Source organism: Coregonus clupeaformis, unplaced genomic scaffold (assembly GCF_020615455.1).
Source record: "Coregonus clupeaformis isolate EN_2021a unplaced genomic scaffold, ASM2061545v1 scaf1401, whole genome shotgun sequence".
NCBI lineage: Eukaryota > Metazoa > Chordata > Actinopteri > Salmoniformes > Salmonidae > Coregonus > Coregonus clupeaformis.
The window spans coordinates 16,310-87,242 of NW_025534855.1; the positions used below are offsets into that span (position 1 = coordinate 16,310).

The window sequence follows — 70,933 nt, forward strand, 5'->3', positions numbered from 1 at the left end:
CTCTGATTAATGTTCTATTTAGAATGTGCATACCGGTAGAGGGTTATCTGAACAGAAGAAAGCTGGATTCTTGAGTCACCTGCTCAATTTAGACATCTAAGGCAGTCAGCAGAACTAACAGTGTAGAACCAGTGAGCGGAACTAATCTCATCAAATATTAAACCTGGTTTGGAGACTGGTTCAGTGGTGCAGGATTCCCCTGGGACTCTACATAGACTATGAGAATAGGCAAAGCTTAGATTATAGAATGCAGTGTACAGGAAGTGAAACCTGGAGCAGCCATTTTGAAAGAGTAGGCTATGCCAAGAAGAAACCGACAGAAAGAAGGACAATGTTGTTTTGTGCCAACACTTCCATTTCAGACGTATAGATTAAACTCTAACAATGTAGCTGATGCATGCAAGGAGATAGGTGACATCAACATACTTTGTAGATCTTGTCAACAAGAAGCGTTTTCTAAACCACAAGAAACAAGGCCAACACTTCCTCTTTTAGAGTCTGTAGAGGACAGAAAAAAAACAGTTAACACAGCTCTTTGCAATGAAACTTCCTACCTCTACAGTATATATACAGTACCAGTCAAAAGTTTGGACACACCTACTCATTCAAGGGTTTTTCTTTATTTTTTACTATTTTTTACATTGTAGAATAATAGTGAAGACATCAAAACTATGAAATAACACATATGAAATCATGTAGTAACCCAAAAAGTGTTAAACAAATCAAAATATATGTTATATTTGAGATTCTTCAAATAGCCACCCTTTGCCTTGATGATAGCTTTGCACACTCTTGGCATTCTCTCAACCAGCTCCATGAGGTAGTCACCTGGAATGCATTTCAATTAACAGGTGTGCCTTCTTAAAAGTTAATTTGTGGAATTTCTTTCCTTCTTAATGCGTTTGAGCCAATCAGTTGTGTTGTGACAAGGTAGGGGGGGTATACAGAAGATAGCCCTATTTGGTAAAATACCAAGTCCATATTATGGCAAGAACAGCTCAAATAAGCAAAGAGAAACGACAGTCCATTACTTTAAGAAATGAAGGTCAGTCAATATGGAACATTTCAAGAACTTTGAACGTTTCTTCAAGTGCAGTTGCAAAAACCATCAAGCGCTATGATGAAACTGGCTCTCATGAGGACCGCCACAGGAATGGAAGACCCAGAGTTACCTCTGCTGCAAAGAATAAGTTCATTAGAGTTACCAGCCTCAGAAATTGCAGCCCAAATAAATGCTTCACAGAGTTCAAGTAACAGACACATCTCAACATCAACTGTTCAGAGGAGACTGTGTGAATCAGGCCTTCATGGTCGAATTGCTGCAAAGAAACCACTACTAAAGGACACCAATAAGAAGAAGAGACATGTTTGGGCCAAGAAACACGAGTAATGGACATTAGACCAGTGGAAAATGTATGCACTCACTAACTGTAAGTCGCTCTGGATAAGAGCGTCTGCTAAATGACTAAAATGTCAAATGTAAAAAATGGAAATTTGTCCTTTGGACTGGAGTCCAAATTTGAGATTTTTGGTGCTCATATGCTCAGCATATGTGGGAACTCCTTCAATACTGTTGGAAAAGCATTCCAGGTGAAGCTGGTTGAGAGAATGCCAAGAGTGTGCAAAACTGTCATCAAGGCAAAGGATGGCTATTTGAAGAATCTCAAATATACACAAAACACTTTTTTGGTTACTACATGATTCCATATGTGTTGTTTCGTAGTTTTGATGTCTTCATTATTATTCTACAATGTAGAAAATAGTACAAATAAAGAAAAACCCTGGAATGAGTAGGTGTGTCCAAACTTTTGACTGGTACTGTATATTGTAGTGATCCTCGCTATATGAGCCACGTTACAATTCCCACCAAGTGGGTTAACCCTATTGGCGCGATGCCTAGTGTGTTTGTGTTTAATGCCAGCGACCCGGGTTTGCTCTCCTGCCCCACCGTTCGCTACAATATATACTGTATACACAATACAATGCCATTTAGCAGACCCTTTACTCTATACCCTTTACCCTTTCATCCAAAAAGACCTACAGTGAGTGCAGAATATATTTGAGCATTATGGCCCCAGAGGGATTGAACCCACAACCCTGTCATTGATAAAGTCACACTCTTACCCTGGTGTTGTACCGCTCTGCTGGTCTTTCCCACAAGTTAATCTAAAGTTTTGGAGTGGGTAGAGGAGGTTGAGTTTTGAGCAGGTGGAGTTTTCAAAGGGAAGCAGTAATGGGGAGGGAGAAATGGGAACAGAAAAAGGAACATTCCAGACTTAGTCAGAGTGAAGTGCATTATCCGGGGGCGCCCGATGGGGTTGGCAGGCCCGTTGCACGTTACACAACGCCTCCAGTCAACTCCACCAGCGCCAGCTGAGGCTTTACTTAGCGGGATAAATATTTCATACGCCACCTTCCCCCTTGCATGGGCCTGTCATGGTGCGTTCCCTCTGACAACTAGGCACAACTCCACTTCTGGCCATAAGAGGATGCTGAAGTTTGCATAATTTAGACGGCCCATGCTGTGAATGGTGCCCCATCGCTTATCAAAAATGTATCAGATTTGAACTTCAGGGAGGTTGTATTTGGGACGGGCGTGGGTTGAAGAGCTAGTCCAGACAATAGATGTGTGTGAAGTCCAAAGTAGTAGTGTGACTCTGTCAAGAACTTTTCCTGTCCAAACCACTGGGAAGCTAACATGTGTGGATACTGTACATGCTAATGTGCGTGGATACTGTACATGCTAACGTGCGTGGATAATGTACATGCTAATGTGCGTGGATACTGTACATGCTAACCTGTGTGGATACTGTACATGCTAACGTGTGTGGATACTGTACATGCTAACGTGTGTGGATAATGTACATGCTAACATGTGTGGATACTGTACATGCTAATGTGCGTGGATAATGTACATGCTAACGTGCGTGGATACTGTACATGCTAACGTGTGTGGATACTGTACATGCTAATGTGCGTGGATACTGTACATACTAACGTGCGTGGATACTGTACATGCTAACATGTGTGGATACTGTGCATGCTAACGTGTGTGCCTGCACACATACAGTGCATGCGTGCAGGAAAGCAGAAACCTATGCATATTCAAAGGCATCAGCCAATAGGTTGGTTAATTGGAGCAAGCTAATCCACCCACTTGCAATACTGTGTACAGTATTAATGTAACTCTACTTGAAAGGAATACTTTTTTTACATCTATTTCCCATTGGAATGTTGAACTGTTGGTGTTTTTAGCAAAAGGAAACAGTTAAGTATCCAACCACTTCAAGGCTAGGATCTCTAAAGGGTCAGAAGCATAAAGGGGACTAACAAAATGGGCAAGCCTACTTCTCCTAACAGAAAAGCAGTCTGCACGACCAGTTTTATCAGCCTACTTCTCCTAACAGAAAAGCAGTCTGCACGACCAGTTTTATCAGCCTACTTCTCCTAACAGAAAAGCAGTCTGCACGACCAGTTTTATCAGCCTACTTCTCCTAACAGAAAAGCAGTCTGCACGACCAGTTTTATCAGCCTACTTCTCCTAACAGAAAAGCAGTCTGCACGACCAGTTTTATCAGCCTACTTCTCCTGACAGAAAAGCAGTCTGCACGACCAGTTTTATCAGCCTACTTCTCCTGACAGAAAAGCAGTCTGCACGACCAGTTTTATCAGCCTACCTCTCCTGACAGAAAAGCAGTCTGCACGACCAGTTTTATCAGCCTACCTCTCCTGACAGAAAAGCAGTCTGCACGACCAGTTTTATCAGCCTACTTCTCCTGACAGAAAAGCAGTCTGCACGACCAGTTTTATCAGCCTACCTCTCCTGACAGAAAAGCAGTCTGCACGACCAGTTTTATCAGCCTACCTCTCCTGACAGAAAAGCAGTCTGCACAACCAGTTTTATCAGCCTACCTCTCCTGACACAAAAGCAGTCTGCACGACCAGTTTTATCAGCCTACCTCTCCTGACAGAAAAGCAGTCTGCACGACCAGTTTTATCAGCCTACCTCTCCTGACAGAAAAGCAGTCTGCACGACCAGTTTTATCAGCACTAATAAAAACAAACATTCTCAATATAATTATTGCACCCACCTCGGCCAAGCCATGGCAGCCAATTGCACCAGAAACCTCACCACTCACCCCTTATCACAGTGGAGCAGTTAGGTAGTCACCATAACTAAATGGGCCTATGAAAGCAAATGGAGAAGCATGTGAAAATGGTGATAGCATAGTAGTTGAGCTGTGTGTTTATTAAACAGAGGTGCTGATTATTATGGAACAAAAGGCCAATTGACAGCAGTGGGCAGGGAGCCAGCGAGGACAGCTGCAGTTAGACAGGTCAAGGTGAAACAGGCCAAGAGTAGTGGAGAGGACAACTAGTGGAGAGGAAGACTAGTGGAGAGGAAGAGTAGTGGAGAGGAAGACTAGTGGAGAGGAAGACTATGAGAGAGGAAGACTAGTGGAGAGGAAGAGTAGTGGAGAGGAAGACTAGTGGAGAGGAAGACTAGTGGAGAAGAAGACTAGTGGAGAGGAAGAGTAGTGGAGAGGAAGACTAGTGGAGAGGAAGACTAGTGGAGAGGAAGACTAGGAGAGAGGAAGACTAGTGGAGAGGAAGAGTAGTGGAGAGGAAGACTAGTGGAGAGGAAGACTAGTGGAGAGGAAGACTAGGAGAGAGGAAGACTAGTGGAGAGGAAGACTAGTGGAGAGGAAGACTAGTGGAGAGGAAGACTAGTGGAGAGGAAGACTAGTGGAGAGGAAGAGTAGTGGAGAGGAAGAGTAGTGGAGAGGAAGACTAGTGGTGAGGAAGAGTAGTGGAGAGGACGACTAGTGGAGAGGAAGAGTAGTGGAGAGGAAGAGTAGTGGAGAGGTGTAAGGAACATCTGAACACCTGCTGCATGGGAAAGTCTTTGGGAAAGTGTTTTAACTTCATTTCTAAATAATACTGTAGTGAATTCATTCTGGGGTTAGCCCGAATGGGAAAACTACGACACCGTGACTGTCAGTTTAACACCTTAGCCATTACGCGAAGAGATCTAAACCTCTTGATGAGGTTGTTGGTGTTTTACTAAAGACGCTAGAACAGGGATTGGCAACTCCAGTCCTCGGGGGCTGGATGTGATGTCACACTTTCCCCCACCCCTAGCAAACACAGCTGATTAAATTCTGATACGTTGATTATTGGTGTGTTAGCTGGGGCTGGGGCAAAAGTGTGACACTAATCAGGCCCCCGAGAACTGGAGTTGCCCATCCCTGTGCTAAAATATTATATCTGTGCACATGCTTCTGGTACAGGGCTCTCCAACCCTGTTCCTGGAGAGCTACCCTCCTGTAGGTTTTCACTCTAACCCTAATCTAGCACACCTGAATCAAATAATTAGCTGGTTGATAATCTGAATCAGGTTAGTTACAACTGGGTTTGGAGTTAAAGCCTACAGGAGGGTAGCTCTCCAGGAACAGGGTTGGAGTTAAAACCTACAGGAGGGTTGCTCTCCAGAAACAGGGTTAGAGTCAAAACCTACAGGAGGGTAGCTCTCCAGGAACAGGGTTGGAGTATAACCTACAGGACGGTAGCTCTCCAGAAACAGGGTTGGAGTTAAAACCTACAGGAGGGCAGCTCTCCAGGAACATGTTTGGAGTTAAAACCTACAGGAGGGTAGCTCTCCAGGAACAGGGTTGGAGTTAAAACCTACAGGAGGGTAGCTCTCCAGGAACAGGGTTGGAGTTAAAACCTACAGGAGGGTAGCTCTCCAGGAACAGGGTTGGAGTTAAAACCTACAGGAGGGTAGCTCTCCAGGAACAGGGTTGGAGTTAAAACCTACAGGAGGGTAGCTCTCCAGGAACAGGGTTGGAGTTAAAACCTACAGGAGGGTAGCTCTCCAGGAACAGGGTTGGAGTTAAAACCTACAGGAGGGTAGCTCTCCAGGAACAGGGTTGGAGTTAAAACCTACAGGAGGGTAGCTCTCCAGGAACAGGGTTGGAGTTAAAACCTACAGGAGGGTAGCTCTCCAGGAACAGGGTTGGAGTTAAAACCTACAGGAGGGTAGCTCTCCAGGAACAGGGTTGGAGTTAAAACCTACAGGAGGGTAGCTCTCCAGGAACATGGTTGGAGTTAAAACCTACAGGAGGGTAGCTCTCCAGGAACAGGGTTGGAGTTAAAACCTACAGGAGGGCAGCTCTCCAGGAACAGGGTTGGAGTTAAAATCTACAGGAGGGTAGCTCTCCAGGAACAGGGTTGGAGTTAAAACCTACAGGAGGGTAGCTCTCCAGGAACAGGGTTGGAGTTAAAACCTACAGGAGGGTAGCTCTCCAGGAACAGGGTTGGAGTTAAAACCTACAGGAGGGTAGCTCTCCAGGAACAGGGTTGGAGTTAAAACCTACAGGAGGGTAGCTCTCCAGGAACAGGGTTGGAGTTAAAACCTACAGGAGGGTAGCTCTCCAGGAACAGGGTTGGAGTTAAAACCTACAGGAGGGAAGCTCTCCAGGAACAGGGTTGGAGTTAAAACCTACAGGAGGGTAGCTCTCCAGGAACAGGGTTGGAGCGAAAACCTACAGGAGGGTAGCTCTCCAGGAACAGGGTTGGAGTTAAAACCTACAGGAGGGTAGCTCTCCAGGAACAGGGTTGGAGTTAAAACCTACAGGAGGGTAGCTCTCCAGGAACAGGGTTGGAGTTAAAACCTACAGGAGGGTAGCTCTCCAGGAACAGGGTTGGAGAGCCCTGCTCTAGTGTATTCAGTCATATGAATGTGAGAGGACACTGAGTGGGAGTACAGGCATGGTTGTGAATCTACTAAAGAGTCAAGGGGTCAAGTCTGGGATTATTTGCTTGCCAGTGAGTTGTGGAGTGGAGTGTTATTTTTGTGTTATCTAGCTGGCCTAAGCATAAATGAAATGTGCTACATCTAGCAGGCAGGTATATAATTACATGGCATAAGACATACTAACTTGATGTGGTAAAAAATGCAGTATGTCTAAACTCTGGCTGCATAAATTGCTAGAGCAGAAACAGACCGGTTACAAAGCAAAACCATTTTCATCATGCTAGATAGTTTGAAATTGCCCCCCACACTGAGTTCATTTCAAGATCGAAATAATCATTTAAAATATTGCCAAAACTTTCTCCTAAGACATGATGTCAAAATAAGATAACAGCTGCTACAGATGTATTTAATATATTTTTTCGTTCTTTCATTCTTGTACATTTAAGAAGCAAAACGTTATTCAGCAATAAAATACATGTGTAGTTCAATTGTCTGCCCCAACAAGACAAGAACAAAGCAGGTCTTCTTCCAGCTCAGAGAGGGATACCATACAATCCAACCATGTGATCGTGTGCCAATAGACACAGAAGGTAGAAGGTTAATATATCTCCATAGAAGGCAATGTTTGCCCGTTCCTAATTATTGTTGACATCCATGAAAATGAACCCTTAATCATCCTCCATGTAAGGTGAACCTACGCACCAGAAGGCTTGTCTGTTATTGTAGTGATATTGTCAGGGCATCACTAAACCCTACTCTCTAATTCTGCTCAAATTCTGGTAATTACTCAAAGTAAGGTTTTGGATCATGGCCGAGCCACTGCAAGGTCAAACGGGGACACCATCAATATCAACCAAGTTATAGAGGAGTCAGTTAATTATTTAGGCCTCTGTTGAGAATAGTGTTTTTCTGTTTAGTCTCATGCCCAAATAAATTAAAAGAGATACATTAGATGCTGTGGTGAATTTATCATGGCCATAATGTTTAAAGAATAACTTCCATTATGTTTACATGTCAGACACCACTGGGCACACCACATCATTTCAGCGTGGAGAATTACGTCATATTTAGTATGTAGATATTGATCAATAAGATTCCAACATATTTTCACCCACTCAAAAAGACAGCCAAAAGTTTGTTGAGTTCCCAATGTGTTATCACTATGATTTCAACGATTTAAAAGCACAACCAGATTCCAATGGAAAATCAATGTCTGATTTTTGCTTTAGTTGTCACCTAAATGTGTTATAACTCTGCTTTTAACCATTCTAAAACACACCAAAGTTCAAATGGGAATACAATGTCAGATCTTTTATTTATTTATACAACAACTTCATGTGTTATCACTGTGCTTCATCTAATAGCACAACCAAATTACCTGGATTGCAGTTAGTTGAGATTACATTAAAGTACATGGCGCAAGTTTATTTTAGCCATTGTGAAGATTTCCACAGACCTGCGACCCTGAACATGCACGCTTTCTACATAAGAAGACATTTATTGTTACAGTAACCTCCAAATGTGGCCATGGATGTGTTACTCATTTTAAGGTTGAATGAATACTGTTACATTAGTTTGTAAAATAGCCTTAACATTAGGCTATTTACCATATTGCAAAAGTGATATTGAATTGTGTTTGGTTATTAACGCAACCAAATATCAACATTTGAAGGAGATAGCTCAGATAGCTCCATCTGTGTCACTGAGTCTGACTTTAATTCCAGTTTGTCTACAAATTAATAATTGATATGTTGGATTCACGTCTCCATTTCAACAAAAAATCTAAGTTAAAGAATAGGACTTTGTTTTTGGTTGAGATAGAGACGTGAATCCAACATATTTATAATTAACTTGTAGATTCCATTTGAAATCAACCAAAGCTTGAAACCCCAAGGCCTATATGTATTGTGTATTTTTAGTTCAATCCTGGGCTGAATTTAAGCAATAGCTGTTGATGATATAAATAGCATCATTGATGATATATCATTATTAAAGTATGGTTGGTTACATTTCATTTTCTCTATTGAACGTACCCTTTTGAATTACTTCGATAGCAACAGTGAATCAATTAAGTGGAGATCTCTCAACAATCATTCTCATGATAGCACATTGGTACTAGTCAGTGACATCATAGCTAAGCAGCGCTGGGCTTGGTTAAAACCCGGATGGGAGAGCAAAGGGAAGCTGTAGATAGATCGACTCTCCAGTAGGAAGTGCTGCCCAGCCTATTGTTTTTTTCTTATAGTGGATATTACGTTGAAGATCTGACCTTATTTCAAAGGTACAAATTCAACATATTTTATACAAGGTTTGTCTATGTTGAAAATTGGTTACCATGATGACATACATAATCATGTGGTTGAAATTTTACCCTCAAAACAACAGTTGATTACTTTTTTCAAATCCAATGTATTTTCCACGTAAATTTCACGTCACTATAAGTTGACAAATTATGTTGAAACAAAGTCGATTTAACCTGTTTGTGCCCAGTGGGACATTAATATTGGTCAGACTCTGTAAAAACAAAAGGAGAAACAGACATCAGCTGACATCCCACTGGGCAAAAACTAGTTGAATCAACGTTGTTTCCACGTCATTTCAACCCAAAAATTCAATGTGATGACGTTGAATCAACGCGAACAACTGATTGGATTTGCATAAAGTCATCAAGGTAAGGGAATTTCGTATTTTTTTCACCCAGGTTTGAACTTAAATCCAATGACAGGGTGACATTTTTGGTTGATTTCACGTTGAATTCAAGTTAGTTGACAACTCAACCAAAAGTACATCAAAACTAGATGTTGAACTGACGGCTGTGCCCAGTGGGATGGCAAGTTCTTCTCCCTCGGTCTGTGTATCTTCAGTGTTCTCCTGCAATGTAAACCAGCTCTGATCTGCCCCGCCAGTGATTTGTGGCGTGTTCTCAAGATCAGTGGAGGACTGGAGGCCTCTGGATCAAGGGCTTATGGAAATGGCAACAGTCCTGTCTCATGTTCAGCCTCATGCACTAACGCTTGTTTTTCCCCTCTGGGATAGAGGACAGACCAGAGCAAATCAGAGCTGAGCCAGGAAGAAAAAGGACTCCCCCTGATACTGGCTGTTGTCTATCTACCCCCCGCTCCTCCTCTTTCTGTTCCTCCTTCTCCTAGCATCGCTAGCGCCCGTCTCTTGTTTGGATAAGTTAGTGGGGAGACGTCTGCTTGTTGCTGATGTATACCACCTGCCTTGGCCTCTCCCTGAACCTTCCTCCAGCTCCCACCACAGAGACATTCCACTGCCTTTTCTGGGCCTGTGTTTACACTGCAACAGATTACCCAGCACTCCCCTCTCTCTCTCTCTCTACTGGTTAAGGACAGGAGGACAAGGGGCTACTCCACCACCACTGCCTCGCTGCCAAGATCCTCCCACTCATAAAAACAGTCATGTTTATTAAACTGAAAATGGACTGAAACAAGGAGATACTACATGGACTCTTCCAATAAGGAACTTTAATTTTAGTTTTTTGTTGCAAAATGTTTTTCAACGTTTTCCATTGCGTGCCCTCATGAACACAACCCAGAGCCGAGGAGGGGTCAAAACAATTGGGGCTCACTAGCGAACATGACCTCGTCGTTACTGACCTTTCAGCAGTTTAATGACTGTTGATTTACACTTTATGTTCATTGTAAGCAATGGAAAAACTAGTAGTTTGGAAGTGTGTGCACCTAACCATGGACGCATGGCGAATGAAAGTGATCCGTGGATGAAAGAGAATTCGTTCACACTGTCTTGCAGACTCAGTACTCCATGCAATAGCTCCATTTCAGTTTATCCCAAGCTCATTGACGTCTGTCATCAGGATCTGACAGACTGTAACATTGGCTCTGTGTTCAGTCGAGTTTAGTGGAGAAACCACAGTTCAAAGTGGGTAGGGGTTCCTTTTTAGTAATACAAGTATATGTGCTTAGCTAAATGAGTTTAAGTTGAGTATGTTAGGCCTACCGTCCTCCTTTCAGGGTAGCCATGTTTGCTGTGACCACTGAGTGGTTAATATAACCATGTTAATAGAATCATCACAGGAAAACCCACAAAATAATAGGCACACAAAACACACCATCCCAATTCAATCCCTGGGTATACGGTATACAGACATTGTTTCTGTGTGGCACAGCCACAGCAGCAGCTGTTATCAATCGCGACCACCATCAGACTTTAATGGTCGTTCGGTCTCCATTACTGACCACACACACTGATACACCACACATCAAATACTTGGTCTTTACCAGAGAAGCACCACCTGGTGTTCGACCTCTCACCTATAGCCGAGGTTCTACTGCTACATTCTGAGTTAGATCTGGATTGTCCAAATGGTGGAACTGTCCCCAAAATGGGCTGCTTTTCTATGATCATTCAGAGCCTTCTCCCACTTTAAGGTCTCCCACTAAATCACCTTCTTTCACAGTATATAATTTAATATCTTCATTAACAGTATGTAATTTAATATCTTCATTAACAGTATATAATTTAATATCTTCATTAACAGTATATTATTTCATATCTTCATTAACAGTATATAATTTAATATCTTCATTAACAGTATATAATTGAATATCTTCATTAACAGTATATCATTGAATATCTTCATTAACAGTATATCATTGAATGTCTTCATTAACAGTATAACATTTAATATCTTCATCCGGTAGAGATGTCATTGTGAATTCTAAATGAACCCATCCTGTTGTGAACTGTTTTTCAACACCTCATAAAATAGTTGTGAGACCATGTGCACGGGCCTCAACACTTGTCTAAGCAATGGTAGGAACACACACATATGTACAACTGACTCTGATGCAATAGGCCTCTCCTTCCATTAAGACACTGAAGATAAGAACTTGACATTTATTTAAGGATCTCTTCAGTTGCATTATAGTTTTTTTTTTACATTTCTCCACAAGGAGTGGTTGATTGTCCCACGTGTTAACAGGCAACTCAGCTAAATGGCCATGAAGTGATAGTTGCTACACAGCGCCACCAAGTGGCAGAACATAAAAACATTACACAAATTAAAGAATAGAAAGCACTGCACCACTAACCTAACTGTGGTAGCCTTAGGCATGGTGGATATCATACCCTTTGTTGTAATGTGGTAAATTGAAAGAGTAAAGTACTTAATCTCCATCATTAATGTGGGCCTTTGACTCATAAACAACAACAAAACACCACATCGGTATTTATCCCGGATCCCCATTAGTTCCTGCCAAGGCGGCAGCTACTCTTCCTGGGGTCCAAACACATTAAGGCACTTACTTCACACATAAAACAAAAGATGAAACAGTACATCATGTAACATTATTACGCCAGTCCATATCTACAACACAAAATGTATAATACCACCATACAACAATTTTACAATGTACGTGTGTGTAGAGCGCGGAATCTCCTAGATCTCAGATTATGTAACAGTCTAATGTTATGCATGTGTAATATACAAAATCAATTTTAACATGCAGAAATTCAACTGGTTATTGACAAGAGTTTAATAGGAAATGGCCATGCATATGAATCTTAATTAGCTACACATGAAGTGTGCTATATTTAAGCAATAAGGAATGAGGGGCTGTAGTATATGGCCAATATACCACGGCTAAAGGCTGTTCTTAAGCACGACGCAACGCGGAGTGCCTGGATACAGCCCTTAGCTGTGGTATATTGACCATATACCACAAACCCCCGAGGTGCCTTATTGCTATTATAAACTGGTTACCAACGTAATTAGAGCAGTAAAAATTAATGTTTTGTCATACCCGTGGTTTACGGTCTGATATACCACGGCTGTCAGCCAATCAGCATTCAGGGCTCGAACCATCCAGTTTATAATCAAGTACAAACCCCAAAGAAATGAAGGCCTATTCCCTCTAGAAAATGTCAGTACAAATATCAGTTACATACAATTGTTAGCATACTTTAATAACCCAATGGGTGGGGTAACGTTAGTTCCATCATCATTTTCACCAAAAAGTGTAGGCTACAAGGCAGGAAGGCTACATTTTTGCTACCACATTGTGTTTTAAACATCTGTCTCCTCAATTTGCTGTTTGCGATAATCCCTCACCATTTTTCTCATGTCTTGGTATGGCTTGAGATCAGTTAATGTCAGTAACTTGTTTGTTTTGGGATCTGTCCCAATACATGTCCTGTAAAAGTTAGGAAGACAGTAAACCATTCTCAAAAAATAGTGGTCAAATAATTAATTTAATTAGTTAATTCATTTTAAAATGTTTACAGTTGGCGAATACTTTCCTGTTTGAAGAATTGTCAATCAGTCGGCTTTCTAAGCCTATTGCAATGTGACACAAAAAATACTGACACCGAATTGTCACATAGTTGCTAGCAATGTGTTATTTCAGTTCTGCACGTAAGGGAATACGAAAAATGTATTTTGTAAATAAACTAACAGTCATTTAGTAATATTTGAGCCCACGATTAATACATGAATGTGGCCTGTGTTTAAACAAACTCAGAAGCAGCCAATGAAACAACCACACATAACAACATTAGCTTAATATTTTTGGATTACTTTATAAAAGTAACACGTTAATTATGAATCATAAATAATGACTTATCAATATGAATAATCCAGTAACACGCTTACTTCTTCAGATGTTTCCCAATGGCCTTTCGCTCGTACACGGTTCCCTCCTGGTTCTTCACTGGGTCAACAAACATCTTGTTGGTGAGGGGACAAATCAGGTGTGAGGGTATGAACTTCTCAGTCAACTCTTCACCCAACAATTTCTGTAAGTTTAAAAGGAAAGGATTATCATACCCTGAATAAACTGTTACACAAAAAGGCTTGCTGTTAAAAGAAATGTATCTGAGAAACTGGTAACGTAGACTCTGATATGTCGGTTTTACATGGAAATCTCTGAAGAGTGAATCCACCTGTTTTTTACACACAAGAGCCCCTAATAAAATATGTAGCAGAGCTTACAAAAATAAGAACAATTAAATAAGTGCATTCACCTTCTCTCTGTCATCCAATGAATGGCCTGCAACTTCCTCTGTGTTTTTCTTGGCCTCTTCTTCATACTTGTATCTGCTGGTCAGGTATTCCTCTGCCAAAATACGTTTACAAGACATTTTAATTCAGATAAAATTAATGTAGGTATATGAATTCACTATACACTAATATATATAATACACTACTTTCATACTTTTCATTTTTTATTTTAGAATCAGAGTTAACACCACCTTTGTATACAGTGTGGTCATCAAACAACTTGAAGCCAACCTGTCCAGTGGATCTTGGGGTTCAGGAACGATGAGCTGATGAACTCCATCCACAGCATCCAAGATCTCTCTCATGGTTATGGGAGTATTGTAGCTGCGACCAAATATGTTGTGCCAGATACGACCCACACTGTTTATGTTACAGTGGTACACATTTGTCCACATTGAGGATTTTACATAACTGAAAAAAGCATCAATCAACTGGATAGAATTAGAACATGTATGACATAGGCAATAAGAATAAACACTGTCTTCCATGTTTTCATTGTGTAGAAGGATACAGGTGTGACAAAGCGCACAAGTGGAGGTTTGACGGGGTAGTCAGCCCCAAACTGACAGTACAACTCAAAGACTCCATCCTCATAAGGTGTATCAGGAGGGCCTTGCATGAGAATCTTCCAAAAATGCTGAAAGGTATGGAATCAGAGGGGCTAAATGTTTTAGACAATATTGTGCAAAATGATTCAAATAATAACCAACTGGTCATCTGGATGAGAGGTTGATTTGACCACTTTACAGTCAAGCAAAAACAAACCAATAACTTGAGGCTGTTACTGTCACGGTCCATATAGAGTATATCAAGCATTAACAATGTTATTATAAATCATTATGAAAAGTATATTTATACTAAGCGTTACCAGATCAATAACACTTAAAACAATACCCCAATAATGTTTACTTACTAAAGTCTGACTCTGAAGGCAAAACAGTGCAGAATGGGTGTGGGTCACAGTGCAGGCTCTTCAGCTCTTCCAGAAGGCGTTTGTCCTTCTCTAAAAAGCGGCCGCTCTTGGATTCCTGGATCTTCTTTTTCAATGCACTATTTTGTGACATATTAGTTTTGTTAGAGCAATAAAGTAGTGTACCTCAATTTCAACATTATATAAATGCTTCTTGAATAGTAGATAGTAGTGGAAGTAAATGACAGTTTGCAATGGAATTGGATCCCAGAATTAAATGCTGATAATGGAATTGCACTTACCTCTCTGTCCCAGTCACTTTATAATTTAGTCGACTTGGCAGAGCAACCTCTGGCTTCTCATCATAACCTCGGATGGCGAAGAGAGCAACTATAACTTTCTGTAGAGGCAAATGAGCATTGTTCAGTACAATTTAATATCAATGTTATTAACTTCCATATTTAAATAAAATAAAAATGTATTTGTCACATGCAACTTTACCGTAAAATGCTTGCTTACAAGCCCTTCCCAACGATGCAAAGTTTTAAAAATCATACAAATAGTAACACAAGAGGAATAAAATACACAATAATTAAGCTATATACAGGGAGTACCAGTACCAGATCACTGTGGAGCTATATACAGGGAGTACCAGTACCAGATCAATGTGGAGCTATATGTCCTCGACCACATCTTAAAAAGGGGTGCCAATAATTGTGGAGGGCACTGTATATAATACACTACTTTCATACTTTTCATTTTTGATTTTAGAATCAGAGTTAACACCATCCTTGTATACAGTGTGGTCATCAAACAACTTGAAGCCAACCTGTCCAGTGGATCTTGGGGTTCAGGAAGGATGAGCTGATGAACTCCATCCACAGCATCCAAGATCTCTGTCACACCCTGGCTCTGGGACTCTATATGTTGAGCCAGGGTGTGTTCATTCTATGTGGTTTATTTCTATGTTGGGGGTTCTAGTTTGTCGTTTTCTATGTTTGCCTTAGTGACTCCCAATCAGAGGCAACGAGTGTCAGCTGTTGGCTGGTTGTCTCTGATTGGGAGCCATATTTAACTGTCTGTTTTTCACTTTGTGTTTGTGGGTTTTTGTTCCGTGTTCGGTCATTGTCACCGTGGACGTTACGAGTCGTTTGTTGTTTTGTTTATTGTGTATATTATCACTGAAGATAATAAATAAACATGTTCGTTCATCACGCTGCGCATTGGTCTACTTCTCTCCCTGACGATCGTGACAGAAAAACCCACCGTACCAGGACCAAGCAGCGTGTCCAGGAACAGGCAGACTGGACATGGGAGGAAGCGCCAGGAAAGGAGATGGAGAGGCTGGCGATGGCCCAGGTGGGCAAATCGTGGTCCTGGGAGGACATGCTCGGGGGCAAAGGGCCATGGGCAAGGATTAAGGCCCTGGCGAGAGAGGAGCAGCGGCGTCAGCAGTGTCATCGTCGGAAGGACGAGAGGCAACCCCAAAAAAATTTAGGGGGGCACACGGCATGGGCGGCTGGGCAGCAGGAGGCTGCCACAGGGCGATTTGGAGAGGAGGCCACCGGGTTTGGGGGCCCAGAAGGCAGGTTGGCGGAGCCTGGAAGGAGAGCGGAACCAACGTCCCGTACTCAGGCATGGGACGGGGCAGGTTCCGCGGTATGCGGAGCGGCGTTCTGTGCCACGAGTGGTCCGGCATAGTCCTGTACGTCCTGTGCGGCGCCCCCGCACGTGTCGTGCGAAGGCGGGTATGCAGCCAGGGCGGAGTGTGCCGGCTCAACGCTCGTGGTCTCCAATGCCTCTCCGCGGTCCCGGATATCCTGCTCCAGTGTCACGTGCTGTTATGCCAGTACGGGTACACAGCCCTGTACGTCCTGTGCGGATGCCTCACACAGAGTGTGTGAGGGTAGGCATTCAGCCAGGACGGGTTGTGGCCGCTCTTCACTCCAGGTCTCCTATCCGTCTCCACAGCCCGGTTCGGCCTGTTCCTGCTCCACGCACCAAGCCTACGGTGTGCGTCGCCAGCCCAGTCCGGCCTGTCCTTGCTCCACGCACCAAGCCTACGGTGTGCGTCGCCAGCCCAGTTCGGCCTGTCCCTGCTCCACGCACCAAGCCTACGGTGTGCGTCGCCAGCCCGGTCCGGCCTGTTCCTGCCCCTCGCACCAAGCCTACGGTGCGAGTCGTCAGCCTGGTCCAGCCTGTTCCTGCCCCTCGCACCAAGCCTACGGTGCGAGTCGTCAGCCTGGTCCAACCTGTTCCTGCCACTCGCACCAAGCCAGGGGTGCGAGTCGTCAGCCTGGTTCAGCTCGTTCCTGCCACTCGCACCAAGCCAGGGGTGCGAGTCGTCAGCCTGGTCCAGCCCGTTCCTGCCACTCGCACCAAGCCAGGGGTGCGAGTCGTCAGTCCGGTGAGGCCCGTTCCGGCTCCACGCACCAAGCCAGGGGTGCGAGTCGTCAGTCCGGTGAGGCCCGTTCCGGCTCCACGCACCAAGCCAGGGGTGCGCATCGTCAGCCCGGTCCGGCCCGTTGCTGCTACACGCACAAAGCCAGGGGTGCGAGTCGTCAGTCCGGCACAACCCGTGCCTGGGTCATCGGTGCCAAATCAGGTACCGCTCAACTGCTCCACTAAGGAGCTGAAGCCTACCGCTCCTGCTACGTCCAGTCCAGCTCCAGCCAGCGGGGCCAGACCGGACCAGGGGCGCTATGGGGGGTTTGTTGGAGGGTGGTGGGCAAGCCCGGAGCCAGAACCGCCGCCGAGGAGGAATGCCCACCCAGCTCTCCCCTATTTTTCTCTGGTTGAGGCGCGGTCGCAGTCCGCGCCTTTAGGGGGGGGTACTGTCACACCCTGGCTCTGGGACTCTATATGTTGAGCCAGGGTGTGTTCATTCTATGTGGTTTATTTCTATGTTGGGGGTTCTAGTTTGTCGTTTTCTATGTTTGCCTTAGTGACTCCCAATCAGAGGCAACGAGTGTCAGCTGTTGGCTGGTTGTCTCTGATTGGGAGCCATATTTAACTGTCTGTTTTTCACTTTGTGTTTGTGGGTTTTTGTTCCGTGTTCGGTCATTGTCACCGTGGACGTTACGAGTCGTTTGTTGTTTTGTTTATTGTGTATATTATCACTGAAGATAATAAATAAACATGTTCGTTCATCACGCTGCGCATTGGTCTACTTCTCTCCCTGACGATCGTGACAATCTCTCTCATGGTTATCAAATATGTTGTGGCAGATACAACCCACACTGTTTATGTTACAGTGGTACACCTTTGTCCACATTGAGGATTTTACATAACTGAAAAAAGCATCAATCAACTGGATAGAATTAGAACATGTATGACATAGGCAATAAGAATAAACACTGTCTTCCATGTTTTCATTGTGTAGAAGGATACAGGTGTGACAAAGCGCACAAGTGGAGGTTTGACGGGGTAGTCAGCCCCAAACTGACAGTACAACTCAAAGACTCCATCGTCATAAGGTGTATCAGGAGGGCCTTGCATGAGAATCTTCCAAAAATGCTGAAAGGTATGGAATCAGAGGGGCTAAATGTTTTAGACAATATTGTGCAAAATGATTCAAATAATAACCAACTGGTCATCTGGATGAGAGGTTGATTTGACCACTTTACAGTCAAGCAAAAACAAACCAATAACTTGAGGCTGTTACTGTCACGGTCCATATAGAGTATATCAAGCATTAACAATGTTATTATAAATAATTATGAAAAGTATATTTATACTAAGCGTTACCAGATCAATAACACTTAAAACAATAACCCAATAATGTTTACTTACTAAAGTCTGACTCTGAAGGCAAAACAGTGCAGAATGGGTGTGGGTCACAGTGCAGGCTCTTCAGCTCTTCCAGGAGGCGTTTGTCCTTCTCTAAAAAGCGGCCGCTCTTGGATTCCTGGATCTTCTTTTTCAATGCACTATTTTGTGACATATTAGTTTTGTTAGAGCAATAAAGTAGTGTACCTCAATTTCAACATGATATAAATGCTTCTTGAATAGTAGTTAGGAGTGGAAGTAAATGACAGTTTGCGATGGAATTGGATCCCAGAATTAAATGCTGATAATGGAATTGCACTTACCTCTCTGTCCCAGTCACTTTATAATTTAGTCGACTTGGCAGAGCAACCTCTGGCTTCTCATCATAACCTCAGATGGCGAAGAGAGCAACTAGAACTTTCTGTAGAGGCAAATGAGCATTGTTCAGTACAATTTAATATCAATGTTATTAACTTCCATATTTAAATAAAATAAAAATGTATTTGTCACATGCAACTTTACCGTAAAATGCTTGCTTACGAGCCCTTCCCAACGATGCAAAGTTTTAAAAATCATACAAATAGTAACACAAGAGGAATAAAATACACAATAATTAAGCTATATACAGGGAGTACCAGTACCAGATCACTGTGGAGCATATATACAGGGAGTACCAGTACCAGATCAATGTGGAGCTATATGTCCTCGACCACATCTTAAAAAGGGGTGCCAATAATTGTGGAGGGCACTGTATATAATACACTACTTTCATACTTTTTCATTTTTGATTTTAGAATCAGAGTTAACACCATCCTTGTATACAGTGTGGTCATCAAACAACTTGAAGCCAACCTGTCCAGTGGATCTTGGGGTTCAGGAAGGATGAGCTGATGAACTCCATCCACAGCATCCAAGATCTCTGTCACACCCTGGCTCTGGGACTCTATATGTTGAGCCAGGGTGTGTTCATTCTATGTGGTTTATTTCTATGTTGGGGGTTCTAGTTTGTCGTTTTCTATGTTTGCCTTAGTGACTCCCAATCAGAGGCAACGAGTGTCAGCTGTTGGCTGGTTGTCTCTGATTGGGAGCCATATTTAACTGTCTGTTTTTCACTTTGTGTTTGTGGGGTTTTGTTCCGTGTTCGGTCATTGTCACCGTGGGACGTTACGAGTCGTTTGTTGTTTTGTTTATTGTGTATATTATCACTGAAGATAATAAATAAACATGTTCGTTCATCACGCTGCGCATTGGTCTACTTCTCTCCCTGACGATCGTGACAGAAAAACCCACCGTACGAGGACCAAGCAGCGTGTCCAGGAACAGGCAGACTGGACATGGGAGGAAGCACCAGGAAAGGAGATGGAGAGGCTGGCGATGGCCCAGGTGGGCAAATCGTGGTCCTGGGAGGACATGCTCGGGGGCAAAGGGCCATGGGCAAGGATTAAGGCCCTGGCGAGAGAGGAGCAGCGGCGTCAGCAGTGTCATCGTCGGAAGGACGAGAGGCAACCCCAAAAAAATTTTAGGGGGGGGCACACGGCATGGGCGGCTGGGCAGCAGGAGGCTGCCACAGGGCGATTTGGAGAGGAGGCCACCGGGTTTGGGGGCCCAGAAGGCAGGTTGGCGGAGCCTGGAAGGAGAGCGGAACCAACGTCCCGTACTCAGGCATGGGACGGGGCAGGTTCCGCGGTATGCGGAGCGGCGTTCTGTGCCACGAGTGGTCCGGCATAGTCCTGTACGTCCTGTGCGAGCGCCCCGCACGTGTCGTGCGAAGGCGGGTATGCAGCCAGGGCGGAGTGTGCCGGCTCAACGCTCGTGGTCTCCAATGCCTCTCCGCGGTCCCGGATATCCTGCTCCAGTGTCACGTGCTGTTATGCCAGTACGGGTACACAGCCCTGTACGTCCTGTGCGGATGCCTCACACAGAGTGTGTGAGGGTAGGCATTCAGCCAGGACGGGTTGTGGCCGCTCTTCACTCCAGGTCTCCTATCCGTCTCCACAGCCTGGTTCGGCCTGTTCCTGCTCCACGCACCAAGCCTACGGTGTGCGTCGCCAGCCCAGTCCGGCCTGTCCTTGCTCCACGCACCAAGCCTACGGTGTGCGTCGCCAGCCCAGTTCGGCCTGTCCCTGCTCCACGCACCAAGCCTACGGTGTGCGTCGCCAGCCCGGTCCGGCCTGTTCCTACCCCTCGCACCAAGCCTACGGTGCGAGTCGTCAGCCTGGTCCAGCCTGTTCCTGCCCCTCGCACCAAGCCTACGGTGCGAGTCGTCAGCCTGGTCCAACCTGTTCCTGCCACTCGCACCAAGCCAGGGGTGCGAGTCGTCAGCCTGGTTCAGCTCGTTCCTGCCACTCGCACCAAGCCAGGGGTGCGAGTCGTCAGCCTGGTCCAGCCCGTTCCTGCCACTCGCACCAAGCCAGGGGTGCAAGTCGTCAGTCCGGTGAGGCCCGTTCGGCTCACGCACCAAGCCAGGGGTGCGAGTCGTCAGTCCGGTGAGGCCCGTTCCGGCTCCCACGCACTAGCCGAGGGTGCGATCGTCAGCCGGTCCGGCCCGTTGCTGCTACGCACAAAGCCAGGTGCGAGTCGTCAGTCCGGCACAACCCGTGCCTGGGTAATCGGTGCCAAATCAGGTACCGCTCAACTGCTCCACTAAGGGAGCTGAAGCCTACCGCTCCTGCTACGTCCAGTCCAGCTCCAGCCAGCGGGGCCAGACCGGACCAGGGGCGCTATGGGGGTTTGTTGGAGGGTGGTGGGCAAGCCCGGAGCCAGAACCGCCGCCGAGGAGGAATGCCCACCCAGCTCTCCCTATTTTTCTCTGGTTGAGCGCGGTCGCAGTCCGCGCCTTTAGGGGTACTGTCACACCCTGGCTCTGGGACTCTATATGTTGAGCCAGGGTGTGTTCATTCTATGTGGTTTATTTCTATGTTGGGGGTTCTAGTTTGTCGTTTTCTATGTTTGCCTTAGTGACTCCCAATCAGAGGCAACGAGTGTCAGCTGTTGGCTGGTTGTCTCTGATTGGGAGCCATATTTAACTGTCTGTTTTTCACTTTGTGTTTGTGGGTTTTTGTTCCGTGTTCGGTCATTGTCACCGTGGGCGTTACGAGTCGTTTGTTGTTTTGTTTATTGTGTATATTATCACTGAAGATAATAAATAAACATGTTCGTTCATCACGCTGCGCATTGGTCTACTTCTCTCCCTGACGATCGTGACAATCTCTCTCATGGTTATCAAATATGTTGTGGCAGATACAACCCACACTGTTTATGTTACAGTGGTACACCTTTGTCCACATTGAGGATTTTACATAACTGAAAAAAACATCAATCAACTGGATAGAATTAGAACATGTATGACATAGGCAATAAGAATAAACACCGTCTTCCATGTTTTCATTGTGTAGAAGGATACAGGTGTGACAAAGCGCACAAGTGGAGGTTTGACGGGGTAGTCAGCCCCAAACTGACAGTACAACTCAAAGACTCCATCCTCATAAGGTGTATCAGGAGGGCCTTGCATGAGAATCTTCCAAAAATGCTGAAAGGTATGGAATCAGAGGGGCTAAATGTTTTAGACAATATTGTGCAAAATGATTCAAATAATAACCAACTGGTCATCTGGATGGGAGGTTGATTTGACCACTTTACAGTCAAGCAAACAAACCAATAACTTGAGGCTGTTACTGTCACGGTCCATATAGAGTATATCAAGCATTAACAATGTTATTATAAATCATTATGAAAAGTATATTTATACTAAGCGTTACCAGATCAATAACACTTAAAACAATACCCCAATAATGTTTACTTACTAAAGTCTGACTCTGAAGGCAAAACAGTGCAGAATGGGTGTGGGTCACAGTGCAGGCTCTTCAGCTCTTCCAGGAGGCGTTTGTCCTTCTCTAAAAAGCGGCCGCTCTTGGATTCCTGGATCTTCTTTTTCAATGCACTATTTTGTGACATATTAGTTTTGTTAGAGCAATAAAGTAGTGTACCTCAATTTCAACATTATATAAATGCTTCTTGAATAGTAGTTAGTAGTGGAAGTAAATGACAGTTTGCGATGGAATTGGATCCCAGAATTAAATGCTGATAATGGAATTGCACTTACCTCTCTGTCCCAGTCACTTTATAATTTAGTCGACTTGGCAGAGCAACCTCTGGCTTCTCATCATAACCTCGGTTGGCGAAGAGAGCAACTAGAACTTTCTGTAGAGGCAAATGAGCATTGTTCAGTACAATTTAATATCAATGTTATTAACTTCCATATTTAAATAAAATAAAAATGTATTTGTCACATGCAACTTTACCGTAAAATGCTTGCTTCCCAACGATGCAAAGTTTTAAAAATCATAGTAGTAACACAAGAGGAATAAAATACACAATAATTAAGCTATATACAGGGAGTACCAGTACCAGATCAATGTGCAGGTGTAAGAGGTATTTGAGGTAGATATGTACATGAAGGCAGGGTAAAGTGACTAGGCATCAGGATAGATAATAATAAGGTATTTGAGGTAGATATGTACATGAAGGCAGGGTAAAGTGACTAGGCATCAGGATAGATAATAATAAGGTATTTGAGGTAGATATGTACATGAAGGCAGGGTAAAGTGACTAGGCATCAGGACAGATAATAATAAGGTATTTGAGGTAGATATGTACATAAAGGCAGGGTAAAGTGACTAGGCATCAGGACAGATAATAATAAGGTATTTGAGGTAGATATGTACATGAAGGCAGGGTAAAGTGACTAGGCATCAGGATATATAATAATAAGGTATTTGAGGTAGATATGTACATGAAGGCAGGGTAAAGTGACTAGGCATCAGGATAGATAATAATAAGGTATTTGAGGTAGATATGTACATGAAGGCAGGGTAAAGTGACTAGGCATCAGGATAGATAATAATAAGGTATTTGAGGTAGATATGTACATGAAGGCAGGGTAAAGTGACTAGGCATCAGGACAGATAATAATAAGGTATTTGAGGTAGATATGTACATGAAGGCAGGGGTAAAGTGACTAGGCATCAGGATAGATAATAATAAGGTATTTGAGGTAGATATGTACATGAAGGCAGGGTAAAGTGACTAGGCATCAGGATAGATAATAATAAGGTATTTGAGGTAGATATGTACATGAAGGCAGGGTAAAGTGACTAGGCATCAGGATATATAATAATAAGGTATTTGAGGTAGATATGTACATGAAGGCAGGGTAAAGTGACTAGGCATCAGGATATATAATAATAAGGTATTTGAGGTAGATATGTACATGAAGGCAGGGTAAAGTGATTAGGCATCAGGATAGATAATAATAAGGTATTTGAGGTAGATATGTGCATGAAGGCAGGGTAAAGTGACTAGGCATCCGGATAGATAATAATAAGGTATTTGAGGTAGATATGTACATGAAGGCAGGGTAAAGTGACTAGGCATCAGGACAGATAATAATAAGGTATTTGAGGTAGATATGTACATGAAGGCAGGGTAAAGTGACTAGGCATCAGGACAGATAATAATAAGGTATTTGAGGTAGATATGTACATGAAGGCAGGGTAAAGTGACTAGGCATCAGGATAGATAATAATAAGGTATTTGAGGTAGATATGTACATGAAGGCAGGGTAAAGTGACTAGGCATCAGGATAGATAATAATAAGGTATTTGAGGTAGATATGTACATGAAGGCAGGGTAAAGTGACTAGGCATCAGGATAGATAATAATAAGGTATTTGAGGTAGATATGTACATGAAGGCAGGGTAAAGTGACTAGGCATCAGGATAGATAATAATAAGGTATTTGAGGTAGATATGTACATGAAGGCAGGGTAAAGTGACTAGGCATCAGGATAGATAATAATAAGGTATTTGAGGTAGATATGTACATGAAGGCAGGGTAAAGTGACTAGGCATCAGGATAGATAATAATAAGGTATTTGAGGTAGATATGTACATGAAGGCAGGGTAAAGTGACTAGGCATCAGGATAGATAATAATAAGGTATTTGAGGTAGATATGTACATGAAGGCAGGGTAAAGTGACTAGGCATCAGGATAGATAATAATAAGGTATTTGAGGTAGATATGTACATGAAGGCAGGGTAAAGTGACTAGGCATCAGGACAGATAATAATAAGGTATTTGAGGTAGATATGTACATGAAGGCAGGGTAAAGTGACTAGGCATCAGGATAGATAATAATAAGGTATTTGAGGTAGATATGTACATGAAGGCAGGGTAAAGTGACTAGGCATCAGGACAGATAATAATAAGAGTAAAATAAAGTAAAGAGTAAAATAAAGAACAAGAATCGTATTATTTTATATAAAATACATGGAAACATTTGTCCTATTTGAATAGGTTTCATTTAATATATCATACCTCGCTCCGAATGTAGGATGGGTCCAATTTCTTCTTCAGCTTCCTCATCTCCAAAGACAGAACGGTTTCCATTTCAAAGAGCTTCAGACCAGCTTTACTCATCTCTGGTTTGAAACAACACCCTCCTACCAGACATGGATGGTTTGAAACAACACCCTCCTACCAGAATCTACAGAGTCTCTGTAAATGTGTGGAGTTTTAACTGATGAGTCAAACTTCACCAAGCCAATGACATTATGAAAATCGTACGCCATGCTTCTAGTTGCGAAGTTATCAAAGAGCTGTTTAACAGCATCCAACCGTGTTATTTTGTCATCAGAATCATAGCATGTCTCGTTCATGGAGGAGCTCGAATCCACTAGCACCTAAAAGGTTGGATGGAGAAGTATTATTTAGCTATAACAAAACGGAGGAGCTAACTACAGTGGGGAAAAAAAGAATTTAGTCAGCCACCAATTGTGCAAGTTCTCCCACTTAAAAAGATGAGAGAGGCCTGTAATTTTCATCATAGGTTCACGTCAACTATGACAGGCAAAATGAGAGAAAAAAAATCCAGAAAATCACATTGTAGGATTTTTTATGAATTTATTTGCAAATTATGGTGGAAAATAAGTATTTGGTCAATAACAAAAGTTTCTCAATACTTTGTTATATACCCTTTGTTGGCAATGACACAGGTCAAACGTTTTCTGTAAGTCTTCACAAGGTTTTCACACACTGTTACTGGTATTTTGGCCCATTCCTCCATGCAGATCTCCTCTAGAGCAGTGATGTTTTGGGGCTGTCGCTGGGCAACATGGACTTTCAACTCCCTCCAAAGATTTTCTATGGGGTTGAGATCTGGAGACTGGCTAGGCCACTCCAGGACCTTGAAATGCTTCTTACGAAGCCACTCCTTCGTTGCCCGGGCGGTGTGTTTGGGATCATTGTCATGCTGAAAGACCCAGCCACGTTTCATCTTCAATGCCCTTGCTGATGGAAGGAGGTTTTCACTCAAAATCTCACGAAACATGGCCCCATTCATTCTTTCCTTTACACGGATCAGTCGTCCTGGTCCCTTTGCAGAAAACAAGCCCCAAAGCATGATGTTTCCACCCCCATGCTTCACAGTAGGTATGGTGTTCTTTGGATGCAACTCAGCATTCTTTGTCCTCCAAACATGATGAGTTGAGTTTTTACCAAAAAGTTATATTTTGGTTTCATCTGACCATATGACATTCTCCCAGTCCTCTTCTGGATCATCCAAATGCACTCTAGCAAACTTCAGACGGGCCTGGACATGTACTGGCTTAAGCAGGGGGACACGTCTTGCACTGCAGGATTTGAGTCCCTGGCGGCGTAGTGTGTTACTGATGGTAGGCTTTGTTACTTTGGTCCCAGCTCTCTGCAGGTCATTCACTAGATCCCCCCGTGTGGTTCTTGGTTTTTTGCTCACCGTTCTTGTGATCATTTTGACCCCACGGGGTGAGATCTTGCGTGGAGCCCCAGATCGAGGGAGATTATCAGTGGTCTTGTATGTCTTCCATTTCCTAATAATTGCTCCCACAGTTGATTTCTTCAAACCAAGCTGCTTACCTATTGCAGATTCAGTCTTCCCAGCCTGGTGCAGGTCTACAATTTAGTTTCTGGTGTCCTTTGACAGCTCTTTGGTCTTGGCCATAGTGGAGTTTGGAGTGTGACTGTTTGAGGTTGTGGACAGGTGTCTTTTATACTGATAACAAGTTCAAACAGGTGCCATTAATACAGGTAATGAGTGGAGGACAGAGGAGCCTCTTAAAGAAGAAGTTACAGGTCTGTGAGAGCCAGAAATCTTGCTTGTTTGTAGGTGACCAAATACTTATTTTCCACCATAAATTAGAAATAATTTAATAAAAAAATCCTACAATGTGATTTTCAGGAAAAAAAATTCTCAATTTGTCTGTCATAGTTGACGTGTACCTATGATGAAAATTACAGGCCTCTCTCATCTTTTTAAGTGGGAGAACTTGCACAATTGGTGGCTGACTAAATACTTTTTTCCCCCACTGTATCTGTTATATTGTATACCTTTATTACACCAACATTGATCGTTTTTGGCTAGCATCTTTATCATTCAAGGTATCTATCTGTAAAACCATTGGCTGCTCCTTGGTGTTTGCCAACATCTCATAATTTGAGCCATAGTAGGGGGTCAAACTTGCCAAGTGTCAAAACTGACCTTAGCTTAGATGCAGAAATATAAATATATGCAAATATAAATATCATTAATTATATATTGTGGCGTACCGCGGACAAGCCACCAGGCTGAGTCTACATCACGCGGCGGTGGCTCCCACATGCTGGACGTGCCAGGTCTCAATGGGTCCTCCCGCCAGGACTAATTGGGGCCGATTGAGGCTGGTGAGTAATCAAGGGGCTGATTGCTCACCAGCCGCACGGGGCTGCCAGGAGGGCAACACACGGGAGGGTTGGAGGTAGTGAGAGGTTGCTACCGGATAGACGTCCTCATGGTCTGCTAGAACCGAGGGGCTCGGTGTTCTACCCCAGAGGAGACAGCATTCCCAGAAGGCGGTAACCCGGAAGAGGTCTCCTGGAGGAGACCTGTTTCTTTTCTTTTCTTTATTGGTTTAAATAAACACCCTTGAAACTGAGGTGTCACACTTGTGTCTGATCTGTGTAGATCAAACCCCCTGGTCTGCCACAATATATATAATTAATTATCATAAATATGTATAATATATATCAGAATATCTTGAATTACCAGTATGGCCTCTTTAGGAGTCCTGGTGGTCATGAAGGTCAGGTCACTTCTGATGTCTCTCATTCTGGAGAAAATTTTAAACATACAATCAGGAATAAAAGTGCCATGGAACATCACGTCTGGCATTATTTTACATTTACATTTGAGTCATTTAGCAGACGCTCTTATCCAGAGCGACTTACAGTTAGTGAGTGAATACATATTTGTTTATTTTCCATACTGGCCCCCCGTGGGAATCAAACCCACAACCCTGGCGTTGCAAGCGCCATGCTCTACCAACTGAGCTACACGGGGCCCACAGTGTACATTCAATACAGTGCAGTGTCCACTTATAACCTTAGCTCTCACACCCTCCCTTCCACAAAGATATACGTCAGTACTTTTCCCATCACCCAGGATTTCTCCATGCATATCATAAGACTTCTTATCAGTCAGGAGAGGCTTTGAGTTATTGGGAGCACACATTCCTATAGTTCACTAAATAATTACACTTCTCATTCACAAAGAGCTTGAACCTAACACCACTTTCAATCTCTAAGGATATCAAAACAATCTATTCATACTAAGAGGATATAATGATATAAAACTGTAATGATATAGAACAGTCATTTACAATCTATCAGATGAAAAACACACACACACACACACCTGGTACACAACGTAGGTGGTCTCCTCCATCCATGAACACTGATCATCATTCAGGATACAACTGGAGCTTTGGAACTGGACCTGTCCCTTGAGGTACTGGAACAGGATAAGGTACTGCAGGAGGATGTGTCGTCTGAAATTACTGTCACTGAGCTGCAGGTCCATCACCTTCTCGCTGGTGAGGAACTTGGCAAAGTAAACGTGGTCTCCTCCTGCCATCCTCATCTCCTCCAGCTTGCTTTTAGAAGCCTGCATGTCGTCCAGCTTGAAGCTTTTAAACACTGCCAGCGTCTCGTCTGAATACTTGAGGAAAGTCATCCAGGAGAACTTGTCATAACACTGAACAGGGTTATGCAGAGTCCAGAACTTTCTGTATAGGTTGTAGTCGATAGGGATGGAACATGAAGCAGGTGCACTAAGTTCCTCATCTCCCATCTCCCCCTCCTCCACTTCCATCCTATCCTCTTTCTCCTCTGTGGGCTTCTGGCCAAGAGTGCTCTCTTGCTCATTTTTGTTGAATACTGTGATGTTGTCGAAATGAAACTGGCTCTGCAGGTTCAGACCTGATTTCTCAGACAGGGGGGAAAGAGGCAAGCCAGGAACAGCTGGATCCGTCCACAGAAGACTGTGTTCTGAGACTTGGACAACCTCCTCAAAAGATCATTACACATCCTTAACGAGTAGTTCTTCCCAGCAGTGTAAAAGGAGTTAGACTTCCAGGTGGAGACATTCTCTTTAACAAAGGAGAAGATCTTATCACACTGGTCCAGAGGAAGACAGTCCAGACCATCTCCCAACAGTAGGAAAGGAGTGGTGGCGGAGCAGATACCTTCAGTGACTCCATCAATGCTGAGATAGATGAGAGACAGGAAGTCATCGACGAGTGCTTTCTTTTCCACAATCTGCTCCTCCAGGACCTGCCTCAGAGCTTGGTCAAGGGTGGTCTTCTTCTCTGTATCATTTCCAGTGATCTGGTTGAATGCGTTTAACAAAGGTTTGCTGGTTTTGTTGTCCAACGCACTTCTGTATCTTTTGCATCGTTGAAATTGAATAAAGTCAGTAAAGACATCTTAAACATGACGTTGACATCATGAGCTGTAGCTGCAACAATAGTCTACCTATAGAAATATCATTCACTTCTAGGAGTTTCCATAGGTAGAACTATATTATGGACTGGCTTTCAATAGGTAGAACTATATTATGGACTGGCTTTCAATAGGTACTATATTATGGACTGGCTTTCAATAGGTAGAACTATATTATGGACTGGCTTTCAATAGGTACAACTATATTATGGACTGGCTTTCAATAGGTACAACTATATTATGGACTGGCTTTCAATAGGTAGAACTATATTATGGACTGGCTTTCAATAGGTAGAACTATATTATGGACTGGCTTTCAATAGGTAGAACTATATTATGGACTGGCTTTCAATAGGTAGAACTATATTATGGACTGGCTTTCAATAGGTAGAACTATATTATGGACTGGCTTTCAATAGGTAGAACTATATTATGGACTGGCTTTCAATAGGTAGAACTATATTATGGACTGGCTTTCAATAGGTAGAACTATATTATGGACTGGCTTTCAATAGGTAGAACTATATTATGGACTGGCTTTCAATAGGTAGAACTATATTATGGACTGGCTTTCAATAGGTAGAACTATATTATGGACTGGCTTTCAATAGGTAGAACTATATTATGGACTGGCTTTCAATAGGTAGAACTATATTATGGACTGGCTTTCAATAGGTAGAACTATATTATGGACTGGCTTTCAATAGGTAGAACTATATTATGGACTGGCTTTCAATAGGTAGAACTATATTATGGACTGGCTTTCAATAGGTAGAACTATATTATGGACTGGCTTTCAATAGGTAGAACTATATTATGGACTGGCTTTCAATAGGGTAGAACTATATTATGGACTGGCTTTCAATAGGTAGAACTATATTATGGACTGGCTTTCAATAGGTAGAACTATATTATGGACTGGCTTTCAATAGGTAGAACTATATTATGGACTGGCTTTCAATAGGTAGAACTATATTATGGACTGGCTTTCAATAGGTACAACTATATTATGGACTGGCTTTCAATAGGTACTATATTATGGACTGGCTTTCAATGGGTAGAACTATATTATGGACTGGCTTTCAATAGGTAGAACTATATTATGGACTGGCTTTCAATAGGTACAACTATATTATGGACTGGCTTTCAATAGGTAGAACTATATTATGGACTGGCTTTCAATAGGTACAACTATATTATGGACTGGCTTTCAATAGGTACTATATTATGGACTGGCTTTCAATAGGTACTATATTATGGACTGGCTTTCAATAGGTAGAACTATATTATGGACTGGCTTTCAATAGGTAGAACTATATTATGGACTGGCTTTCAATAGGGTAGAACTATATTATGGACTGGCTTTCAATAGGTAGAACTATATTATGGACTGGCTTTCAATAGGTACTATATTATGGACTGGCTTTCAACAGGTAGAACTATATTATGGACTGGCTTTCAATAGGTAGAACTATATTATGGACTGGCTTTCAATAGGTACTATATTATGGACTGGCTTTCAATAGGTAGAACTATATTATGGACTGGCTTTCAATAGGTAGAACTATATTATGGACTGGCTTTCAATAGGTAGAACTATATTATGGACTGGCTTTCAATAGGTAGAACTATATTATGGACTGGCTTTCAATAGGTACTATATTATGGACTGGCTTTCAATAGGTAGAACTATATTATGGACTGGCTTTCAATAGGTACTATATTATGGACTGGCTTTCAATAGGTACAACTACATTATGGACTGGCTTTCAATAGGTAGAACTATATTATGGACTGGCTTTCAATAGGTAGAACTATATTATGGACTGGCTTTCAATAGGTAGAACTATATTATGGACTGGCTTTCAATAGGTAGAACTATATTATGGACTGGCTTTCAATAGGGTAGAACTATATTATGGACTGGCTTTCAATAGGTAGAACTATATTATGGACTGGCTTTCAATAGGTACTATATTATGGACTGGCTTTCAATAGGTAGAACTATATTATGGACTGGCTTTCAATAGGTACTATATTATGGACTGGCTTTCAATAGGTAGAACTATATTATGGACTGGCTTTCAATAGGTACTATATTATGGACTGGCTTTCAATAGGTAGAACTATATTATGGACTGGCTTTCAATAGGTACTATATTATGGACTGGCTTTCAATAGGTAGAACTATATTATGGACTGGCTTTCAATAGGTAGAACTATATTATGGACTGGCTTTCAATAGGTACTATATTATGGACTGGCTTTCAATAGGTAGAACTATATTATGGACTGGCTTTCAATAGGTAGAACTATATTATGGACTGGCTTTCAATAGGTAGAACTATATTATGGACTGGCTTTCAATAGGTAGAACTATATTATGGACTGGCTTTCAATAGGTACTATATTATGGACTGGCTTTCAATAGGTAGAACTATATTATGGACTGGCTTTCAATAGGTAGAACAATATTATGGACTGGCTTTCAATAGGTACTATATTATGGACTGGCTTTCAATAGGTAGAACTATATTATGGACTGGCTTTCAATAGGTAGAACTATATTATGGACTGGCTTTCAATAGGTAGAACTATATTATGGACTGGCTTTCAATAGGTAGAACTATATTATGGACTGGCTTTCAATAGGTAGAACTATATTATGGACTGGCTTTCAATAGGTACTATATTATGGACTGGCTTTCAATAGGTAGAACTATATTATGGACTGGCTTTCAATAGGTACAACTATATTATGGACTGGCTTTCAATAGGTACAACTATATTATGGACTGGCTTTCAATAGGTAGAACTATATTATGGACTGGCTTTCAATAGGTACTACAGTGGGGAAAGAAAGTATTTAGTCAGCCACCAATTGTGCAAGTTCTCCCACTTAAAAAGATGAGAGAGGCCTGTAATTTTCATCATAGGTACACGTCAACTATGACAGACAAATTGAGAAAAAAAAATCCAGAAAATCACATTGTAGGATTTGTAATGAATTTATTTGCAAATTATGGTGGAAAATAAGTATTTGGTCACCTACAAACAAGCAAGATTTCTGGCTCTCACAGACCTGTAACTTCTTGTTTAAGAGGCTCCTCTGTCCCCCACACGTTACCTGTATTAATGGCACCTGTTTGAACTTCTTATCAGTATAAAAGACACCTGTCCACAACCTCAAACAGTCACACTCCAAACTCCACTATGGCCAAGACCAAAGAACTGTCAAAGGACACCAGAAACAAAATTGTAGACCTGCACCAGGCTGGGAAGACTGAATCTGCAATAGGTAAGCAGCTTGGTTTGAAGAAATCAACTGTGGGAGCAATTATTAGGAAAGACAAGACCACTGATAATCTCCCTCGATCTGGGGCTCCACGCAAGATCTCACCCTGTGGGGTCAAAATGATCACAAGAACGGTGAGCAAAAATCCCAGAACAACACGGGGGGACCTAGTGAATGTCCTGCAGAGAGCTGGGACCAAAGTAACAAAGCCTACCATCAGTAACACACTATGCCGCTCAGGGACTCCAAATCCTGCAGTGCCAGACGTGTCCCCCTGCTTAAGCCAGTACATGTCCAGGCCCTTCTGAAGTTTGCTAGAGTGCATTTGGATTATCCAGAAGAGGATTGGGGAGAATGTCATATGGTCAGATGAAACCAAAATAGAACTTTTTGGTAAAAACTCAACTTGTCGTGTTTGGAGGAGCGAAGAATGCTGAGTTGCATCCAAAGAACACCATACCTACTGTGGAGCATGGGGGTGGAAACATCATGCTTTGGGGCTGTTTTTCTGCAAAGGGACCAGGACGACCGATCCGTGTAAAGGAAAGAATGAATGGGGCCATGTATCGTGAGATTTTGAGTGAAAACCTCCTTCCATCAGCAAGGGCATTGAAGATGAAACGTGGCTGGGTCTTTCAGCATGACAATGATCTCAAACACACCGCCTGGGAAACGAAGGAGTGGCTTCGTAAGAAGCATTTCAAGGTCCTGGAGTGGCCTAGCCAGTCTCCAGATCTCAACCCCATAGAAAATCTTTGGAGGGAGTTGAAAGTCTGTGTTGCCCAGCGACAGCCCCAAAACATCACTGCTCTAGAGGAGATCTGCATGGAGGAATGGGCCAAAATACCAGCAACAGTGTGTGAAAACCTTGTGAAGACTTACAGAAAACGTTTGACCTGTGTCATTGCCAACAAAGGGTATATAACAAAGTATTGAGAAACTTTTGTTATTGACCAAATACTTATTTTCCACCATCATTTGCAAATAAATTCATTAAAAATCCTACAATGTGATTTTCTGGATTTTTTTTCCTCATTTTGTCTGTCATAGTTGACGTGTACCTATGATGAAAATTACAGGCCTCTCTCATCTTTTTAAGTGGGAGAACTTGCACAATTGGTGGCTGACTAAATACTTTTTTTCCCCACTGTATATTATGGACTGGCTTTCAATAGGTACAACTATATTATGGACTGGCTTTCAATAGGTAGAACTATATTATGGACTGGCTTTCAATAGGTAGAACTATATTATGGACTGGCTTTCAATAGGTAGAACTATATTATGGACTGGCTTTCAGAAATGTCTAAGTAGTGCATTTACATTTTTGATTATGAAAGCAATTCAGCCCTGTACCCTACCTTTTAAATAATGAATGTGGTTATGCTGCCAGGTAACCTACATTATACAGCATTTCACAAGTCTGAAGAATAGTTAAGCACATTTAACTTTTCATGTCCATTACAATTTAACAGGATGAGGTAGATCAGGTTTAAAGCTAGAATCCTTAGTTGCTACATCCATTTTTGGACTTATAAATTAATGATATATACCCATTTATTCGTGAAAAATATAACTTATAAATGCCTCATGAGCTTAGTTCAACTGTCGTCATCTCATCTGAACCCAACATATAAACTTGTTTTACTCCAATGTTTGTAAACAAAGTAAATGTAAACAAACACTGTATAGCCTCAAAACATGGTTACAACTATAATTTTCATGTCATGGATGGTCAGTCCTTCCATACATAGCGCTCGCTTTGAATTTGAGAATGGTTACATTACTCCAGGCCCATCCCTCAGCTTTGTTATTGTTTCAATTAAGGATTCCAGCTTTAAGGCCAGAAGTTTGATGGAAAAGATAGTTCAGTTCGTTAGTTGATCAAATGTTTTTCTTCATGAACAGCCCAACAGTTATTGTGATGCTTCATGTCATCGCAAACAAAGTATTTGACTCATTTTCAGATGAGGTACTTACGCATTTGCCAATTCGTCCACATTAAACGCGTTTTGAATTTCATAGCTAAGCAATCAAAAACGTAGATATCCTGAGGAGATCCTTTTTGTTTACAGATGTAAACACCAAGGTTATCTGTCAAGGAGAGGCATTTGTTAAAATACAACAAACAAGTATTTCTCAAAAAACAACCTGCAACCAATCATTAGATGACAATCAAATGACAATAATAGTCCAGCATTTACAATAACTAGACAGCCGCGGCAGAACGTTTCTATTCTCCTAAAATGGATCATAACTCATAAGCAGAGCCCACTCAAAAATGAACATCTAAACACTACTTAAAGTTTCAAAAGTTTTTTGTGTGTTTTTGTTCTACTTTACTTTATTTTATAGAACTACTGATATTGATTACTGCATTGTTGGGAAAGAGCTTGCAATTAAGGCATGTCACTGTACTTGTGCACGTGACAATAAAACTTGAAATGACACCAACACAGACTATGTAGCATCCTTCAAGAGGCCTGGGTACAGTCCAAAATATCAACACATTGGACAACTTTAGTTAATTATTTCCCAATCATTATTTTAGATTCTCAAATGTATGCTAACATCCTTCTCCCTAAGGACATTTCAATAGATTTCATTGCAGGAATATCTAAAACATTGGTCAGATTCACACGGAATGTGCTTAGGGAGAAGGATCATAACAAATATTTTGGGAAACAAGGCACAGTAGCCTACTTTCTTCCAAGAGAACGAGACGTGGCCCATTCACTCCAACATCCTTCAACTGTAATGCTGGAGTCACCGTGAGATTAACGTATTCTTTCACTTTTTCGTTCATCTTGGCAAATGTGTCATCGAGATCAATCTGAAAGCTTTAATTTTTATTCAACATTTAGCATTATTATCAACACATATATTTATATTGAACTTATTGTGTGATAAAAGCAATGTAAAGAGGAATCATGCTTTTGGCCAGTCACAAGTCCAGATGAAGCCCACTTAGGGAATGTTTTGATGAATGGAGGCAGACTGAGCAAAATCCTTTCAACATCAGAGGCTCTAGACATTGAAGTCTCTGTCAGGATCTCCACAGAGCAGTTTAGGATTTTCTCTCCATCTTAACAATGGGAAAACAGTATATAATGCAATTAGAGATCATGCTACATACAACTATTAAAAAACACTGAAGTTTGCTGATGTTTCATTTTACCTTTGACTTTCTGCAGAACATACTCTCTTTCAAAGACATCTGGTAACCCAGGTACTCGAACTGGGTCGCAGAAGCGCTCTCCTGGTCGAGAGGTCAAGTCTATCGGTACATAGACCTCATGTTGTGAACTCTCTTTCTAGGGTAGATAGAAAGGTCAAAAGTATTTATCACACACAGTGGTTTGTTTGATACAGTGGGGGAAAAAAGTATTTAGTCAGCCACCAATTGTGCAAGTTCTCCCACTTAAAAAAAATGAGAGAGGCCTGTAATTTTCATCATAGGTACACGTCAACTATGACAGACAAATTGAGGAGAAAAAATCCAGAAAATCACATTGTAGGATTTTTTTATGAATTTATTTGCAAATTATGGTGGAAAATAAGTATTTGGTCACCTACAAACAAGCAAGATTTCTGGCTCTCACAGACCTGTAACTTCTTCTTTAAGAGGCTCCTCTGTCCTCCACTCGTTACCTGTATTAATGGCACCTGTTTGAACTTGTTATCAGTATAAAAGACACCTGTCCACAACCTCAAACAGTCACACTCCAAACTCCACTATGGCCAAGACCAAAGAGCTGTCAAAGGACACCAGAAACAAAATTGTAGACCTGCACCAGGCTGGGAAGACTGAATCTGCAATAGGTAAGCAGCTTGGTTTGAAGAAATCAACTGTGGGAGCAATTATTAGGAAATGGAAGACATACAAGACCACTGATAATCTCCCTCGATCTGGGGCTCCACAAAAGATCTCACCCCGTGGGTTCAAAATGATCACAAGAACGGTGAGCAAAAATCCCAGAACCACACGGGGGGACCTAGTGAATGACCTGCAGAGAGCTGGGACCAAAGTAACAAAGCCTACCATCAGTAACACACTACGCCGCCAGGGACTCAAATCCTGCAGTGCAAGACGTGTCCCCCTGCTTAAGCCAGTACATGTCCAGGCCCGTCTGAAGTTTGCTAGAGTGCATTTGGATGATCCAGAAGAGGATTGGGAGAGAATGTCATATGGTCAGATGAAACTTTTTGGTAAAAACTCAACTCGTCGTGTTTGGAGGACAAAGAATGCTGAGTTGCATCCAAAGAACACCATACCTACTGTGAAGTATGGGGGTGGAAACATCATGCTTTGGGGCTATTTTTCTGCAAAGGGACCAGGACGACTGATCCGTGTAAAGGAAAGAATGAATGGGGCCATGTATCGTGAGATTTTGAGTGAAAACCTCCTTCCATCAGCAAGGGCATTGAAGATGAAACGTGGCTGGGTCTTTCAGCATGACAATGATCCCAAACACACCGCCCGGGCAACGAAGGAGTGGCTTCGTAAGAAGCATTTCAAGGTCCTGAGGTGGCCTAGCCAGTCTCCAGATCTCAACCCCATAGAAAATCTTTGGAGGGAGTTGAAAGTCTGTGTTGCCCAGCGACAGCCCCAAAACATCACTGCTCTAGAGGAGATCTGCATGGAGGAATGGGCCAAAATACCAGCAACAGTGTGTGAAAACCTTGTGAAGACTTACAGAAAACGTTTGACCTGTGTCATTGCCAACAAAGGGTATATAACAAAGTATTGAGAAACTTTTGTTATTGACCAAATACTTATTTTCCACCATAATTTGCAAATAAATTCATTAAAAATCCTACAATGTGATTTTCAGGATTTTTTTTTCTCATTTTGTCTGTCATAGTTGACGTGTACCTATGATGAAAATTACAGGCCTCTCTCATCTTTTTAAGTGGGAGAACTTGCACAATTGGTGGCTGACTAAATACTTTTTTTCCCCACTGTATATGTACACCGTGTTATGGCTGTAAAGTCAAGGTGCAGTATCTCAATTCCCCATTTAAGTTATTTATTAACGTGTTTCATTAGGCTACAGCAGGAAGAGCTTTAATCAACAGCATCTCAAAACACAATGGGTATACCTTTGCTTCAGATAACAGGTAGGCCCAGCACACTGGTGCATTCTCAAAAACCTCAGTCTTCAATGATCTTGTCACCTCTTCTTTTGTGGAGGCTTGGCAACAGCTCTCTGAAGAGATTGTACAATCCTTCAACGATAGCAACCTAAAACAAATGTAAACATTTTATGAATCCATTTGTGGACGTATTAAATTATATTATATGTGTATGCTTTTGTGACAAAATATATATCACCTTCTGGGTCCTTGTTCCAATCTCATTTCTGCACAACATCTGATGCAGACTTTGGGCCAAAGGATTGCACCCACTGAGCTTTCGAATGTATGCAGTCACTTTGTTTAATCCATCTCCAGAACGTTGTTCTCTACTGTTCTGTAAAGATTAGGGGGAAAGCATCGAATGTATTATAGCAGGGGACGAAGTCCATGTCAGAACCAATGAGACAAAGGAACCCCATTGCACGGTTTGCCTGAGCATGGTCAAACATGACAAGACAGTGTAAATATTGGAATATCTCACAATGGTATATAGTGAAGAAAAGAAAGCACTGAGTCCTTTCTGGGTTTGTTCCACTGAGGGTACGACATCATTCAAGTAGAATTCCGTAGTGTCTGGACGCTCATCAGGGAAGGAGGACAAAGAAAATCCCACAGTTGACTCCTCAGTGATTCCACAATCTAGCAAAGTTTGTCCAACTCCACCGAGTTCACTTCTGCAGAAACATCAATACTGACTTAATAATGACGGCTTATCGTGGCTAGTGATGCTGTGTGAGAGAAAAAGTTGTATTGACACTATAGGTAGTCAAAACATTAGATGTGCAGAGGTTTTTTAATGTATGTGTTTTTTATGCTATCAAATGTATTACAAATTCCTTAACGATTAAATTAATGAATGAACATAAGATTACTTGTAATGGAGGACATGTGCTGGGATTCCACTTTCACCAGAGAGCTTCTGTCTCAGATCTCGTAGTGTGTCACTTGCCAAGTCCACCTTGACCTCAAAGTGTCCCATAGCTAACGCCTTGGTCCCGTAGCTAACGCCTTGGTCCCGTAGCTAACGCCTTGGTCCCATAGCTAACGCCTTGGTCCCGTAGCTAACGCCTTGGTCCCGTAGCTAACGCCTTGGTCCCATAGCTAACGCCTTGGTCCCATAGCTAACGCCTTGGTCCCGTAGCTAACGCCTTGGTCCTATAGCTAAAGCCTTGGTCCTATAGCTAACGCCTTGGTCCTATAGCTAACGCCTTGGTCCTATAGCTAACGCCTTGGTCCCATAGCTAACGCCTTGGTCCCATAGCTAACGCCTTGGTCCCGTAGCTAACGCCTTGGTCCTATAGCTAACGCCTTGGTCCCGTAGCTAACGCCTTGGTCCCATAGCTAACGCCTTGGTCCCATAGCTAACGCCTTGGTCCCATAGCTAACGCCTTGGTCCCATAGCTAACGCCTTGGTCCCGTAGCTAACGCCTTGGTCCTATAGCTAACGCCTTGGTCCTATAGCTAACGTCTTGGTCCCATAGCTTCACCTTGAGCATGATGTGGCATCCAACATTATCCTCTCCTGTCATGTCAGTCATTTCTTGCAGTGTCTCTAGCAGGGCTGGTCTCAAGTTCTCCTTGGGTGTAAACATGGCATAGAGCTCACGTCCATTTTCAATGTGCCTGTCTTTCAAAGACCCTAATGGGTGAAATGTAAGATGGTCCACGTCATTACACAAGTTTATTTTCACTCAAATTATACTGAAGTAGACAATAATTGCCAACCCTTTCAAATGGACGCATCAGATCTTCCACTGTGTTTTGGACAGGATCCATGTCTGCATTCTAAATTGTACAAAAGGGAGTAAGGAAAGTTAGTGATGTGACGCTTTTGATTTCTCCCCTCTTTCCTATAAGGACTACATAAAGATGGTGTATGTCTATAAGGACTACATAAAGATGGTGTATGTCTATAAGGACTACATAAAGATGGTGTATGTCTATAAGGACTACATAAAGATGGTGTATGTATATAAGGACTACATAAAGATGGTGTATGTCTATAAGGACTACATAAAGATGATGTATATCTATAAGGACTACATAAAGATGGTGTATGTCTATAAGGACTACATAAAGATGGTGTATATCTATAAGGACTACGTAAAGATGGTGTATGTCTATAAGGACTACATAAAGATGGTGTATATCTATAAAGGACTACATAAAGATGGTGTATATCTATAAGGACTACATAAAGATGGTGTATATCTATAAAGGACTACATAAAGATGGTGTATATCTATAAAGGACTACATAAAGATGGTGTATATCTATAAGGACTACATAAAGATGGTGTATGTCTATAAGGACTACATAAAGATGGTGTATGTCTATAAGGACTACATAAAGATGGTGTATGTCTATAAGGACTACATAAAGATGGTGTATGTCTATAAGGACTACATAAAGATGGTGTATGTCTATAAGGACTACATAAAGATGGTGTATGTCTATGAGGACTACATAAAGATGGTGTATGTCTATAAGGACTACATAAAGATGGTGTATATCTATAAGGACTACATAAAGATGGTGTATGTCTATAAGGACTACATAAAGATGGTGTATGTCTATAAGGACTACATAAAGATGGTGTATGTCTATAAGGACTACATAAAGATGGTGTATGTCTATAAGGACTACATAAAGATGGTGTATATCTATAAGGACTACATAAAGATGGTGTATGTCTATAAGGACTACATAAAGATGGTGTATGTCTATAAGGACTACATAAAGATGGTGTATATCTATGACTACATAAAGATGGTGTATGTCTATGGACTACATAAAGATGGTGTATATCTATGACTACATAAAGATGGTGTATGTCTATAAGGACTACATAAAGATGGTGTATGTCTATAAGGACTACATAAAGATGGTGTATGTCTATAAGGACTACATAAAGATGGTGTATGTCTATAAGGACTACATAAAGATGGTGTATGTCTATAAGGACTACATAAAGATGGTGTATGTCTATAAGGACTACATAAAGATGGTGTATATCTATAAGGACTACATAAAGATGGTGTATGTCTATAAGGACTACATAAAGATGGTGTATGTCTATAAGGACTACATAAAGATGGTGTATATCTATAAGGACTACATAAAGATGGTGTATGTCTATAAGGACTACATAAAGATGGTGTATGTCTATAAGGACTACATAAAGATGGTGTATGTCTATAAGGACTACATAAAGATGGTGTATGTCTATAAGGACTACATAAAGATGGTGTATGTCTATAAGGACTACATAAAGATGGTGTATGTCTATAAGGACTACATAAAGATGGTGTATGTCTATAAGGACTACATAAAGATGGTGTATATCTATAAGGACTACATAAAGATGGTGTATGTCTATAAGGACTACATAAAGATGGTGTATGTCTATAAGGACTACATAAAGATGGTGTATATCTATAAGGACTACATAAAGATGGTGTATGTCTATAAGGACTACATAAAGATGGTGTATGTCTATAAGGACTACATAAAGATGGTGTATATCTGTAAGGACTACATAAAGATGGTGTATGTCTCACCTGTGATCTCTTTTGGCTCAGGACAGTGAGGGTATGTGTAACGCAGTTGGAAAGCCTCCATTGGTTTTTGTACAGGCATCGCTTGTTGTGGCGCTCTGAGTCTTTGGATCAAATCTTTCATTTTCTCAAAGCGATTCTTCTCTACTTGACTGAAACCTGTTAGCAAATGATGGGCATTGGACAAGTTGAATGCATGTCTATGGTGAGACAACCTATTTTAGTTTTTTTAAGTGAATGTACATATGACCAAGCAGAACAGTTTATATATGACCAACCAGAACAGTTTAAAGTGGAATAATGCAGTTGTTGGCATGATGGGATACTTTAAATCACAGAGTCAGTAACCGGTCTGTGACCTTACCCATTTTGTCTAAATCTTCACCATTTACGCCGTCAGTGAAATCGCTCTCATCTTGGATACCCAAAATGAGGAATTTGTGGTAGTAGGTGTCCAGTCTGTGCTGCTGGAGAAGGTTGTATATGGTATCCATCTAGATAGAACAATCAGGTCAGACATCAAATATTTTGGGAACTTGTTTTGGCACAGGACTTTTCCTCTCTGCCAAATAATCCACTGCACCAAGAAGAAGAGATTGCGTTTGTTTGTAATTCACTTGAGAAAAACTAAGAAATAACGGGGATTGTATCATGTCGACGTCTCTTTATTCTCTAGAGAACTGCCGTTTCTTCACAAACTAAAATGTTTTTTTATTAGTGTTATTTTAAATGTTGAGTATGAACATACCTCCAACCTGCACTGCATACCTTAAATCACTGGATTTGTACTTAGTAATGGCTGTGACAATAGCTTTGACGGTTTGTTGGCCTTTTAAGTCCTCCGGCCTCATGTTCTGGAGTAGCCTTGGAAAACTGAGTTTTTTAAAGACATTACACATATAGGTCTGAAGCAGCTCACACACCTGGGGTGTATTCACTAGGAACCAAACAGAACCTAATAGAACAGAAGCAAACAGAAGTAAATGGAACAAAACGGGGAGGGACCTACCTGAATTGGTCCAATAGAAACTCTTATTTTTCGTTGCAAAACGTTTTGGACTAATGATTACACAACTGATTAAACATATTGCATTCTAAACTGAAGTCCATGATAAGTAGATTTTTGGAGTCAAGTGTGTTAGTAGTGTGTGGGACAAAAGTGTGTCAATCAGACCCCTGGGGACGGTTTTCCAAAAGTTATCAGATCGGATTACCCCTATCGGATAGGATTAGAATAGGTTTTTTTTAAACTGAAAAATAGGATTCTGATCCACCGGAGAGGGATAAGGATTTGGTCATCCAATCTGACCTTTAATCAGGGATTGTAGGTCGTTCTGTGTTTTTCAAAACTCAAAGGTAGTGATTAGGATAGTTTTGATCCCAAAAATCTGGATTATCTTGATTCCACTAGAAGGGTGGATTTAGAAAGGTGAAAGGTACTACAACCAAGAATTGTCAATGTAACTATGGAGAGGTTGAAAAAACATACATCTGAAAACCAAAGGTTCATGATGTTAAATTGCCCGCAGTATAGGTAGGCCAATGTGGTCAGTTGTTATATTGAGAAGTGTCAAATAAATGCATCTATTTACTTATAAGTGATATGCAGGCTCTATTATTTTTAATCAAGGTACCTTATTCATGTAGTTTACTCATTTCTGTTTCCTTGACAGTGAAGAAGTAGTACCACAACCTGTCCAGTAGATGGCAAGGTGTAGGCCTGTTCAAAGCACTGAAAATCTGGATTGTGATCTTGATATTGTGGTATCTGGATCAGAATGATCCTATCCAATTATTTTCTGGAAAAACGGCTCAAAAACGGACATATCGATCTTGTCCTGGATAGCAAAAATGAGGATTACAGAATCCGGATCATTCTGATCCCCTAAAATGTTTTGAAAAACCGGCCCGAGGACTGGAGTTGCTCATCCCTGGCCTGGAGTATGCCAGGCTATGCCTTAACCAGGCCTTACCTTGGTCTGGTGTGCATTAGTATTACAGGCCTATATTACATGTCATAATTTTTCATGTTGACATTATGAATCAATGATATTAAATGTGTGCATTTTTACAGTGAGTTTAGCTAGATAAATGTGACCACTTTGAGCGCGCGATAACGTTAGCTAGCTGCGCACCGTCAGGCCCGGCCAGGTAATAATGGACAACTTTTTCAGGAACTATGCAATAATACTCACCTTTACACACTGAAGGCCTGCCATTGGGTCTCTATCATAAGTGACAGGAGTTATATAGCTATGCCTACTCAGTCGGCTACGTTTACACTACGGAGACGAAACGTTTGATAGCTGGGTTCAGCAGCTGCTCGTCTTCAACACAGTATCAACGTTTTGGGGGATTTTCTTTTGTAACTACGTTTTCATTTCCGGATTTCTACACTTGTTTTTACTGTTGGAAATCTGTCGGATTGATCACCAGGGAACTCCTGTCATGATTCCAGTGCGTCTTTGCACGGTGCACACAGGCGAGTCGGAGAGCAGTTCTGTCCTAACTGCGCTGCGCTGCAACTGAAAAATAGGACGGTCCTTAGGACTAGTTTGCACTTCACGGATGGTGAATTATTCTGCCGAACGTCTATTGAATAGCTATTGTTTTGGTTTTAAGGAAATTCCTTTTTCATTCTATTTTATTTTCTCATAATGTCAGCCGCTGAAGAGAGGTAAGTATTCCTGATATTGTTGATGGTTTAATTTGTGGAGCAGATTGATTTCATGATTTGGACAACATTGAGTAAATATATTAATTAATATTGCAAACATAATTTATGGTAAAATATGCTGCTGTCTAAAAACACGAATATCTTACTTTCTAGAGAGCAACAACACTTTTGCAGCTATTCTGTTGGTGTAGTTCCTACAATAATTCATGCAGTTTTTTGAAGGGGTGCGATTGTGCGCTCCTTCAACAGATTCCTCTATTACAGATAGCGAGCTACTTAAAGTGATTGTTATTTGAAGTTTTTAAAAAAATGGATCCTGTGACCGGTGTATCTGATAATATTGACTCATGTAGGTCACCAGGTATAATATCCAATTTGTGAAAAGTGCATGCATTCAAAACAGAGATAATGCCAATGTAGACAGACTAGCTGTCTGAGACCCGTGTTGCCCATTGTTCCTCAAAAGAGTGCATCATGCATTCTTCAGTAATCACTTTTATTGACTAATGGCTCAACAGCTTAATTTTAATGATTAATGAACCACTATCCAATGACAAAATACAAATGGCAAATCCAGCTCCATTTTACATCACTGTAACATAATGTTGTCATTTGCATGGAGCAGTTTCTTTGCATCATTTTTTCTTCAACCTCCTTCCAAGCACATAGTAGGGCTATGAGAATCTCTGCCTCAGCACAATTCCTGCCATAATGTTATGCAGACTCCCCCAGAGGATTGGATAAGCCACTCGGAAATAGTACCCCTACTTGAATGGATAGTAGACCCTCTTCCTCCCACAGTGCAGCAAACGGAGATGCAGATTATAATAAGTGGGTGGTCAGTAAGGTAGCTAGATGGACCTGAGGCCTACTTGTCTAGAAACAGTTCTATATGTGTCTTGTTGTGATGTGTTCTCAGTATACAGCACAGGAGGTTGGTGGAACCTTAATTGGGGAGGACGGGCTCGTGGTAATGGCTGGAGTGGAGTTAGTGGGATGGTATCAAATACGTTTGTTTGATGCCATACCATTTGCGCCGTTCCAGACATTATCATGAGCCGTCCTCCCCTCAGCAGCCTCCACTGGTATATAGGTCAGGTTAGAGGTGACGTCCACTAGCCCACACTAGGTCATGGTTTCCTACCAAGGCTCTTAATTCCTGACCTAATTCCCTCTCTGCCAGTGAGCTGTAAATAATGAGTTTTTTTTAAGGTTGGTTTAGTACAACAATAGAACCTTGGAACAGTTTTGAGTGTGCGTTCAAATGTGGGGTGTTTTGAGTGAACAAACTCTGCAGAAATTTTTCATTAAATGTTTCATTGGAAGTACAATAGGCTACGTAGCTTTAATCCCAGCCTGCATATACAGTACAATAGCACTCTGAGGTGAAAGGCTTTTTCTCAGGCTAGTTCCTCTTAACATGTCTCTACTGATTTTATTTGAACTGGTACCCTATGCTAACTGACCCTCCTATCCAAAGCCACTTATATTACAATAACTTTAGCTTGACTTACCCAACCTCACCTTGTTGCTCTGTGTACCTCCAGTCCCATGTTGGTGTCGTATATGGGCTGCTCCAAACACCAGCCTCCAGGGCCTCTGTGTACCTCCAGTCCCATGTTGGTGTCGTATATGGGCTGCTCCAAACACCAGCCTCCAGGGCCTCTGTGTACCTCCAGTCCCATGTTGGTGTCGTATATGGGCTGCTCCAAACACCAGCCTCCAGGGCCTCTGTGTACCTCCAGTCCCATGTTGGTGTCGTATATGGGCTGCTCTAAGCACCAGGCCCCAGGGCCTCTGTGGTGCTCCTGATGCCCCTCACTCACCGCTGAAGATCCCAGGTGGGCGAGGGACTGGCAGGGATCCCCCTCTCCATGTGCTCCTTCACAAAGTGAGTCCCTATAGGGCCCCATCCCAATAGCCAAACAATGCATTCTTCCTTCATTGAAGTTATCAATCAAAGATCTGAGATAATTGGATTGGTTAAAGCAATGGGGTTGGAAACCTGAATTTCACTTATCCAAACACACAGGTCATAAGGGAAGAAATTAGGAAGGATGTCTGTTTTTATAACCATGAGGACTTTCCGAAGATGAATGGTAAAAATGTGCTAATGTTGTCAAAAGATACATTGCATCTTACTGTTTAGCTTTATAGTCATAAGCCTACAGGCCTTTCATTTGATCTATGCTCCATCTATCATTTGAGAGACTACAGTCTATTTACATGGTTTGTTTAGCTACTTGTTAACATGTTCAGGGATGTGGGTCACTGTGTCAGGCGCCAAAACCCACTCTCATTAACCCAGAAAGCTACTGAACCACAAAATGACACAAGCCCAAATACACTCAACATTCCTGCACATACCCAAAAGCATGCTCTTAAAGTTAGGTTAATCCTTGCTACTTTCATAGTGAAAAGTGACCCTTGTACACGAGGACAAGTTTCACCCAAGACTGCCTGTAATGACTCAACATTTGAGAAAAGGCAGAGAATGGCTTGAATATCGCTATGTGTATAGGTTAATGTCGGTCACTGTATTGATCAAACAGCAATGGTGAAGAGAGTAATTCTGCTGGAGGTCCATTGGTTTGAAAATATTATGCTCATAGGCAAATCATAACAACAGGAATCCCTTATTTAAGATAGATGCTAGATCAGGCTAGTGTAACCTACCTAGTTCCTAGATTAATAGCTGACAAAGACCTATGTTATGGGTCGAAACCTTGTCCATCTAATAACTGTGGAAGTTCTGTATCGAACAGTGTGCCAATACGTTTTGCTTTCCTCTCTCAGGATGGAAGGCTGACAGTGACTCAGGTGACCTCTGTTCGTGGAGCTCTCCCCATCCTGCACTTTCACTACCAGCTGAGCGAGCACCGCAATGCATGCTGGGAGACTGTGTTCACCTCAGACAGCCTCTTCCTGGAGATCCCAGAGGGGTCACTCCCTGAGGGCAGCAAAGAGGGGTGAGGAGGAACTGCCGTCTATCCTCGCTGGCTTTATAATCATGCATACATACACCTGTTATAACCATGCATTATGCCATCGGGAAGGCTGGAATTAAGTCTAAAAAATACATTTTTAAGATTGCCAGTGAAGGGAAATATATATATATAAAAAATCATTTCAAACAACAACAAATTCTTATTTACAATGACGGCCTACCAAGCGACAGAAGGCCTCCTGCAGGGACTGGGGCTGGGATTAAAAATAAAAATGTAGGACAAAACACACATCATGACAAGAGAGACACCACAACACTACATAAAGAGAGACCTAAGACAACAACACAGCATGGCAGCAACACATGACAACACAGCATGGTAGCAACACAACATGACAACAACATGGTAGCAACACAACGTGACAACAACACGGTAGCAACACAACGTGACAACAACACGGTAGCAACACAACATGACAACAACATGGTAGTAGCACAACATGGTACCAGCACAAACATGGTACAAACATTGTTGAGCATAGACAACAGCACAAAGGGCAAAAAGGTAGACAGCAATACATCACACGAAGCAGCCACAAGTGCCTGTAAGAGTGTCCATGATTGAGTCTTTGAATGTAGCGATGGAGATAAAACTGTCCAGTTTGAGAGTTTTTTGCAGCTCGTTCCAGTCGCTAGCTGCAGCGAACTGAAAAGAGGAGCGACCCAGAGATGTGTGTGCTTTGGGGACCTTTAACAGAATGTGACTGGCAGAATGGGTGTTGTATGTGGAGGATGGGGGTTGCAGTAGGTATCTCAGATAGGGGGGAGTGAGGCCTAAGAGGGTTTTATAAATAAGCGTCGGGTATACAGAGATGACCAGTTTACAGAGGAGTGTAGAGTGCAGTGATGTGTCCTATAAGGAGCATTGGTGGCAAATCTGATGGCCGAATGGTAAAGAACATCTAGCCCAGGGTTCTTCAATTCCGGTCCTGGAGGGCCGAAACACCTCTGTTTTTCATCCTCTCCTTCTAATCAGGGGCTAATTCAGACATGGGACACCAGGTGAGTGCAATTAACTACCAGGTAGAAATAAAAAACAGACGTGTTTCGGCCCTCCAGGACCGGAATTGAAGAACCCTGATCTAGCCGCTCGAGAGCACCCTTACTGCTGATCTATAAATGACATCTCCGTAATCTAGCATGGGTAGGATGGTCATCTGAATCAGTTTTAGTTTGGCAGCTGGGGTGAAAGAGGAGCGATTACGATAGAGGAAAGCAAATCTAGATGCAACTTTATCTTGGATATGCACTGTACTGGGTGGAGCTCCAGAGGACTACTTTGGGAGAATCCTGCATATTACAGTGTGCATGAATATGTAAGGGAATACAAAGGAGCAACACTTACATTATTTGAGATACACCCCTCTCTTCTTTCCTCTCTTCTCTTTTATCAGACTCACCAGTCTCCTCATGTTCTCCGAAGAAAAGTTAGGAGTCAGCCATGTGTTTCTGTGGTTCTCCAAAAGCAGAGGGGATCAAGGTATGTCTAAGTCTAGACGTGTTCTTTCATGCGCTTTATATTAGACAAATTATTAAATTAGTTGAATTATTTGTTTATTGATCAAATTAATGTCACTTTAGTAACCTCTAACCGTACTGGTGTTAAAAAAACATCAGGAATAATGCAAAGTGCACACTAAAATTGAAAAAGGGAAACATAATTTAGATACTGTCTGAACAGTCACGTTAACAATCCTACGTTTTCTACATCTTTCCAGCGCTCCTTACCAGGACTTTCCACTACATAGGCTTTGAGATTATGAAACCAGGCCACCCTCTGATACCGCCCCGAGCAGATCTTGTGTTTTTGGGCTACTCCATGAGTCCAACATGTCCGGAGTCAGAAGAAGATTAATGCCCTCCTGATCAACCCAAACATCACTAATCTATTGCTCTGGCCCAATAGTCTCTTTTCCATGCCCACCTGACCTTTGTTGTTTTTTTTCTATGGTGGGGATAGGAAACAAGGAAAGGAAGCTATTTAAGCATATTGGGACAAGACCCATCTCTCTCTTCCCATATGTAGTGCTGTAGTCGTGACGGAGAGCAAGCCCTTCATTCTGTAGACCTCTTTGGTGATTGAACCTTCAAGGCTTGAACTAAAAAGATTGATCCTGTTAGGTGGCTGCGTTCTTGACCTCTTGCATGTTGTGTCGCCAGTTGCCACAGCTTCTACTGCAAGTGGGACACTCGGTGCTAAAAATACTAACTTATTATTTTAAACTCCACAGTGCAGCTAAAGGTGAGGGACTCTAATAAAACGACAGTGTACCGGAAGAGGGGGCTAAGGGCAATATGGCACATAACATTGGAATCTAGATGTCTGGATAATGAAATCATGGGTATGCGTTCAGGACTCATTAACCCTGGTAGATCTTTTTGTTTTCCTGAACCGCTGCAACAAATGTATTTTACAATGCAAACGTCTCCGTTGTCTTGAATTGAGTGAATGATCGATGTAAACTCCCATTATTGACATGCAGACTTCAAAGACTCGTTAAGTCAGTGACAATACATCGCTTAACTGTAATGTTGCTCACACTTAAGAGGTTTATCTTAGGTCAGGGGAGCACTAAATACATACATACTGTGTGCTAGACTCACTTGACATTCTTCTTGTGCATTCAGTTGAGAAGATTAGGCTGCATGTGTGAAAGCAAGCGCCTACATTCCCCTGTAGCTGATCCAACATACTATACACACATCCCCTTCCTACTTTCTAAACTATTGTGTTGTAGAATTTCTATATACACACACATTTCAGATTTCCATTTTCATGTAATGACACTACAGATGGAATAAAAGTCCTGTTATACCTCTGTTCTTGTCGGTATTGTGTTTTGGCACCAGTTAACAGCCCATGTGTAATGATGTGAATCAAATTATATTGCCTACAAGTATATTGGTTCTTCTTAAGAGAAACAAGGAGATACTAGCTGAACTTAATAACAAGTGTTTTGCTACGGTGTACGCTACTGAACATGACCCAGTTCACAACACATTGAAATTCTGTAAACAATCAGGACATACCCTGTGGCCTTAATCTTTCCCTTGCCTTGGCGGGTTACTGAAGTCTTCAAAGTATTTCTGAGAAGTCTGCCTGGATACACAATAATGGTTATCACAACATAATGAAAATAGAGATTCTATCAGTACATTTGGTTTCAATGTTTTAATAAAGAAAAAGACTAACAAGAGCGTAACACGTTACGGGTGTTTTAGGAAAGTATGAATTTGAAACGAGTGTTTATTTGTCCTTCTCCTTCTGTTCTTTGTCTTTCTTGTCTTTCTCTGCCTTGGCCTCTTCGGCCTCGTGTCGTTTGATCAGCTCCTCCACCTCTTTCTGTTTCAGCACCTTGATCTTGGTCTTTCCGTCTTCTCGCGTCAGGGTGGCTATTTCCACTGGGGAGGTCAAGATATCCATGAGTCATAACGTCTATGTTCATATCTCAGGCTGCATTACAGACGTATAGCTTACTATATACATCTCTATACAACATATTTATTATATACAGTATTGTGTGTATAATGTACAACAGCTGATGATGTCTAATGTTTTAGACATCATCATCTTCATCATTTCTAGCCTACTCTCCATAGAACAGCTGTGGATTAGGATAACACCGTCCCACTCTACACAAGACCATCTACAGTCTGGGTTTACTCAGTGTGTTCCAAGGCAGGAGAGGCTCAGTAGTTGTTTAGAATGGTGATGTCCGGTGTGGATCTTACCCTTCTCCGCCGAGAGCTTGCTGACGTCCATGGTCTTGTTCAGGACTTTGACGGCCAACGCCAGGGCAGAGGACAGTGACATCTCGCCCTCTTTGAAATCCTGCTTCAACATGGACACTGCAGCCTGGGGAGGAGAAGATACAACATGATGATTTAGACAACAGGTGGGTCTAATCCTGAATGCTGATTGGTTAAAACCGCATTCCAGCCGGTGTCTATTCCACAGTTAACACCGGCTAAATCTATGACGTTAATGATATAACACCTCAGTACCACTCAATGAGATAATTGTGTCTATTTTCATTGAGATGTAGTATGCCAGTTAGGCAGCCATAAGTCTGATATCCAGCCAAGGGCTGAATTGTTGAAATATTATGCCACAAAAGTGTATATTTTCAATTCCCAGTCAACACTGTAGCACCATCTACTGTGACGTTTCACGTCTTTACTTTGTGGCAATGCTACTGCCAAAACAATGAATGTGCATTGTGCCAACGTTGACGACAGCAGGCTTACCGCGCTGTTGTTGCCGATGCAAGTAGCCTTCCATCCTCCATAGTTTCCACTGGGGTCACTCTGGTAGAGCTGGAAGCCGTAGTGTTTGTCCCAGCCCATGTACAGCAGAGACACTCCAAACGGCCTCTTCCCTGAAGACACACAACACATCAAACACAATCAAAAACGTGTGCTGACCCTAACTGTACTCTGTTGCCTCTGGTATGTTCTTTTCACACAGCCATTTGGTCCAGCATGGTTCCAGCAACTATGGTGGAAGTGTAACCAGGGTGGCGTTTACTAGAGAACCCAACGGAGGTGTTTGTGGCCTCTGTCTATTAGCTAACCTCCAAACTGTGTGTAGGCCTGTTTGATGTCACACAACGCGGTCACCAACTGCTCACAGGGGATTGGCTCCTGGTACTGCAGTAGATATCTGTGTGAATTAAATAACACATACACATTATCTGTCAGATAGACACAGTGATAGATTACTAGGGGTGCCTTGTTGATCTTGCAAACTAACACCATACATGGCTTTGTATATGAATTAATGAACAAATGTGTCACAGGTAGAGACCGTGGACTTATACTACCCTACATACCTCTGTGCTATTAGCCTCAGCTCATTGGTTAGCACGTTAGCATCGGAGGTGATACCGGCAACACTGCAAGCCATGTCTCTGAAACGATACGACACCAAATCAAATCACAGAGCAGTCCATGGGTATAATGTAGCAGCATGGCTGACATCTACTAACAACTGGATGGTGATGGAGCAAAGCATCCCAGCTTCAGAGTAGGAGTGTTGATCTAGGATCAGTTTAGCCTTTTTAGATCATAATGAATACGATTACAGGGACAGGGGAGATCTGATCTTAGATCAGCACTCCTAGTCTTGAGACGCTTTATGAGCAGGTCCTGATCTGTCTTGTTGGCATGCTTATAGTAGTGCTACATATAAGCCTGGCAAGGGAGACTATGGTCATACTCACTCATTGAGCTTGTAGATCTTCTCCGAGAAGAAAACCTCATCAAGCAGCTTGTGGATGTTGCGCCTCTCTGCAGCCAACAGTACACCGTCATTTGCTAAAATCCCAAGACATGAGCCGGCGTGGCCAATAGCCTCCATGGCATACTCCACCTGATATAAGCGTCCTGTAAAGCAGCAACTATAAATTGTTGTGTCTGACATGGTTGGTCAGAGAACACTTGACAGTAGAGTCTTGAATGTGATGATAACATTCAGTATGGACAGTAACTCGTTATTGGAAAGATAACACTTGCCTTCAGGTGAGAAAATGGTAGTCCGGGAATCATATCTACGAGACTACAAAAATAAATAAGTGTTATCAATTTCCGAAGAAAGCACCCAAGTAAAGGTTGAAAGGTAGTCAACTGCATCATATTAAACATGTACAGGTAACTGCCAAAATAAAGGAAACACATGAGTAAATGAGGGATATAAGATATATTGAAAGGAGGTGCTTCCACACATTTGTAGTTCCCGAGTTAATTAAGCAATTAACATTCCAGCATGCTTTGGGTCGTTTATAAAAAGTACCCAGTTGCCATTTTTTTTGGCTACCATGGCTTGAAGAATAGATCTCAGTGACTTTGAAAGAGGGGTCTCAAAGGAGCATACAGGGTTTAAAGGGTGTGTGTCTCAGTCACCAGATCTCAACCTAATTGAACACTTACGGGAGATTCTGGAGAAGTGCCTGAGACAGCGTTTTCCACCACCATCAAACAAAACACCAAATGATAGAAGTTCTCGTGGAAGAATGGTGTCACATCCCTCCATTAGAGCTCCAGACACTTGTAGAATATATGCCATGGCGCATTGCAGCTGTTCTGGCGGCTCACCGACCTATCAAAGTTGCACTTTACCGAAACCGTTCCGCCATTTCCTGTTTGGTAAAACTCTAATAGTTTGCCTAATTTCAGTTTGTGACAAAATAAGCTAGTATAGTGTAGAGAATCATTGTATCATCTAAACCGCTGTGAAATATATTTCCCATAACCAAAAAAATTATATTTTCAGCTGTTTGAAGCTGGTGTACAAAACAGAAAGTAAAAGATGCAAAAACAAAACTTAACAGGGAGCATAGAAATAGCGCACATAGAACATATATACCGCTTCTTAGTCTTGCGTTCACGTAGAATTATAGATCTATATCTACATTTATGTGAATTTTGTCGGGTCGCCCAAAAAGTGACATATTGCCACTTTAAGACACTATGTTGGTGTTTCCTTTATTTTGGAAGTTACCTGTACATTACAGATAATAACATTAACGTAGCTAGCTACTTACCATGATTCAGCCTGCCTGTAAAATAAAACCTGCGAAACCAACACTTCCAATAATATTAATGAAGGTCCATAATACAAATCTCAAAACAATAAGAACTGCTGGTTAATTCGCTAACGTGAGCTATATTATTTGATTACAAAGAATATCTAGCTAGCCAATTAGAAAGTTAACATATAGCTACAGTAGTATCTGAATTAGCTAGAGTAGTGAGAAAACGTTAGCGAAGTCACGTTAGTTCATTCATACAAGGCAAATGTGTTACAAACAGAAATATGCTAGCTAGCCAGCCAGCATGCTAACCTTAGCTAGCTAACTTTACAATGCCTGGAGAGGCTAGCTGACTTTTGGGGCCGTTTTAACAACAGGTCACGTATATGCAATTTATAAGATATGCCCCCAATGTTGTACTTTTATAGTAAACGTGTGGCTAAACAGACAGTAATATAAAACATCGCTATTTACCTTAGCTAGCCTGATGTAGTAGTTTGTTGCTGACACACACTGCTGCGAAGCAGACAAGAATAACTAAGCACTTCCGGGTCCCGGATTTTTGGAATCCTTCAGAATAAAAGTTCCGTCCTGTATACATTGTAAATTAATAATTAGGGTTTAAAATGTTGTAAATGTTCACAATTATCAATATATTTTATACTAGTTATCATACAAAGAATAATTAAAAGTATTTCTATACGAGATGCCCCGTGTAGCTCAGTTGGTAGAGCATGGCGCTTGCAACGCCAGGGTTGTGGGTTCGTTTCCCACTGGGGCCAGTATGAAAATGTATGCACTCACTAACTGTAAGTCGTTCTGGATAAGAGCGTCTGCTAAATGACTTAAATGTCATTTATTGGTTTATTTTTTCAAGCCTAAATGGTCAACAATATTTTTTGTGTGTGTTCTATCATTTATTGCACCATTCAACATTATCTGTACTTTATGTTGCAGTAAAAGGGGGGTCCATTCTACTCAGGAGCCCTTTTAGTTTCCAAATCCACAGAGTTTACACCCAGAGGAGCGCCACTGCTCATTTGGCGGCCCCTATAGTGTGGCCCATCAACTTAAATCCAATTGTTTTTTCATATTGTACATATATATATTGCACCATACAACATTATCTGTAGGTTGTGTCGCAGTAAAAAGGGGGGTCCATTCTAGTCAGGAACACTTCTAGTTTCCTCTGGGTGTAAACCAGTGGAGGCTCTTCAGAGGAGGAAGGGAAGGACCATCCTCCTCAGTGAATTTCATTAAAATAGAAATAGTGAAACATTAAAAAAGTTATAATTTTTAGATAAAACTATACTAAATGTATTCACGTCACCAAATAATCTATTAAAACATAGCCTCAGCAGCACTCTGTAGGGTAGCACCATGGTGTAGCCGGAGGTCAGCTAGCTTCTGTCCTCCTCTGGGTACATTGACTTCAATACAAAACCTTTGAGGCTCATGGTTTTCACCCCCTTCCATAGACTTGCACAGTAATTATGACAACTTCTGAAGGACGTCCTCCAACCTATCAGAGTTCTTGCAGCATGAACTGACATGTCCACCCAATAAAAGGATCAGAGAATGAATCTATACTGAAAGCATAAGATACAGCTAGCTAGCACTGTAGTGCATAAAATGTGGCGAGTAGTTGACGCAAAGAGAGAAAAAGACAATAGTTTAAAAGTTTTGAACAAATTAATTGATTCCAAAATTAAGGAGAAGCAAGAGAGAGAGAGAGGGAGCTATATTTCATTATATATATACACTACCAGTCAAAAGTTTTAGAACACCTACTCATTCAAGGGTTTTTCTTTATTTGTACTATTTTCTACATTGTAGAATAATAGTGAAGACATCAAAACTATGAAATAACACATATGGAATCATGTAATAACCAAAAAGTGTTAAACAAATCAAAATATATTTTAAATTTTAGATTCTTCAAAGTAGCCACCCTTTGCCTTGATGACAGCTTTGCACTTTGATGCAGTGCCTTAGACCGCTGCACTTCATAGTTTTGATGTCTTCACTATTATTCTACAATATTCTACAACAACAAAAAATCACTTTTACTTACTTAACTAGTAATGCAGCTAGCTAGTTTAGCCTACTCAAACACCCGGTTCAAACAGAGAGGGATTCTATGTTAGCTAGCTGGCTTTGTCTATCCAACACTGGAACTCTTCCAAGTCACGGTAAGCTTTTGGTTTTAGTAATTTATTGCGACCGGGCCCGCCTGTGTAACTGCTAAATAGCTTGCTGTACACTGTGCTGCATGATTGGGTTAAACATGCGTTGTAGTAGCTATGTTGACTATGACGTTAATATGGTGAAAAGGATGTAGCCTGTGTGTAGCCGTTAGCGGTTTTGATATGAAAGTTTAGCTTGGGAAAGGTTTTTTCGGCTGGTCACAGACAGCTGTTGTATTGTGCACTGAAGTCCACAAGCGAAGGGAAAAGGTGAGAGGAGGAGAGAGCGTAGATGCGAGAAGGAATTATATATACAATGAGCAAAGTGATAATGTGGTTTATATGTGGCTGGTAGTTTGTGTGTGTGTGATCAGGGGTGTATTCATTCCGCCGATTCGGTTGAAGAACGTTTCTTAAACGGAAGCAAACGGAACAAACATACCTGAATTTGTCCAATAGAATCTCGTTTGCAACTGTTGGACTAATGATTACAACCTAGATCAGCTAGATGCAGGCAAGAATGTGCAAGGCGGTATTGAATGTGTAACTGTCTGTCACCTAGATTACGCAAATTTCTCTCGACCTGTGCACTTACGTTGTAAAATTTCATTCGTAGACCAGGTTGTAGCAACCTCATGATGGGTATAGGGAAACTTTGAGTATCATGTAGTAACCTAAACCTATCGATGTTACATTGAGCTGGGTGAATGGAATATGAATGACAGTCATCCAATATGCTGTAATAGAAATAAAGCCATGCTCATAAAATAAAATTAAAAAACGTCCTCCCTCATCTTAAAGGCACCGACCACACTGCACTGTAAAGTCTGTGGATGGGGAAACTAGAAGTGCCCCTGAGTAGAATGGACCTCCTTTTTACTGCAACACAACGTACAGATAGTTGTGTACGGTGCAATATGTATTTCCAGTATGAAAAAAACGATTGGATTTAAGATGATTGGCCACTTTAAGGGCCAAATTAGCAGTGACGCTCCTCTGGGTGTGATGCTGCGTTCAGAACAACTGGGAACTCTGAAAAAAACTTGGTCAAATCATGAAGTCAGTGATCTTCAGATTGGAAAGTCGGAGCTCTAGAAAGAGGCCCGAATTCCCGAGTTGGAATTCTGAGTTGGATGACTGTTTAAAACGATTTTTCCCAGTCTGAGCAATTTTTTTCCCGAGTTCCATTTATTTTGAACGCTCGGAAGTCGGAGATTTCCGAGTTTCCAGTTGTTTTGAACGCGGCACAAACGGTGGATTTGGAAACTAAAAGTGCTCCTGAGTAGAATGGACCCCCCTCCCTTTTACTGCGACACAATGTACATGAAGTTGTGTACTACGGTGCAGAATGTTCAATATGAAAAACATACTGAACATCATGCAATACAAATAGGCTAATTAACAATGGGATTTTAAAGTGTTTTCTAAAGTTGATTATTATTATTATACAAAAATTATTAACATTTCCTCATAAAATGTTACGAATTTCGACCATTTGTATTATTTTTCATTGCGGGACTTTCATTTTGAAGGAAAATCGTCGAGGTCACGGCCTTATTCTTGCTTAGTCTTGCTTATTCTTGGTCTGACACACGGGCCATAGAGTTTAGAAAATGCTTTCTCATTGGCAAAGAACTGGTCTAAGAAAATACTGTAGCGCCATCTATCGTCAAGGTGGTGTCTCTCTGTGGTAGCGCAGTACAGTGGAGGAGAAAAGTTGAATTATTACAAAACCCCCTCGCTTGGTGAGCTAAAAAAAACGAAAAAACGCCACCTACTGGAGCAGACAAATGTTTTGCTCAGTTATCCCTCTCGCTTCGCCTCTTCCTCTCTGGTTTAGTTTGACAACATAAAATCGAATCATAACCCGGACAGATATCTCTAAATTCGTTATCGCTTTACTCACTTGCGGATATGACATTACTATGTCTGACTATGGACATAATATTTTGATAGACATTTGTCCAACGAGGTAAGTTAACGTTTGCTTGTTTAAAATAGTTCACTGTTAGCCTGCTTGCTAGCAAGGACATCAACCAACGCATAGCTGGCTAGCTGCATTATTATTAGCTAACTAGCTAATTTGTGACTACCTACAGTCTAACCTACTGTTTACACATGCACAAGTATTCAACCTATGCATTGTTAGTTAGCATTGTTATTTCCGGATTGCGCGATTGACAATAGGCTTTGGCGTAGGGAACATTGTGTCCTGTGACCTGCAACTAGCAGTATCTTGTAATGTTAGCGCATAGCATAGCTACTTCAGCTGTATAGAGCACATTGAAGCTCCCCCCATCAATGTACGACCTGTTTTTACCTTGTCAGGCATTTGATAACATGGTCATGACTGCTACGAAGCAGTACAGTGTATGTTTGACCTTTGATCCTTCCTAACACAACCCCAGTCAGTTTAGACATCGCTCAGGCCTTGTTTTCTGATGTAGTAGTTTGTGAACCATTGTCATGATACTGGTACAGACTTCAGACATTTTACATTTTAGTCATTTAGCAGACGCTCTTATCCAGAGCGACTTACAGTTAGTGAGTGCATACATTTTCATACTGGCCCCCCGTGGGAAACGAACCCACAACCATGGCGTTGCAAGCGACATGCTCTACCAACTGAGCTACAGGGGACTAGTGCCATCTAGAATTCATTACAAGTCGATGCACATTCAATATATAAAATGTATTGGGTATATGTTGTGAAATTATTGGGTATATGTATTGGGTATATGTTGTGAAATTGTTAGATATTACTTGTTAGATATTACTGCTCTGTCGGAGCTAGAAGCACAAGCATTTCGCTACACCCGCAATAACATCTACTAAACACGCATATGTGACAAATAACATTTGATGTTGTACTACGTTGTGGAGAAACGGTTGACAAATTGGAGTACATTCAAGACTTCCAATGTTGTGCAACCTCGTGGAAGAAAACCTTTGACAGTGTTGTGTGGTCTGTATTTCCCCAGGTAGAGGCTAGTCTGATGAGGGGGCTCTCCAGAGAGGTAGAATGCAACAGAAGAGGAACATCCAGATCATTGAATGGGAGGACCTGGACAAGAGGAAGTTCTACTCCTTCGGGGTATTCATGACCATGACCATCCGGGCCACCGTCTATCCGGCCACCCTCATCCGCACCAGACTGCAAGTGCAGAAGGGCAAGTCGCTCTACAACGGGACCTTCGATGCCTTCTTCAAGATCCTGCGGACCGAGGGCGTGCGGGGCCTCTACCGTGGCTTCATGGTCAACACCTTCACCCTCATATCGGGCCAGGCTTACATCACCACCTACGAGCTGGTGAGGAAATATGTCTCCAACTATTCCAAGGACAATACCGTCAAGTCTCTGGTGGCGGGTGGCACGGCGTCCCTGGTCGCCCAAACCATCACTGTCCCCATAGACGTGATTTCCCAACAGCTGATGATGCAAGGCCAAGGGAAGCACCTGACTCGCTTCCGGGTCAAGCTGAAAACGGAGGCCGACGGGAAGACCAAAATGGCGTTTGGCCAAACCAGGAACATGATTGCTCAGATCTTTGCGGCCGACGGCTTCCGAGGCTTCTACAGGGGATATGTGGCCTCCCTTCTAACATACATCCCAAATAGTGCGGTCTGGTGGCCTTTTTATCACTTTTACGCAGGTATAAAGGAGTGTTTGTTTACAAGGATATTTATCCCAGGACCGGTTTCCCGGACACAGATTAAGCCTAGTCCTGGACAAAAGCACTTCATTGAGCATGCTTTGAGTCCTGGAGGAGGCTTAATCCGGGAAACCTGTCCTTAATGTTATTATTACTATTTTCTTCAAGAAGGGTTGGAGATTAATCATCTCTTGTAATAATTATAGTCCATATAGAGTCCATATAGTCAACATACATTGTCTATAAGGAGCATTTCAAAGCACAAATCTTCCACAACGTTTCACAGAACAGCTATCCAAAATGGCGCCCAGTGACTGCCCTCATCTACTACTCCAAGCCATGGCCGGACCACTAGCTGCTGCGACTGCATCCACTGTCACCAACCCCATGGATGTGGTCAGAGCTAGAGTGCAGGTAGAGTGCAACTTCAGCTAAATGTACTGGTGGAATGTAAAGGGTCTGTTTGGATAGCCACATGTGGCCATCATTGGGTCCACTGTTTTCTCTAATAGATTTTAGTGGCACACTGGCACAGTGTATAATCAGGGATAGGCAACCCTGGTCTTGGAGTGCCACAGGCACATTATATATTTTTTTGATTCAAAATCCTTCAGTGTCTGTTGCACTCCACGACCAGAATTGCCTACCCAGGGTCTAAATCCTGGAATAGCAAATAGAATTTTACAAAAAAAAAATGTACATGGATAAATACCTTTGTAACAGCCTTGTATGTGTGTGACAGGTTGAAGGCAGGACCTCCGTCATCGAGACGTTCAAACACCTGCTGGCAGAGGAGGGATTCTGGGGGATGACCAAAGGGCTGTCTGCACGCATCATATCCTCCATTCCCACCGCCATCGTTATGGTCGTGGGCTACGAAACCCTCAAGAGAGTGAGCTTGCGACCGGAGCTGGTCGACTCTAGACACTGGTAGAGGACATTAGCACCCAATCCCAAACCCACCCCTAACCCATACCCTCTATGCCCTGGTGAGGGGATTAGGGGATAGGTGTTAACAATATGGTAATAGCTACACATTTCCCACTTGAATTTTCACCACATTATATATACAATCATAGGGGGTAAGGGACACGGATTGATTTGGGATTGGACATTGTTGCTGTGGCCCTGGTTCCAATTCGGCCTCTTGACCTCCCCTGACCTCACCACTGCATAGGTGATAGCAATAGAGCACAATATTGGCCCAGGGACTGAAATGGAACTGGGCCAATAAGATCTGCCTGCTCCTATTCCTTAATGGCTTCCTTGTCCTAATTATTTTGTTTGCCTTTTAAACTACTGTTGCCTTTTAGTGTGAATTGGTGGGGATTTTTATCTTATGTTGTGAGTGAATGAAGGAACAGTAGTTTGAGATTTGATGTCATTAGAATGTGTAATTTGTGACTGGTACACCCTCATGTTGGTTCTAGTGCCGAGCGATTAACCGAAATGTCGGTTATTTTTCGTTTTTTAAACAACTAATTGATCGATGTCTGTTCAATTATTTGAATTCCATTTTGTTCGTTTTTGTCTGAGCGCTATATGCAGTTTCTCTAGAGATAAATCAGATCAAGCCCAAACTGTGCGATTTTGCAGTATCCAACAGGCCAATATTCTACATAGTTTAGCGCAGAAAACATGGTAATTAACTACAGTGACCATAATCCATTGCGCGCCTACTTGTCCGGTGTGAGAGGGAGAGAAGAGACAGAAGAACGTGATTGGGAGGGATAGAGAGCAGTTGCGTAGTGAGGCATCTACCTGAAAATAAATCATCTAAGATTTATAGTTGGTATTCAGCAGTCATAAAAGTATGCCTTATTTACTTTGAAGAACTACTGAAATAGTGATTTAGTCAGACAGCATAGGCAGCAGCTCTATAGAGATGAGATGACTTGGAATGAAATAAAAAGTCATCAAATAAAACAAATGAAATATACACAACAACTGAAATATTTCATTAAAGTAATGTGAATAAATGATGGTTAATAAGTGATAAGCAGTAATGGGCAGTCACTACCATCATGGGACTTTTAATTGTTTTATTCTGTGTTAAAGCATTCAACCCACATAATGCGTAGATTTTTTTATTATCAAACCGAACCGACCTCAAAAAGCACTAATCGCTCAGCACTAGTTGGTTCCTTCAGGGATTCGTTGTCATTTGTTTTTCAACAGGCATAAACACTGAACTGATCCATCACTCCTAATGTATTTCTACTGTCTTAGTAATAGGATAGATCAACTTAAATCTGTTTAAAGCTGCCCTCTAGCCTTTATCAGGTTTAGTCCTAGGAGGTAGCAACAGCAAATTGCATACACAATTTCAGCTCAAACACACATGACAAAACAACCAATTAGGGCACATGTTCCTCTTCTTTGACTTTGCACTTGCGAAGACCCTCCCCTTTAGTCCTCCCAACCTAATCTCGTCCACCCAGCCAGCTCTCTAGCAATTGAGCCTGGGGTCGGACAAGGTTACTCCGAGTACAAAATAAAGAAGTTGGTAGAGTCACACTATTTAACAGAAATCCAGGCTATGGAGGGTAGATTTAAATGATAAAATGATTATATTAGTAGTACATGTAACTGTGCTGTGTTTAGGGCAGCCATCTTATTGTGAATAAAAAAAGACGTGATGCTGTAAATTATACTGTTAAAGCACATTGTTTCCAATTAATGTCTTCACCTCAACTCCAATATTCAATAGTTTGAACCCTGGTATTTAGCATTGCTGCTGTGACAATATTAGCAATATTCAACTAATATTGTACTGAACAATCAAGGTTGTTGGCCAATTGTGAAATGCTAACTGTTGTAGTTTTAAAATATTCAGTAAATTAATTTTTTGATGGTTTCAGGGCTGGTACTTTGGGAGGGATTTGTTTTTAGTGTGCAGGACCAGCAGTAAACTGCTCTTTAAAGGAAGTGAGTGGATGTGAGGATGAGGACTCCAGGCAGAGAACAAGACAAGGCATGTCACTTTGTGTATTGTGGTAGTAAACCTCTGAGTGTAATCTGTGTATTAACTTCATCACTTCCAGCTCAAACGTGTAGTTGCACAATGTACATTTCTTTGAATTTCTCAATATTATTGTCTTAAAAGAAAATGTTCTGATGTTATTTATTGAAAAAAGATTTTCACATTCATATTTCTCTGGACAATAGCAAAGGTTCAAACTATACTGAAGAAAAATATAAACTCAACAATTTCAAAGATTTTACTGAGTTACAGTTCATATAAGGAAATCAATCAATTGAAATAAATTCATAAGGCCCTAATCTATGGAGGCCAATTGGACATACTGCCAAATTCTCTAAAACGATGTTGGAGGCTTATGGTAGAGAAATTAACATTCAATTATCTGGCAACAGCTCTGGTGGACATTCCTGCAGTCAGCATGCCAATTGCGCGCTCCCTCAAAACTAGAGACATCTGTGGCATTGTGTTGTGTGACAAAACGGCACATTTTAGAGTGGCCTTTTATTGTAATGATCATGCTGTTTAATCAGCTTCTTGATATGACACACCTGTCAGGTGGATTGATTATCTTGGCAAAGGAGAAATGCTCCGTAACAGGGATGTAAAGAAATTTGTGCACAACATTTTAAAGAAATACACTTTTTGTGTGTATGAAACATTTCTGGGATATTTTATTTCAGCTCATGAAACATTGGACCAACACTTTACATGTTGCGTTTATATTTTTGTTCAGTGTAGTTTAGATCTTGCCTTCTAGGTTAATTTATGTACATTGTAGGCCTCCTGTAGCTCAGTTGGTAGAGCATGGCGCTTGCAACGCCAGGGTTGTGGGTTCGATTCCCACGGGGGCCAGTATGAAAAAATGTATGCACTCACTAACTGTAAGTCGCTCTGGATAAGAGCGTCTGCTAAATGACTAAAATGTCAAATGTACATTAGTATTTCTGTCTCAAATACTCTGTCATGTATTGGACGGCAGGTAGCTTAGTGGTTAAGAGCGTTGTGCCAGTAATCGAAAGGTCACTGGTTCTAATCCCCAAGCCGACTAGGTGAAAAATCTGTCGATGTGCCCTTGAGCAAGGCACTTAACCCTAATTGCTCATGTAAGTCGCTCTGGATAAGAGCGTCTGCTAAATGACAAAAAAAAAAAAAAATGTATTGGAAAGGGCACTTCATATGGGCAATAAGGCTACCCTCTTTAGAGGCTTGTTTTGTAAATCCATACCCCCCTAGGGTGAGTAGGGACTGTCATCGGACTTCAAAGAAGGCAATAAGCAAGCACATTCAAAATATATAGGCTACTGCCTGGAATGTTAATATCCAACTTTATCAGAAAAACAATAAAAAAGGAATCCAGCCAGCACACAGGCTTGCTGTTTAACAAAGTGTGTTCTGTTGTCTACACAGTGACAGCCGAGTGGCTCGTTTAAAACATCAGCTATGGTCACATCACATGGCTCCAACATAATGGACATTCACTTGAAACCAAATGGAAGGAAAAAGGACAGAAATATGGAGAGACTACTTGCATTAATGAATACGACCCACGTTTCTTTGATGGTTTTATGTGGCAGTGTTTCACTAACTTGGGTAATTAAAACATCCCGATTGGATGGCAGACTCACCTTGCGTTGTTCTGCCATGACTAAGGTTACGCATGAGAAATTACCATTAAGAGAATGATGGAGGGGGTCTTTAAGATAGTCCTTTAGGAGTCCGTAGAAAAAGCCCCAGGGTTTTGAAAGGGTCCACGTTGGGCTAGCAGACATTTTGGGAGAGGACAATGCGATTCACTGCTCTGAATGGCTAATGTCTCCTAGATGTTCTTATGACTGGGGGGCCTTAGCATGTCTATTTGGAGGTGACGTTCTGACACACAAGGTCATGTATCTTTGTTGCTAGTTGGTCGGTGAGATGGATAGGGTCCATTTAGTTTAAATCCAATATACAGTCTTAGGGAAAAAAGGTTCTATATAGAACCAAAAAGGGTTCTATTGCGCCCCTAAAGGTGAAGCAAGTGATATAACCCTTTTGGGTTCTTAACCTTTTTTCTTTTTTTAAGAGTGTGGTTAACTACTTCATAGTCCAAAGTGTGCAACATGGCTAGCGTATCTGTAACAGTGAGGCAGATATGAAAGTGATACAGATTTCAGAGGGGATGAACATCTTGACTAAACTGTCACCCATACATTTAAAAAATATATTTTGTCATTCAAATGTCTATGGATTGTCTCGTCACGACCAGCAGAGTACTTTCAAAGTTAGAAAATGTTTATCAAAGAATGGAAAATCAGTTAACTATCCCTTTAATGTGTATTTTTCCCCTCACAGCATGATAGTAATAATGAAATAAGTTCACTCACTAAAAAAACTAAAACAAAGCTGCATCACGAACCTCGTGAAAGGATCATTCATTCAACGCTTAACACAAAATCAAACCATCTCTGTTTTTCTTTCCCCTACCGCTCTCTGTGTGTTCAAAGAAAAACACCACCCAAAGACTAAAGACAAATCTATTGATTGATGAGACAAACTGTGGTGGACTAGCATGCATAGGGAAATAGATGGGAGCCTTTTTAACGCGACACTTCCTGGAGGGATGACAGAGTGTTCCCTGCTCTGTTCTATACATTAATTATCCACCGCTGTCTGGAAGCCACTTTGTCAAAGAGATTGATGAAGAGCCATCAGAAAGAGAACAAATCAGACGTGATGGGAGGGGGTGTGAGTGAAGCTATCGGGGCCTCTCATTCTGTGTTGGGGGGCTGTTTCAGTGAGTTTCTTGCTTGGGATGAATTGAATGCATGTTTAGTCTGATCCTTAGCTGTAGCCAGGGAGAGAGAGGGCTTGTCAATGGGATGAACGTCTATATCCACCCTCAAAGAGACGGTTCCCTAGGAATCCCATCTTTAGATGGACATTGACTCCCATCGTTTATCGAAGAAAGATCTTAGATCTTATCACAACTACAATATTCGTTTATATTGGAAACCATAATTGCATTCAACACATTATTATATTGCTGTGATGGTGACATCCATGGTTCTCGTCTATGGAGTTGTTCCATTTAAATGCCCTATTTGTCCTATTTATTTTGCAGGCTTGAAACTGGACCACCTGAACCCCTGTCCATCTGTCATTTACAATGGTCATTAAGGGGAGGACTTTTCACTGACTCTTTCAGGACTTGAGAGAGAGCGGAGCATGCTGGGAGGGGTTATTACAGAGAGCGAGAGAAAAGGAGGGAGGGTGAAAGGGAGAGTGTAGGGGAGGGATAGTGGGACAGGGAACTGAGGAGAAACAGAGGAGACAGAGCATATCAAGAGGCAGAGAGAGACCGGTACACGCCGAGCCTTCCCAAGAAAATGACCAATTTCGCAGGCACTTGGAAAATGAGAAGCAGTGAGAATTTTGACGAACTACTCAAAGCCCTTGGTAAGACATCTATAGTTCTTACCTGCTATCATTAAGAGCTATTTGATAGAATAAATACTTCAAAATCCTAACTGTTGTTTCCCTATTGTGTCTCACCACCAAACCCATCATTATTTTGATCTGTGATCTATTATTTGGGGAAATATTTGAGAAAACAATTATTGGGAAAGGCCACCGGGTGTGACACATCTTGATCATCTTTGAGTTTTGCCTATATCCTCAGTTTTAGGATCATTCCATCATGTATTTTTGCCATGTACCTTGTTCATTTGAGCTGCATTTTATGTTGTCATGGGTTGATATTCCGAAAGTCATTTTCACATCAGTTTTCAAAAACATATACAAAAAAATTGAGTTGGGCATGTATAAAACATAATAGAAAATGTACACCAGGTGCACATGTAATACATATTACAAATCACTTATTGCATGTAAGCTTGATCTTGCGTGTAGCTTCCTGCCTTAGAATAGTCATATTTTCAGTGAAAGCAGTGTGGGTGGATCAGCCCAATGCTGCACAGTTGAGCCCAGCTGGTGTGGAACAGATGAGACAATTCACTGTGTTTGTTTTCTCAAATACGTCTCCTGTGACTGCACTGAGATCTCACTTAATCTGAGGTCTAGATATTGGCTTGGACAGAACTTTGGCTTTTGTTGCCATTGTTTTGTTTTTTCATCGTGGAACAAAGAGATGAGAGGAGGAAAAAGGAGGAATGATTGACCTCTCCTCTGGGAAACGCAAGTACACAGATTGTAATTTAAATGAGAGCAATCAGACTCATAGTACTGAAGGATACAGTATTTGAGAAAGAGAGAGAGAGCAGCTCGGAAAACATATGCATGTTGGGAATGAATGGAAACAGCCAGACATTTTCTCATCCAACTGTTTGTACTGTAACACTGGGACAGAAGAGCCAAATAGCTCCACAATTTTTTTTTCGGAGGAATCCATCAGTCTGCAGGAGAGCTAAACAAAGCTAATGACTCCAGCATTCCTTGTTTTCATCACCTTGTCATAGCGTCCCCCCATATTTGCAACATCTGCTGATAACCATCTCATTTGCGGTTGCTTGCCTTGAGAACTCTGTATATAAAAACCTGAATACTACAGCGCACTATTGATATCTTCTCTCACTCCAATAACTTTCAGTCTACCATGACTTTGCCACAAATAGGTAACACTGCCACTATTCATTCCTCTTGTAAATAAGCACCACCTACACCTTTGCAAGTGGAATTCATGATTTTCCTTCTCCTATTAATGGCGCCAGGAGGAGACAGAAATGTAACTGTACTCATCCTTGAATTAAAGAAATGGGAGATGAGGATCTTATGAAATCTGCTAACATGACATACCAGATGTCAGTAAAAGTCAAACGGTAGCCCTGTGAAGCCGTATTGTCAACATGGGTTCAACCCAGTGGCATGTCATGGTTGTGTCCAGTCAGTTGCCGTAACCTGACAAAGTTAAAACTGATCAATGACACATTCTGACATGCAATTGGTTATGCAGCACTTATGACCGTTAAAGTAAGCGTAATGACAGGTGTTATTTGCCCACAGGCGTCAATGCTATGTTGAGGAAGGTCGCTGGCGCCGCGGCGTCCAAACCTCACGTGGAGATCAGGCAGAATGATGAGCAGTTCTACATCAAGACCTCCACCACCGTGCGCACCACCGAGATCAACTTCCTCATTGGCCAGGAGTTCAACGAGGAGACAGTAGATGGCAGGAAGTGCAAGGTAAAGTCTCTGAGTCTGCCCCAATACAATGTAAAGGGAGTGTGTCTGCCCCAATACAATGTAAAGGTAATGTCTCTGCCCTTATAGAATGTAAAGGTAATGTCTCTACCCTTATACAATGTAAAGGTAGTCTCTGCCCCCATACAATGTAAAGGTAGTCTCTGCCCCTATACAATGTAAAGGTAGTCTCTGCCCCTATACAATGTAAAGGTAGTCTCTGCCCCTATACAATGTAAAGGTAGTCTCTGCCCCTATACAATGTAAAGGTAGTCTCTGCCCCCATACAATGTAAAGGTAGTCTCTACCCCTATACAATGTAAAGGTATTCTCTGCCCCTATACAATGTAAAGGTAGTCTCTGCCCCCATACAATGTAAAGGTAGTCTGCCCCCATACAATGTAAAGGTAGTCTCTGCCCCTATACAATGTAAAGGTAGTCTGCCCTCATACAATGTAAAGGTAGTCTCTGCCCCTATACAATGTAAAGGTGGTCTGCCCCCATACAATGTAAAGGTAGTCTCTGCCCCCATACAATGTAAAGGTAGTCTCTGCCCCTATACAATGTAAAGGTAGTCTCTGCCCCCATACAATGTAAAGGTAGTCTCTGCCCCCATACAATGTAAAGGTAGTCTCTGCCCCCATACCATACCATACCATGTAAAGGTAGTCTTTGCCCCTATACAATGTAAAGGTAGTCTCTGCCCCCATACAATGTAAAGGTAGCCTCTGCCCCCATACAATGTAAAGGTAGTCTCTGCCCCTATACAATGTAAAGGTAGTCTGCCCCCATACAATATAAAGGTAGTTTCTGCCCACATACAATGTAAAGGTAGTCTGCCCCTATACAATGTAAAGGTAAAGATGGCCAGGACAGGAAAGTACATGGCTGTATTGACATGGACCCTCTTCATTTTCACTATCAACAGAGCCTGGTCACATGGGAGACTGAGAGCAAAATGTACTGCAGGCAGACTCTCCTGGATGGCAACTGCCCAAGAACCTTCTGGACCAGAGAGCTGAGGGGAGATGAACTCATACTGGTGAGGATCAATACCAACAAGTTTGGGACTAGAGAAAGGTAGTAGGCAAGGCTGTCATGTCAGGCCCCCCTCAGTTTGATCTATTTGTATACTGAAAATATAGATTGTTCCTTTCACAAAGAATTCATTCAAAGATCTCAAATGTGTCTATCAAATTAGTTTTATGACGTTCATGTTAGAATGTATACAGATCAAATATTATTTGTCACATGCTTCGTAAACAGGTGTAGATTTTAATGGTAGGTTTATTTGAACAGTGAGAGACAGAATAACAACAAAAAAATCCAGAAAAATGCATGTCAAAAATGTTATAAATTGATTTGCATTTTAATGAGGGAAATAAGTATTTGACCCCCTCTCAATCAGAAAGATTTCTGGCTCCCAGGTGTCTTTTATACAGGTAACGAGCTGAGATTAGGAGCACACTCTTAAAGGGAGTGCTCCTAATCTCAGTTTGTTACCTGTATAAAAGACACCTGTCCACAGAAGCAATCAATCAATCAGATTCCAAACTCTCCACCATGGCCAAGACCAAAGAGCTCTCCAAGGATGTCAGGGACAAGATTGTAGACCTACACAAGGCTGGAATGGGCTACAAGACCATCGCCAAGCAGCTTGGTGAGAAGGTGACAACAGTTGGTGCGATTATTCGCAAATGGAAGAAACACAAAAGAACTGTCAATCTCCCTCGGCCTGGGGCTCCATGCAAGATCTCACCTCGTGGAGTTGCAATGATCATGAGAACGGTGAGGAATCAGCCCAGAACTACATGGGAGGATCTTGTCAATGATCTCAAGGCAGCTGGGACCATAGTCACCAAGAAAACAATTGGTAACACACTACGCCGTGAAGGACTGAAATCCTGCAGCGCCCGCAAGATCCCCCTGCTCAAGAAAGCACATATACAGGCCCGTCTGAAGTTTGCCAATGAACATCTGAATGATTCAGAGGAGAACTGGGTGAAAGTGTTGTGGTCAGATGAGACTAAAATCGAGCTCTTTGGCATCAACTCAACTCGCCGTGTTTGGAGGAGGAGGAATGCTGCCTATGACCCCAAGAACACCATCCCCACTGTCAAACATGGAGGTGGAAACATTATGCTTTGGGGGTGTTTTTCTGCTAAGGGGACAGGACAACTTCACCGCATCAAAGGGACGATAGACAGGGCCATGTACCGTCAAATCTTGGGTGAGAACCTCCTTCCCTCAGTCAGGGCATTGAAAATGGGTCGTGGATTGGTATTCCAGCATGACAATGACCCAAAACACACAGCCAAGGCAACAAAGGAGTGGCTCAAGAAGAAGCACATTAAGGTCCTGGAGTGGCCTAGCCAGTCTCCAGACCTTAATCCCATAGAAAATCTGTGGAGGGAGCTGAAGGTTCGAGTTGCCAAACGTCAGCCTCGAAACCTTAATGACTTGGAGAAGATCTGCGAAGAGGAGTGGGACAAAATCCCTCCTGAGATGTGTGCAAACCTGGTGGCCAACTACAAGAAATGTCTGACCTCTGTGATTGCCAACAAGGGTTTTGCCACCAAGTACTAAGTCATGTTTTGCAGAGGGGTCAAATACTTATTTCCATCATTAAAATGCAAATCAATTCATAAAACTTTTGACATGCGTTTTTCTGGATTTTTTTGTTGTTATTCTGTCTCACACTGTTCAAATAAACCTACCATTAAAATTATAGACTAATCATGTCTTTGTCAGTGGGCAAACGTACAAAATCAGCAGGGGATCAAATACTTTTTTCCCTCACTGTATGTGGTGAGTGTGAAAGTGTGTGTGTGTATGTGTGTGTTGGGGTGTCAGTGTAAGTATGTGTGAGTGTGTGATAGAGTCCAGTGTGTGTGCATAGAGTCAGTGCAAGAGAGTTGGTGCAAAACATAAAAAATGGGTCAATGCAGGTAGTCTGGGTAGCCATTCGATTAGCTATTTAGCGGTCGATTGGCTTGGGGGTAGAAGCGGCGTCCTGTTGGGTCCAGACTTGGTGCACTGGTACCCCACACTGTTAGTGATAACACTTCATTCTGAACCCAAGAGAGAGTAGGCCTGCAACTCATACTATGCCCCAAGAGATTATACTGTAGGTATAAGCTAAGATAAGCTTTTCCACCAGAGCACTCCATATGATGAATTTAGCTCTGCACAGCCCAACTCAGAAACTATTGTCACTGTTATGAACACCTCTGAAAGGGTTCCTAAGGGATTTCAAAGCTTTCTCTGTGATGTATTGCTACTGGCTGATATTATACTGCACAAACATACGCATGTTGTTAAGCTCCTCACACCAGGTCCTTACATCCGTCCAAAACACTTCTTGATGACTTCACGACACTGACTTTCATATTAAAAAGAAAAATGT

General features: G+C 41.9%; 4 protein-coding genes, 3 long non-coding RNA genes, 1 other non-coding gene and 2 pseudogenes across 9 annotated transcripts in view; 4 read left to right on the plus strand and 6 right to left on the minus strand.

Moving 5' to 3' along the window:
• Nucleotides 1-12,558: 12,558 nt before the first annotated feature.
• On the minus strand, nt 12,559-15,187 carry LOC121548415 (E3 ubiquitin-protein ligase CHIP-like). 2 transcript variants are annotated; one of them, XR_006659573.1, is made up of 6 exons: nt 15,012-15,187; nt 14,713-14,849; nt 14,311-14,436; nt 14,031-14,159; nt 13,763-13,854; nt 12,559-13,534 (listed from the first exon to the last, which is right to left on the minus strand). XR_006659573.1 is itself a non-coding variant. In XM_045218145.1 (3 exons), the coding sequence occupies exons 1-3, from the start codon at nt 14,086-14,088 to the stop codon at nt 13,388-13,390; spliced, it is 297 nt and encodes a 98-aa protein (XP_045074080.1). In that variant the 5' UTR covers nt 14,089-14,202; the 3' UTR covers nt 12,559-13,387. The 2 variants fall into 2 exon arrangements, 1 of the variants encoding a protein (XP_045074080.1); XM_045218145.1 differs by lacking the exons at nt 14,311-14,436; nt 14,713-14,849; nt 15,012-15,187 and having other exon boundaries at nt 14,031-14,202.
• Nucleotides 15,188-18,179: 2,992 nt separating this feature from the next.
• On the minus strand, nt 18,180-18,941 carry LOC123486982. Its single transcript, XR_006659572.1, has 3 exons — nt 18,801-18,941; nt 18,502-18,638; nt 18,180-18,225 (listed from the first exon to the last, which is right to left on the minus strand). It is a non-coding gene; the product is annotated as an uncharacterized LOC123486982 (long non-coding RNA).
• A 2,939-nt stretch (nt 18,942-21,880) lies between these two features.
• Nucleotides 21,881-22,698, minus strand: LOC123486981. The gene is made up of 3 exons (XR_006659571.1): nt 22,580-22,698; nt 22,281-22,417; nt 21,881-22,006 (listed from the first exon to the last, which is right to left on the minus strand). It is a non-coding gene; the product is annotated as an uncharacterized LOC123486981 (long non-coding RNA).
• Nucleotides 22,699-27,636: 4,938 nt separating this feature from the next.
• On the minus strand, nt 27,637-29,310 carry LOC121548381 (annotated as a pseudogene).
• A 6,495-nt stretch (nt 29,311-35,805) lies between these two features.
• LOC121548403 lies at nt 35,806-38,318 on the minus strand. Its single transcript, XR_005996645.2, has 4 exons — nt 38,242-38,318; nt 37,957-38,094; nt 37,725-37,866; nt 35,806-35,935 (listed from the first exon to the last, which is right to left on the minus strand). It is a non-coding gene; the product is annotated as an uncharacterized LOC121548403 (long non-coding RNA).
• A 5,296-nt stretch (nt 38,319-43,614) lies between these two features.
• Nucleotides 43,615-50,049, plus strand: LOC121548231 (annotated as a pseudogene).
• Nucleotides 50,050-50,154: 105 nt separating this feature from the next.
• LOC121548230 (proteasome subunit alpha type-4) lies at nt 50,155-54,084 on the minus strand. Its single transcript, XM_041859634.2, has 9 exons — nt 54,006-54,084; nt 53,544-53,572; nt 52,516-52,558; nt 52,224-52,386; nt 51,834-51,911; nt 51,576-51,664; nt 51,250-51,380; nt 50,734-50,857; nt 50,155-50,403 (listed from the first exon to the last, which is right to left on the minus strand). The coding sequence occupies exons 2-9, from the start codon at nt 53,544-53,546 to the stop codon at nt 50,249-50,251; spliced, it is 786 nt and encodes a 261-aa protein (XP_041715568.1). The 5' UTR covers nt 53,547-53,572; nt 54,006-54,084; the 3' UTR covers nt 50,155-50,248.
• Nucleotides 54,085-57,427: 3,343 nt separating this feature from the next.
• On the plus strand, nt 57,428-61,044 carry LOC121548229 (solute carrier family 25 member 44). The gene is made up of 4 exons (XM_041859633.2): nt 57,428-57,689; nt 58,699-59,370; nt 59,657-59,784; nt 60,113-61,044. Exons 2-4 carry the CDS (start codon nt 58,740-58,742, stop codon nt 60,302-60,304), a joined length of 951 nt encoding a protein of 316 aa, XP_041715567.2. The 5' UTR covers nt 57,428-57,689; nt 58,699-58,739; the 3' UTR covers nt 60,305-61,044.
• Nucleotides 61,045-63,130: 2,086 nt separating this feature from the next.
• On the plus strand, nt 63,131-63,205 carry trnaa-ugc. The gene has a single exon. It is a non-coding gene; the product is annotated as a tRNA-Ala (tRNA).
• A 2,405-nt stretch (nt 63,206-65,610) lies between these two features.
• Nucleotides 65,611-70,933, plus strand: part of LOC121548228 (cellular retinoic acid-binding protein 1) — a 7,541-nt gene continuing 2,218 nt past the window's right edge. Inside the window, exons 1-3 of the mRNA XM_041859632.2 lie at nt 65,611-65,788; nt 67,352-67,530; nt 68,456-68,569. Of these exons, the coding sequence (XP_041715566.2) occupies nt 65,719-65,788; nt 67,352-67,530; nt 68,456-68,569 (363 nt within the window). The 5' untranslated portion in view covers nt 65,611-65,718. The remainder of the gene's footprint in view (nt 65,789-67,351; nt 67,531-68,455; nt 68,570-70,933) is intronic.

Excerpts from the sequence above, each read along its gene's own strand:
- LOC121548230 (XM_041859634.2), bottom strand. Across the intron at positions 51,912-52,223 it reads AAGATCTACAAGCTCAATGA|AGACATGGCTTGCAGTGTTG; the intron begins GTGAGTATGACC and ends GTATCGTTTCAG. Across the intron at positions 50,858-51,249 it reads GCATCGGCAACAACAGCGCG|GCTGCAGTGTCCATGTTGAA; the intron begins GTAAGCCTGCTG and ends TCTCCTCCCCAG.
- LOC121548229 (XM_041859633.2), top strand. The coding sequence starts at position 58,740 with ATGCAACAGAAGAGGAACATCCAGATCATTGAATGGGAGGACCTGGAC. Across the intron at positions 59,371-59,656 it reads TTTTTATCACTTTTACGCAG|AACAGCTATCCAAAATGGCG; the intron begins GTATAAAGGAGT and ends AACGTTTCACAG. Across the intron at positions 59,785-60,112 it reads TGGTCAGAGCTAGAGTGCAG|GTTGAAGGCAGGACCTCCGT; the intron begins GTAGAGTGCAAC and ends TGTGTGTGACAG.
- LOC121548415 (XM_045218145.1), bottom strand. The coding sequence starts at position 14,088 with ATGCTGTGGATGGAGTTCATCAGCTCATCGTTCCTGAACCCCAAGATC. Across the intron at positions 13,855-14,030 it reads CCCCAAGATCCACTGGACAG|AGGAATACCTGACCAGCAGA; the intron begins GTTGGCTTCAAG and ends GTATTTTGGCAG. Across the intron at positions 13,535-13,762 it reads CATTGGATGACAGAGAGAAG|AAATTGTTGGGTGAAGAGTT; the intron begins GTGAATGCACTT and ends TTAAACTTACAG.